The sequence below is a fragment of the Rosa rugosa genome, chromosome 3 (genome assembly GCF_958449725.1).
Source record: "Rosa rugosa chromosome 3, drRosRugo1.1, whole genome shotgun sequence".
NCBI lineage: Eukaryota > Viridiplantae > Streptophyta > Magnoliopsida > Rosales > Rosaceae > Rosa > Rosa rugosa.
The window spans coordinates 28360918-28433006 of NC_084822.1; the positions used below are offsets into that span (position 1 = coordinate 28360918).

The 72089-nt window shown below is 39.0% G+C and overlaps 1 protein-coding gene and 1 long non-coding RNA gene across 4 annotated transcripts; both read right to left on the minus strand.

Moving 5' to 3' along the window:
* Positions 1–9948: 9948 nt before the first annotated feature.
* Positions 9949–25690, minus strand: LOC133736200 (carboxypeptidase SOL1). 3 transcript variants are annotated; one of them, XM_062163643.1, is made up of 16 exons: positions 25425–25690; positions 25024–25090; positions 24848–24943; positions 24655–24685; positions 24484–24540; positions 23165–23260; positions 22287–22409; positions 21710–21814; positions 20692–20738; positions 19902–20027; positions 19645–19747; positions 12866–12928; positions 12521–12604; positions 11418–11481; positions 10469–10781; positions 9949–10210 (listed from the first exon to the last, which is right to left on the minus strand). In XM_062163643.1, exons 1-15 carry the CDS (start codon positions 25522–25524, stop codon positions 10489–10491), a joined length of 1455 nt encoding a protein of 484 aa, XP_062019627.1. In that variant the 5' UTR covers positions 25525–25690; the 3' UTR covers positions 9949–10210; positions 10469–10488. The 3 variants fall into 3 exon arrangements, with proteins under 3 accessions (XP_062019627.1, XP_062019626.1, XP_062019628.1); XM_062163642.1 differs by lacking the exon at positions 9949–10210 and having other exon boundaries at positions 10352–10781; XM_062163644.1 differs by lacking the exons at positions 9949–10210; positions 25425–25690 and having other exon boundaries at positions 10352–10781; positions 24655–24708; positions 25024–25067.
* A 44307-nt stretch (positions 25691–69997) lies between these two features.
* LOC133740230 (uncharacterized) lies at positions 69998–70848 on the minus strand. Its single transcript, XR_009861078.1, has 2 exons — positions 70595–70848; positions 69998–70416 (listed from the first exon to the last, which is right to left on the minus strand). It is a non-coding gene; the product is annotated as an uncharacterized LOC133740230 (long non-coding RNA).
* Positions 70849–72089: the final 1241 nt, after the last annotated feature.

Below are 72089 nucleotides of genomic sequence, written 5' to 3' on the forward strand. Positions count from 1 at the left end.
CCCAATCTGGCAACCTTCGAACAAATCGAGCCTTCCTTCTTCAAATTCCGGCAACGGAACCACCTGTACATAGGACCGGCCGGAAACGTCCCCGCTGCTATGCTACAACGTAGGCCAACCCCGACTCTCCCTCTTCAAGCAGTGAGTCGTGCTAGCGCACAACCACCGACCCACAGATGACCAACGAGACGCCTCGTCGCTGCAAAGTCTGACAGACTTGGCTTGGCCGCCGCCTCTCTCTCTACTCAGTTCTAGGGTTTAGAGCTGCTGCTTGCCCAATTATATGATTTTATGTAGTTAATCTTTATTGACATAGATGCTGGAAGAAAAAAAAAGGACCTAGCAGTGGTATGATGATAGTTGTAAAAAAAATAATTTAAAATAAAATAATAAAATAAAAACCCCTAAATGTGGCCTATAAGCTATGTTGTTGTTTTTTTTTTTCAGAAGAAACGAGTGGTTGGTAAGCTATAAATGGGTTTATAATCTACCATGACATATGCTCTTAGCAAGTGATTAATGAATCTTCAGCTTATCTGGTTTATATTTAGTATTAGGCAAGGTATAAGTCATATAGGAAACCCGATGGTATGCTTCATTTTAGCTTTAATTGATGAGAAATTTTAAATACAAACTCCTAACTACTTAATACACATCCCTATTATTTTATAGGGGCTGGGACCACTTACCCAATTTCAGCTTAAAAATTGCCCACTTGCTCCACTAAGAGTTTTCTAACCCTATTTACCCAATTCAACATCTACTGACAGTTTTTCCCCTATTAATCAAATTGAAACTCACAGATCTCTCTCTCTCTCTCTCTCTCTCTCTCTCTCTCTCTCTCTCTCTCTCTCTCTCTCTCTCTCTCTCTCTCTCTCTCTCTCTCTCTCTCTCTCTCTCTCTCTCTCTAGCCGGCAGTGGTGACCACGCCTTCAACACCTTCTTCGTCGACCTCGAGCCCGGCGCCGGCTAGCACATCCTAAGCCCCATCTTCGTCGACCTCAAGCCCACCGTCAATCGCCTATCACCGTTCTGGTGCCGATCACCGTTCTGGTGCCAATCACCGATCTGAAGCTCCCATCCCGCTGCGGTGCCGGAACCTCACCAAACTGAAGCTCCGCATGTGCCGCGATTGAAGAAGCTATCCTGTGGATCGTGCACCTTCGGAGCCAAGGGAATGAACGCCGTGCTGGAAAATTGCTCGGCTCTGGAAGAGTATAGGTGAAGCGGCTCCGGTCGATCTGATCTGGTGCCCAGAGCAATTTCTGGGTGCCCAGAGCACTTTTTTTTTTCTTTTTTGTGGTATACCTTGAGCTCCGAGAGTGGGGAAGGAACATGTACAATTGAACATATAAATTGATCAATTATGTCTGTAATATATTCATTTTGGTTTTGGGAGTTTATGCAATTCACTTGAGGGCAATAATATGATTATTGGAGGGTAATAATATGATTATCGGGGGCAATAATATGGTTATTGGGAGGCAATAATATGATTATTGGGAGGCAATAATATGATTATTGGGGGGCAATAATATGATTATTGGGGGGCAATAATAAGATTATTTATTTGAATAAACCTACAAAACCTTCAAAATTATAAATATCTTCATTGTTTATTAATTATTGATCCCTAATAAACTTGTTACTGGGGGCAATAATATGTTCATTGGGGGGCAATAATATGTTTATTGGGGGGCAATAATATCAGACGCTGGAATCCGGTCACCAGTCCAGCAGTCGGATTCTGGTCACTGGACGAAGGACTCCGGTCACCGGTCGCCGGACTCCGCTGCCGGCCATTGGTCACCGGAGCACATCAAGGTGGAGGATGACTTCTCTCTCTAAGTGAGAAAGAAGGAGAGGGCAAAAAAGTCCCAAAAATAAATAAAAAGAATAAAAAAAGAATTAATTGGGTATTAGGGAAATAATCTCTTAGAGTGTTTTGGGTAAATGGGGTTAAAAAACTGTTAGTGGAGCAAGTGGGCAATTTTTAAGCTGAAATTGGGTAAAGGATCATTTCCCCTATTTTATATTTCAATCAGATTTTATAGGTAGGTTAAATGACCAAAACAGACATATGTGTATTAGGGAAAAAAAAAACTTTAACCCAATGCCCAAATTTTAGCTCAAATATTCTCACTCACCCCCACCAACATATTAGAATTATCACTTACCCCCATTTAAAGGTAAAGTCACTTTTAGGCTCAAAAGAATTATGAAATTACACACTACCATTCAACCATCTCTCTCTCTATTCTAGAGGGAAAAGGAAGAGACATCTTGCTTCACAACTGAGCCATCAAAATCGAAATCGAGACCAAAAAGTCCTATTTCGAGTTGGAAAAACCGAGAGCGTCGAAGTTACCGTAAATGACCAAAACGACAACGATCAAAGCAATGAAAAGCCACTAAACGACGGAGGAGGTCTGTAAACGGAGACCCTCCATATCCGATCAGAGCTCGGGAGCTCTGGTTTCGTTTCTGTAAAGAAGAAGCTTGATTTCAGTTTCGACTATTTGATTATTGCAAAATTTTAATTTTTTAGGAATTGAAAATGAAAGGAGGAATTCGAAATGCTTGCTCTCTCTCTCTTAGATCGTCGTCAACGATGGACAAACAGCCAGAAATCTCCCACAAAGCCGTGAAGAGCTTCACTCGACGACGCCTCCAAGTCTACCATGAAGAGGAGGACTGGGAGGAATCGAGATGAGGCTCGGCTGTGGCTAGGTCGAAGAGCTTATTGAGGAGGCACGTGACGAGCTCACCCTCATCAAAAAGATCAATCGCAGAGCCACATTGAGGCAGAGTGGGACATGGGACCCACTAGAGTTTTTACATATAAAATAAAATTTAGTTACCCAACATCACAAGCTGCAAGCCCTATGCCCTGATGGTTTCACGGTTCGATTCTCCCTAGCAACAATAGTATTTTTGTTTAAATTATTATTTTTATTTAAATTATTTAAGGTTAGTCTCAGGGTTCAATTCTCCCAAGCAACAACAGTATTTTTGTTTAAACTATTTTAGGTTAGTTACTTAGTTTGTCTATAATTTTTGGTATGTGTTTTTGAAAGTATGAATGGATTAGTTAATTATAAAATATTTTATTTACTTAATATATTCATTTAAAAGAAAAATCAAATCTTGTTGCGAGTTGATAAATGGTTGTTTGATTTTTTTTTTTTTTTTTTTTTTTAATAATGGGGTTTGGAACCCAGTCAGGCTGGGAGGCTCATCCCCACGCCCATATTATTATTTATTATATTTTGCCGCATCAGGGGGGACGTAATACCTGAACCCTGAGCGTTCATAGGCATAGTACAATTATCCTCATAGAGAACATCCTGTAAGAAACCAGGTGTCTCATCTAAAATAGGACCAATAGAATGGTCTAAGCTAGCAAAGTGCGCTAAACGATCGGCCACACTATTTGCTTCACGAAAGATATGCCGAATTCTAATAAAATCAAACTCTTGCAAATAACCCTTGCAGTCATCAAGAATGCGGCTTACCTCAAAGGAGCCCCCACCATGGTGAGTCAAAGCAGCGACCACTGTCAAAGAGTCGCTCTCAAGTTCCACCACCTTCCAACCTTGGCTAATAGCCCATGCTAACCCTACTCTACAAGCCTCGGCCTCCCCATGCAGAGCTGAACCCATATGTGGACCAAACTTGGACCACGCCCCTTTGAATCTGCCCAGCTCATCACGTGCAACCACTCCAATTCCACCATTTCCAAACTCACTCCGAAACGCACCATCAACGTTGAGTTTCAGTCTACCTCGAGGTGGAGCCACCCACTTTTGCACAGTCACTCTCCTATCTTTCTTGTAGTTCCTCTAAGGGTGTAGACGTTGGTGATCACCCAGCAATTGCATGGACCACTCTACTGCATGCATGGGATTAAAGCTACCTCCATTCCAAACCAACCTATTCCTTTCTTCCCAGATGGACCAAAGACCCATGAAGAAAACATCCACTTCCTCTTTCTTTAATCTACCCACCATATCATGAATCCATTCCCTCATAGTTGGAGCTGCATGATTGCGGGCCCTCAACCCCAGGGCACTATGGAGCCAAAAACATGCAACAACATTACAATTTTTGAACACATGCAAACTGGATTCAACGTCTCCTTTGCAAAAAACACACGAAGCATCCTCCAAATGTACCTTTCTTCTTAAAGCATCTTTTGTAGGTAAAATATTCTTGATAAGTCTCCAAACAAAAGCTCTCACCTTGGGCTGAACATTGGCACTCCATACCTTCTTCCACAAACCTCGCATTCCGTCGTGGCCACCAGAGGTAGATGCTTGGGTGGGCATTGAAGCAGTCCATCTAGCAACATGATAACCGCTTTTCACTGAGTACACTCCATGCTTGTCGAAGTGCCATATCAGCCTATCCTCCGGTCTTCTCCAACTAAGACTAATTTTTCGAATGATATCTATCTCATCTGCTGTAAACACCCCCTCTAGCCAATCTACTACCCATTCGTTAATCTCCGGATCTATCAAGTCTGACACAAACAAATCTTCCAAACCCTCCATCACGAGTAAACATGGTCTAAAAGTGTATGGCCGAGGGATCCATGGATCAAACCAAATCGATATATTCTCACCAGTACCCACCTGGAATCGTACTCCCTTCGTTAACAACTCTTTTCCCTTCATGAGGCTCCTCCATGTATAAGAATCACCTGGGTCAACACAAGCATTTAAAAAACTAGTATGAGGATAATACTTAGCTTTCAGTACTCGTGCAAGAAGCGAATCCGGAAACTTAATCAGCCTCCATCCTTGTTTAGCGAGGAGTGCCTGATTAAAATGCCACATATTCCGTAACCCTAACCCACCCTCCTCTTTCGGAATGCACGACTTGTCCCAAGCAACCCAATGGATGTTCCGATGATGTTCCATGTCTCCCCACCAAAACTCTGCCATACATCTGTGCATCTCAAGACATAGGTGTTTAGGGAGCTCAAAACAGCTCATCACATATGTCGGGACTGACTGGACAACAGCTTTGATCATCACTTCTTTGCCGGCCACACTGAGTGTTTTGTCCTTCCAATTCTTCATCTTGTTCCTTGTTTTTTCCATGATAAACTGAAATGCCTCTGTCTTGGAGTAACTAACCTCGGTAGGGAGACCCAAATACTTGTCATGCTTGTCAACTCTCTCTACCCCTAAAACCGCCGCTAACTCCACCTGCAACTCCATATGTACATTTTTCGAAAACGAAATACAGCTCTTCAGGAAGTTCACTTGCTGGCCCGAGGCCTCTTCATATTGCTGCAAAATTGCCTTCAGCCTCTCACATTTATTGAGAAAGACATTTTACTAGTATAGATAAGGAGACTATTCTGAAACGATTTTAAAATATGAAATCTCGTTAAAAGCAATCATTATTTTAATAGATAGAAATTTCATTTAGAGATTTTTTATATTTTGATATTTTTTATTTGTGCCCCAATAAGCTTAACATTCTGGCTCATCCACTGGAAAAGATGATCGGTCAGTGTAGTTTTTGCCGGATTTTATTGATTGAAATGTGTTTCTACTAAGCCATAGCTTCACCGCTTGCTCTCGATTCAGAGAGTTTCGAAAAAAAACTGTGAAACTTTAGGGTTGAGAGAGACGAGAATTTATGAAAGATGAAGGAAATTATCTAAGAAGACAAATAAGTCTGAAGAAGACGGAAGACTAGTTGGTATTTGGTATTAATTTATTAGTTGGAGACAGAGAACGTTAGGTGGAAGGAGGAAGACTTCTCCGATTATATTTTCTTGTATATGCTTTGTTTAGTCTTAGAGAAACTAGAGGAATATGAGAAAACATTTCTATGTGTGAGCCTTCTGGATGCAGTTGATATTATTGTGTTGTGAAAAGTCCAAAGGGAAGTTGATCAAAGCACGTTGTTGTTCTGTCCAAGTTTCATTTTAGGGTTTTGTTTTTGTCTCTTCTTTAGGCTTTGTTCTTGGTCTTTAACGAATCATCCGGTGATGGTAACATGTTTAAGTTTAACATTTCTAGTTTTCCATGGTAAATTGTCGAGGTCGTATTTAGGAAAATAAAATGTTTTATTAAGCTCAACACAATGTTTTATTGAGGGGCAATAAACCTTCTAAAACTTTTAAGAGATCCCCGACGACATTCCGTAGACCTTCGGCGACCTCTCCGGTGACCTTCAACAACCGGCGATAAAAACTTTTACTTTATTACCTCCTAATAAAATCCGATAAACTTTTATTGTCCCCCAATAAAAGGTTTTGAATTGATGTAATCTTCTCATCTTCTTCTGACGACCTCTTTGGAGACCTCCGACGAGGTCTCAGGGAATTCCAAAGACTGGATCCCGGCGACCGGTGATTGGAGCCCAGCAAAGTCTCCGATGACTTTTCTCTCTTCCACTCTCCGATGACTTCTCTCTCTCTCTCTATGTGACAAAGAGAGACAGAGAGAGAGAGAGGGAAAAATTGTCCCAAAAATAAACAAAAAATAATATAAAAAAATTAATTGGGTATTAGGGCAAAAAATATGTAAGTTGTTGGGAAAGTGGACAATTTTATAAGATACTAGTCTTTCGTGATATGCTATGCATATGTAAAACTGATTTTTTGTTAAAAAAAAAAAAAATTGTAATATTTATGTCTTTGTAACTATTAAAGTTAGAGAAATATGGGGAGTTATTTGCAGATGAGGGCAGTGGGAAGTTATCTACATAATAGGGTAGTGGGAAGTTATCCATGTACAAAATGGGTTAGTGGGAATTTTTTTTTTTTTTCTTTTAATTGTTTATCAATAATTTATCATTTACTATAATACCCTTCAAATATTAAAAATTATTTAAAAATAATATATGGTATGGGGGTCTTTGTGTCTTTTCATGTCTACTTTGACTAATTTGACTAATAAAGTGGGTTCTCTTAATAATAGTATAGATTAGGGTAAATGAAGTTCAAATAGGTGAAATTTGAGTAAATGGATATTTTCCCAAAAAAAAAAGTCATATTTTCTTTATATTATTTTCTAATTATGTATAAATAATTAGATAAACACAATAATTTTCTATACATGGCCTCCCCATTTAATAGAAGAATAAACTTGAAAACCATCTAATTTAAAATTTTCTTAAATAAATTATAATTAAATGGAGGGAGAACCCATATAATTTATACTCAAAATTTTTATAGTTGATCAATAGGGTGTTTGGTGGATGAGAACTCAAATGATACAGGCCTAGAAATAAGTAATCTATTAGAAGGGAACAATAATAAATCTTTATTGATTTCCCAATAACTAACACAAGTGTTCAATATGGTCATTTGCAAAACAGTAATATACTAATATATACTAATCATACTAAATAGTAGCCTTAATATAGTCAAATGAAATATCTTATTATGGTTTATGAGATTGATGATATTTTAGGTACTTCGGGTTCTGTGTTTTTTGAAAGAAATGTGGATTTCATTAACTCATGCCAAGATGGTCATTACATATCCTTATGTTGCCTTCGACTAGACAGATCAAGAAGTTATAGTAAGAGACCTATTGTGATACATAGAGACAGACCACCTATATTCGAACTAACCGCTCACTTATTTAAAAGCGAGCCTATAAACTATGGAGAATAGCAAGACATAGTAAATAGGCCCTTACCACACCTATCTATATTTTTTCCTCGCCCTTCAAGCTAGGGTTAGGAGGTTTTGTCGAGCACAATTGCTTCCCGTTCCATAGAGAGACTAGGCCTAACAACATAGTGAAGCGGGCCCCACAGCTGTCCAAACTTTTGAAGGCCCGAATGGACTTAGATGCTTCTTTAATGAAGAGCCCAAGCCTAGTACTTGCTTCCTTCATCTTCCTTTTCTGGCCCATAGTAACACATAAGAGCCCATTTCCAAGAGCCACAAGCATAGGCCCAATAGTTTGACCTAGCCAAATAAGGTCCAAACCCAATCTCACTAAGGCAGCAGCATCGCTGCCACAGTCCTCGACATCATCGTCGCCAGCAATCACCCCGTCAGTCGTATGGGGCAGTGGATCACTGCCAAAAAACCGCCCAGTCCCCTGACACCACCAGGCAACCATCAACAGAATTGATTTGGACACCCAGCGTGTCTCCATCAGCTCTGATTTCTCCGACACCCAAGCTTTTGGAAACCAGCCATCGACGATCAGTCCAGCAGCACCGCTCTTCACTTGCTTCATTATGAGCCCAGTTGCAGGCACGGTTTCGCCGCCGCACTCTAGCAGCACGCTTCTATTGGACTCAAAAGATCCTAGTCCAATTCTCTTATGCGCCGAAGTACCAAGCCTCAGGCCTCCACCGCTGACTAGTTGCCTACTAGCCCAAACAATCTGAGTGAGAGGATCAAGGGAAGGGCAGAAATTCCCTGAGATTGGAATTCTATCAAAGCCGCTGTGCTCATGTACTGTGGACACCCCGAGAAGAGATGCCCACACCCTGAATTTAGAGGCCGGACCGTCGACATCCAACTGCATCTTCGCATTGTCGTTGAATTCTTGGTGATTGATGTTTAGGCGACTATCAAGATCACCATAGATGCCAGCGCATAGCCCATACCCATGAATTAGGAGGATGGTGATAGCAAGGATCAAAGAGTCGATGGTGATCGACATTGAAAAGCAGTAGCAGCGGAGTTAGGTTTTAGAGGAGCCATGAATTAGGAGGATGGTGATAGCAAGGATCAAAGAGTCGATGGTGATCGACATTGAAAAGCAGTAGCAGCGGAGTTAGGTTTTAGAGGAGCCATCTTGAGATAATTAATAATTCTTCAGGTTGTGTGTTTAGTAAAATATTTGAATGAGAAATTAAATTGGTGGTATATTGAATAAAAAGTGTGTATTAAATAGTTACGGCTGTGTATTTAAAACTTCTCTTAATTGATTGATTTTAATAAAAAATTAAGAAATTTGTAATGCCTATAATTATTCAAACCAAATCAATAGACAAATTTCATATATGCGGTTATTCAACAAGAGCTAACTAAAGAGCTCCCGAAAACTCGGAGCTCCGCATACCGAAACCTAGGGTTTCGTGCAGCAGAGCGGCGGCGTCGGTTTCGATCACTGCCTGCTAGAGGACGTCTTCCGGCGTCGATCTCGTCTGGTGTGCGTTGGGCGTGGGCAGCGGCAAGGGTTCTTTCGGTGTCGGGTTTGAAGGCAAGGCGGGTCGGGTCTGGATCTGCGGCGCCGGTTGTAGATTTGGGCTTCGAATTGCAGGGCGGCGGAGGTCTCAGGTTTGAGCGGTGAGGCTTGACGCCAACTGATTGGGTAACCGAAGGAGACAATTGGATCGTGAGTGGATCGGGCGGCTGTAGCGTCGACAGAGGCAAGCTTTGGGCGGACGGGATGGCTATCGTGGGTCTGTATCTGGGGAGGCCGCCGGACTGAACCAGGGGCGGCAACAGTTCTGACAGACTTGCTAGGGTTCTGGCGTGAACTGGTCTGGGTGTAGGGATGATGGTAGTGAATGGGTTGGGCCTGTTGGGTCAAGCCCACTTTCCCTCATCTCACTGACTTGGGTTGGATTCGCAGTTGGGCCTTGGTGAGCCCGTTTGGGGCTGGATTCAACACAATCCTATTTTGAAGCTATTCACTGCAGGGTCAGGTGGAAGGGTACACCAAGAGGTCTTAGGCCCCAAGCCAGTCAAGGCAGATGTGGAGAACTAGGGTTGTGTAGGAATAAATTTAGTTAGTTGTTTTTTGTATTTTCCTTTTGGATTTTAGTGTTTCGCATTTTCCTTTTTTAGGATTTTAGTTTTTGCATCTTCCTTTGGGAAGTGTGCCTGACTACGGTCAGTGGAGCAGTGAATGTAAAGGGTGATCTTCGGATCTCCTAGAATGACCTTGTATGGTCGTATGATCTTTTCGATCACAGGAATATATCTTCCTTTCCCCTCAAAAAAAAAAAATTTCATACATGCGGTTACCACATCAAAAATTACAGTGCACACATTTGACAATCATATTAAAAAAATTTACAGCAACACGACTTAATATGTAACATCAAGGAATCAACTTATATTCTGTATGCTTCACTACTGACACGGTTACTTCTCTTGAGCCTTCCTTGCAAACGTCGATTAATGGACTTCTTTGCAATGCCCTGAATGCTTACAACCACGATTTCTTTGGCTTTAGACTGCCCAGGCAGTTTTTCGCTCTCTCTGTTTTTCCTTATAAAAATAAAAAATAAAGTATAAATAAATAAATTCTCCATTTTCAGGGTCAAATGAGCTCCATAACTGTGAATCACAATCTTTTGCCCCATCCCCCAAGATATATGACTATTAAATAACCTTCTTGAAATAAATAAGTGGATCAAAAATTTATGTTCTTTGCTCTAAGAAAAAGGAAGTCCGAAGACAATATAGTGAATATACAACTAACATTCCTACAAATAAATGTTCAAAAAGAAAAAGAAACATTCTTACATATAAAAAACAATACAGCCTCAAACCACGACTGGCCTTTTTGATCCTGCTAATTGTCTCTGTTTTAATCGACTAAATGTCCTCCTTCTGTATAAAAACAAAAGGAATCCTGCAATAACAATCAAAAGCAAATATACTTCCAAGGGGGTCCCCCAAATGATGTTCATACTATCCCAGCTGCATTTGCAGGCACTGCGTACTAGAGTCCCTCTGCGATCAACTTCAGGATCAAGAATAAAATCTACATTTGTGCCTGATTCTTCCAACCAAATAACTGTGGTCTTTGATTTGTAACCAGGAACAATGGCTGTGACTGCACACACCACAACCAGTAAATCCCATCAGACACTTAAGATGGACAACCACACTAGATTCGTAAGCACATATAGATTCTAAAGAGTAAAGATGCAAATTAAATAAAGGATTGGAATAGAAAATGCATGTTAAATGCACCTATAAATGGCATTAAATTACGACAAAGAATTTTCAAAAAACAGGTTAACAGACTGTATTCAGATAAAATCCTATTTCCTTTTCGTGTGAAACCTTATCCAACCTACAAGCCACTTATAACGAATTCCCATTCAATAGTTGAAAAGCAAATAATCAAACAGTCCAATGGCCTTTATTATTACTACATGTTCTTTGCACATAATTTTTGACATTGAAAACCATTACAAATATGGATTTTTTTTTATTTTTTTTTGTCACCAGCTATATGGATTTTCATTACAAATATGAAAATCATTACAAATATGGGTTTGTTTTATTACAAATAAGGGTTAGTCTGTGTGTGCGTGTATCATATGCCATCAGCTGTACAACCAAGGATAGGTGGTCCATAACATGATGCAAGAAGTTGTGTTTTATGCCTATTAATCATCAGTTCTTTCAAATCATTTTAAAAGCATCCACCTTATTATGATTAAGCCATTTAATCTGCAAATACCTTCATATCTTCCTCCAGGGGCAAGCAAGCGATGGTAATCCGCAAATGCTGTTCTAGCTTTTACCTGTCAGTCAAAATTTATGAGCAAAAAATTAACACATGGTGTCCGAAGTTTAATAAACTGACCAAAAAGTCATGACATATAGTGTAAAAAACTAAATCAAAAGTGAACCAAAGGGTATAACAAGTCAATATAGAGCTGTCAGCAGGAAAACAGAGAGAAACATCTTCCAAAAAATTTATAAAATCTTTGGAAATTGAAAGGGTATCTTAATAAAAATTTTGCGACCCCTGCCAGCTTCCCTTTCCCCAAGGATCATCATCTTACATCTCCACCATCTCCACATTAAATCACATTTGAAGCAAACTAAAGGAATTTTTGGAAGACCAACATAGATCCAAAACCACTTAGCAGAGAAACCCCCAAGGTTTTCTTGTTAATACAATTGGGACCTGTAAACAGATTTGAACCCCTAAAACCAAGTTTTAGGTTCAAACCAAGTGAAAAACATATCGGAAGAGCACAGTTTCATCAATTATTACGTCCGACAATGCAAACCATCAATGTTCAAGTGAAAGAAGTGGAATCAAAATGAGCATTTATTTTCATTTTTCATTTATTAATTTGATTAGAGATATGGCTGAGAAAGATACTAATATCTGCTTAGTTTATTATCATTATCACACCACTTTTCCCTGGTATATTCTGCATTTATTATAAATTGCCAATTGGACCATTAGAATTTTGGAAGACTGAGTTTTATGAATTCATGTGCTTATAACTTACAAAATTGAACCCCTAATATTGAAGGATCCAGCCTGTTCGGTGTTGCTACAATTAGCTTAAATTACTTTAAGGAACGCATTGTTTGGATTTTCATAGTCCAACCATTGAAATAAGTTGGCATATGTATTCAAACCAGATTTACTCTGTATAATAATTAATATTCCAACCATTTTTAAGACTGCCATGCATGGGTCTTGAACATCCAATTTAAGTTTGGAACTTCAGTCCTATCTCAGTTCTCAAACTCTAGCTATATGAGTATAGAAAAGATGAAAAACACATAAATTTGAAGAATAGCACGAGTTGGTGAGCAAACCGTGTAATTTATTCCTTTGATTGCAATAGAGCCTGGCAATGGCCTCCCACCATCTGAGGAAAATATCCTTCCATGTACTCCTGTCTGAAGAGTACAAGTTAAATGTAGATAAGATAACCAATATCACACCCATTTAACATTCAATTTTTGCAACATTGCTTAGCTTATGCTCTGATGCTCCACATAATGTGAAAGATGAAAGGTCAATACACTTATGATTAGTCTTCTCAGGATTACCATGTGATGCAGTCTCATTAATATGAGATTGCCAACGTAAAAGGAGAAATATTTAATTCCTATTGTATGGATATGAAAGAAACATGTTGATTTTCAACGACATTGTACCTGTACTAGGCTAGCAACAAGATTAAGCATGCTCTTTTTGTTGTATTCCCAAAGAGTAAGAAGCTGCACATATACATATTAAAGTATCACATGAAACAGTTAAATGGTAGCAAGTTAACTTGAAAGGAATAGCTGAGGTGGAAGGTAAAAGTTGATTGTGCCAATTTATTAATCACTCAAAGCATCCCTCCAAAATAGGACAGCACTGGCAACAAGATCAGGGGACATCCGAACTAATAAATATTACAATATGTGAAGCAAGCATAAGAATGATATAAACCCTATTGTTGAAACAGCTCAAGTTAATAAGCACAAAAAGTCAAAACTAACTGACACTACTCCTCACATGTAGGTCAAGAACTACACCGATCACTGAAACATGCATCGAACTACAGCAACAAGGAATCAAGACTTAATTAAAGAGAGAAATCAAATACCATTTTAGGCTACGAACGTACCCAGATCTGAGATCTTCAAGAAAAACAGTAAAAACATGAGTTTTAAGTTTTAAGTGCGCACAGATACACTCCAGTTTCTGTTACTCAGAGAGGAACAGACCGGTGAAGCAAAGGAATTTGTTTCCTAGGACTTAAAATGGAGGCATGTAAGTGTTGAAGAGAGCCTCTCTTTAAACAATCTGAAGGCAGGCCATCTAAACCCTTCAATGTAACGAGAACTTAGTTTTTTTTTTTTCAAAAAAAAAAAAAAAAAAGAACTTAAATAAGGAAAGAGAATGAAACAACAAAACATGGAGGGAAAGAAGTTCATCATATTCCTAACTGAAAACCTCAAAGCCCCAACCCAAGTCCAGACAAGTACTAAAGGATGTTCCTTTGACATTAATTAAAAGGGAAGCACAACGGGAAGCAAGAAGCCAACTCATCACATCTTTATCAACAAGATGAGAATTCGGAACTCCTCTTTTAAGAAGATTGGTGTGAGGCTATTAAATCTTAGACATTGTAAAGATACACTGAGAAGATTGTGTTGGTACCCTCAACTGATCAGAAGAAAGACATTTAGCACACCTACAGAATAATGGGTAATTGACAGATGAAATAAGTTGTTTTGTGTTCAAAATTTCTCGCATGGACATAATATAATGGAGGATCATCAGCATCCTCCTTGGTCAGGGATGTGTTGGTTAGCACAACTTTCTGTCAACAAAGAATAAACTTTCCCTTTCCAGTTAAATTCAGTAGATACCTTTAAGATAAAAAAAAGCTGATATCATTCATTTCACAAGCACTTATTGATCTATTATTTAGGATCCAGAAATTGGAATGGCATAAACTTCATGAGCACCTTTACTTTGTCATTGGATGGGGAACACATAGAATGGAATTAAATTGATATTACCCCCTGTAGTAAATATGCACCTTTTACCCAGAATCTTGTTTCTCTTTATAGGCTTATGACTGTGCAAACAATAATAGGATGATGATGCAAAATATCACAGCAAGAACATAAGGAAACCACAGCACACACGAACACAGAATTTTATAGAGGTTCGACAAAAACTTTGCCTACGTCCTCTGTGTGATCTCTCTTGAGAATCACTAGCACTATGGAGAATAACAACTTGATTACAAGTACTTATTGAAATCCCTATGCTAATCCCCAACCCCTTTGCTAGATCTCTCTATCACCCTTGGCTCTACCTGCCCCTGTGTTTATATGTAGTTGAGAACTCTCTGAGATCTCTCTTTGATCTCTTCTCTGATCTGAGGACACATTATATGAGCTCCCTGCAGCCCTATTTATAGATTATAGGTGCTGGTTACAAACATGTCACATTAGGATTCCTAAAACTATTAGAACAAGGAAAAGGAGCTAGCTTTCCTATTCCTAACTAGAATAGAACTTACTGTCCAGGTCTAAATCAATAGGAATAACTGTTCCTATTCCAAAACCCATTAGGATAATCCTAATCAACTTGGACATATCAACGAGCCAAATTCACAACAATCTCCACCTTGGTGAGTTGATACCAAACTGATTGCTGCAACCTCCAGGATATCTTGTACTTCTCGAAGTAATCCTGAAACCTTCAAGAACCTTCACCTTGGCAAGACTCTTCTTGCCTCAACACACCTCTAGTGAGGAGGTGCTCCACCTCAATCTCAACATGCTGTAAGAATGAGCAGGTTCAAGTAACACTTGAACTCCTCCATGGCAATGGTCCTGGTCAAACAATCTGAGACATTCTCCCTTGAATGAACTTTCTCAATTGTTATCTTCCTTGAGTTGACCCAACCTTCGCTGCGATGACCACGAACATCAACGTGTTTCGTCTCTGCTTGAAACACTTGGTTCCTTGTCAAATTGATGACCCCATTCTTCACCACAACTTCTTGTTGAATTCCAAACTCACTCATCAATCCATTAAGCCATAATGCCTCTGCGGAAGCTTCTGTTAGTGCCATGCAATCTACTTCAGTGGTAGACAACGTCGTAGCTGATTCTTTAGTTGCTCTACAACTCACTAAACCTTCACCACAAGTCAAGACATTACTTGTTGCAGGTCTTCTCTTGTCTAAGTCTCCTGCCAAATCTGAACCCTCATGACCAGCATTGCATGCTTGTTCTTGTTGTCTTTCAAACACATATCCATGCTCCTTGGTGTCTCTCAAGTAATACAGAATCCACTTCACTGCTTGCCAGTGTCGTCTACCCGGATTCGCCATATACTTTGACACAACGCTCAATGCTTGAGCTAAACCTGGTCTTTTGCAGATTCTAGCGTACATAAGACATCCCACTACTCTTGCATAAGACACATTCATCATCTCATCTAACTCCTTCGTAGATGATCTCTGCACACTCAACTGGAAGTGTGCTACTGGTGGAGAAGACACGGGTTCATATAACAACCATATTTTTCCCGCTTCTCTGTCCCTCCTTATCCTCACTCCTAGGATTTGTTGTGCAGCTTCTAGATCCTTTATGTCTAATTCCTTCCCTAGTTGTGCCTTTAACTTCGAAATTCTAGACATATCCTGACATGTAGTTAACATGTCACCTAAATAAAGTAGCAATAGTAAAACCATACTATCCTTGAACACATGATGATAAACGCAGCTATCCGCTGGTGAGATTTGGTCATAATCGACCTTTACTTTCTGCGAATACTCCTTGGCCAATACCCGAGCTTTGAATCTCATGGCTTCCTTATCATGCATTCCTTCCTTTTTCCTATAAACCCACTTACAGCCAACCTGATTTCTTTCTTTGGGCTTAGGAACCGACTCCTGAACCAAGTCCTTCTGTATGGACTTCTTCATCTGTTCTAACATAGCTCCCATCCAACTTTCCCGTACATCATTTGCTATAGCTTCCTGATACGTGGTTGGATCTCCTAGACTCAAACTTAGAGCATACTCGTCTAATGCTACGCTTCTTTGGAACTCCTGCCCAAGTGACTGACGAACTGAGACGTTGGTTCGCAGTGCTAATTGCTCCACTTGAGCTTGTATTAATGACTGTTGTTGTTGCTCTAAGACTTCATGCTCGATAACCCCTTTATCATGCTCCACTTGCTCAATTTGCTCCACCTGAGCTGGAGTTTCTTCCATGATCCCTTTGGTTAGAGGAACTTCGGTTGCTTTCTCTACAACATCAGTCTTCTTCTTCACCTCACTTGTCTTGACTTCATCGAACGGCATTGTCTCCTCATCAAAAATGACATGTCTACTTAGAACCCTTTTCTTGCTGACAATATCCCATAACTTGTAGCCCTTTACTCCTTTCTCAACTCCGAGAAATATGCACTTGCGTGACTTTGGCTTGAGTTTGGTTTGCTCATTGTTGGAAATATGAGCATATGCACTGCTACCAAACACCCTTAAGTTAGAATAGTCAACTGGTTCTCCAGACCATACCTCCTCTGCACACTTGAAGTCCAAGACTTTTGATGGTGACCGATTAACCAAGTAACACGCATGGTTAACTGCATCTGCCCAAAACGTGTCCGGTAATCCTGCATGCAGCCGCATGCTTCTTTCTCTCTCCAAGAGAGTTTTATTCATCCTTGTAGCAGCTCCGTTTTGTTGGAGATTCTCTTTCACCGTGAAGTGTCTCGTGATTCCTTCATCCTTGCAAAATTGTAAGAACCTTTTCATTCTATATTCACTGCCACCGTTACTTCTCAAATACTTGATTTTTCTGCCTGTTAGATTTTCTACTTCTGTTTTCCACTCCTTAAACTTGGTGAAAACCTCGGATTTCTCCCTCATAAAGTAGACCCAAATCTTCCTCGAAAAATCATCTAAAAAAAGTAACAAAATACTTGAAGCCTCCCATAGACCTTACTGTTGCCGGGCCCCATACATCTGAGTGAATATAATCCAGCAATGCTTTGCTTTTGTTCTCACAATTTGCTAACTTGAATGCCACCTTCTGCTTCCCAAGAGTACAATCCTTGCAGAAGTTCAGTTTGCAGACACTGACACCTTCTAGCTTACCTTTCTTGTGGAGTTCCTGCATTCCTCTTTGACTCATGTGCCCAAGGCGATGATGCCATAGCTCAGTCTTGTCTTTTACCTCAACAGAAATTACAACTCCCCCTATTATTGCAGTCCCTTGAAGCTTGTATAAGTTGTTAGATTGAATGTTGCCCTTCATCACAACAAGTGATCCCTTAAGAACTTTGAGTCTTCCCTCTTCAGAGCAATACCTATATCCGGCCTTGTCCAAAGTACCCAAAGATATCAAGTTCTTCCTTAACTTAGGAATATATCTGACATTCTCCAGCGTTCTAACAACTCCGTCATGCATTCTGATTTTCACTGATCCAATACCTAGGATCCTACACGGTGAGTCATCTCCCCTAAAAACTTCTCCACTGCTACTGTCCTCAAATGTGTCAAACCATTCTCGGATTGCACACATGTGGAATGTACAACCGGTATCCAAAATCCAATTGCTGAAAGCACTGGAGCTGGATGTTACCACAAGGAGTTCACCGTCATCTTTATCTGGTTTGATGACTACATTGGCTGTGTTTGAACTCCCTGCCATCGCCTCTGCTCTCATCTTCCCTTCTTTGCAGTTTCTTTTCAAGTGGTCGGCAGCACCACATTTGAAGCAACCTATCTTGTATTTTTCCTTGGATTTTGATGTACCCCTGTTACCAGATTTATCCTTCTTACTTGTCAACTGACCTGTCTCCTTGCCCTTGACATGAATGCCTCCTTCTTGAGAGCTTTCGGTCTCCCTACTCATCTTAAAATAAGATTGAATAGCTTCGGTAATCTCACCGTACTTGAGAGAATCCTTACCGGAAACGAGTCTGGTGATGAAGTGCTCGAATGAAGCTGGTAAACATCTTAGCAGCATAAGTGCTTTCTCCTCATCTTTATACCTCACATCCACCTTTGATAAATTGGCAACACAAATCTGAAATTTATTCAGATGATCCTGCAGATCCCTGCCTTCTTCCATCCGAAGACTATAGAGTTCGTCTTTCAAGAAGAGTTTATCCGCGTCAACCTCTTTGACATTGTCCAATGTCTTACTGCTGTCCATATTCTCACCAATATGAACCTTACCCGCGTAAACCTTCTTGAGATAATCCCAGGTCTCTTTGCTGTTCATATTCTCACCGGCACTAGCCAATACATGAACCAATACATGATCAGCAAGATGTAGCTCTATAAAGCTCTTTGCCTTCTTGTCCATCTTCTGCCAAACCTTGTCTGCCATATCAGCTGCCTTATTCTCTATCCCGAGAATAGCCTCGTACAGACCTTGTAGAATCAGGACACTTTTCATCTTCCTCTGCCATAATGTGAAGTTATCCTTCCCATTCAACATAATGGGCATCACATTGCTGCCTGTGTCTGCCTTGTCATCTGCCATCTCAGAAACACCTTGAGCCTAAGCTTTGATACCACTTTGTAGTAAATATGCACCTTTTACCCAGAATCTTGTTTCTCTTTATAGGCTTATGACTGTGCAAACAATAATAGGATGATGATGCAAAATATCACAGCAAGAACATAAGGAAACCACAGCACACACGAACACAGAATTTTATAGAGGTTCGACAAAAACTTTGCCTACGTCCTCTGTGTGATCTCTCTTGAGAATCACTAGCACTATGGAGAATAACAACTTGATTACAAGTACTTATTGAAATCCCTATGCTAATCCCCAACCCCTTTGCTAGATCTCTCTATCACCCTTGGCTCTACCTGCCCCTGTGTTTATATGTAGTTGAGAACTCTCTGAGATCTCTCTTTGATCTCTTCTCTGATCTGAGGACACATTATATGAGCTCCCTGCAGCCCTATTTATAGATTATAGGTGCTGGTTACAAACATGTCACATTAGGATTCCTAAAACTATTAGAACAAGGAAAAGGAGCTAGCTTTCCTATTCCTAACTAGAATAGAACTTACTGTCCAGGTCTAAATCAATAGGAATAACTGTTCCTATTCCAAAACCCATTAGGATAATCCTAATCAACTTGGACATATCAACGAGCCAAATTCACAACACCCCCACCAACTTTATATTTTTTTGGGGGGTGAATCAACAACACCTGCAGTACCCTAGTCATCAAATTCACATTCAAGTGATCTGACTATACTTTCAAGGAACGAACCTTCTGGCTAAAGTTCTACTTATAGATTTCCATTTACTTGTCAATCTATCATGACTAAGGTAAATATAACAAGGAATTGGGAATTCTCACGCACCATCAAAACTTGGATAAAGAAGACAACTCTATGATTAGTGTTGCAAAATAGCAAGACTCAAAACAAATGATGCCTAACCTCATTAGCAGTAGGCCATTTGTTCTCACTAATCTCCAATGTCAATTCAAGACAGCCACCATATATATAGTTCCAGTCTTGCATGCCTCCATATATAGGGTACCTGCAACAGGTGTCTTAAGAGCAAATGATGAATATCAAACGAAAAGAAATACCTATATGTAGTTGGTAGCTCACAATTGAAGAAAGCAGAATAACATTGTCATTTGATATGCACTTCTTCATTTTGCAAACTCCATAAACATTACTTGACATACCAGGAAGCTCCATTTGTAATTCCTCCTCCAAATTCCTTGCTCAAGGACATGTTATGGTGAGAACGACTGTACACACTAGCCAAGAACCGGAATGTTTTGTCATCAGGACATCCAAAGTACGTTCTCCTGCAAATTAAATTTGATCAAACAAGAAAACCAAGTGCAAAAGGTATCTTCATCAAGCATATTCTGGGATGATTTGAAAAGCAAATAACTCAACTGTTTTAGGGTTCATTTGATAATTTATAAAGCACAATAAATATAAACTATATGCATCAATATCGCGACACTCTGAGGCCTACAATTCAAAATCATGGAATATTCATAATACAAAAGAAAAATGAAGAAGCCAAGGACATCATTGCGTTGAACCACCTTTTGTATGTTATGAAAAGTTAAACTAGATCAAAATTAAAACCAATCTAATAAGGAATATTGAAGTAAAATAAAGCCAATACAAAGGAACACCTGGAACCCATATTACAGGGAGAAACCTATCAGAAGTTTAGTATTAATAAATAGCCAATAGGAAAATGTTCAGAACAAATCCAATTATTTTTTGTGAGCATCCCCTTTTTTCCTTTTGCTACCATATATGTTACAACAGAGATAAGTTTGGCAGGTTATTCTCTATTGAGAGGACAAGATTTCAAGATTCTAACCAACAAAAGAACAAAACAGAACTGGAAATAGAGAACAGGGAATCAAGAAATAAGACAGCACTATCGAGTTTCAATGAGCATGATACAATGGAGAACTGTCTGGGTCTTCAGGGATGTAAAATGACTACCTTTTATCCTGAGTCCCATCCCATGGATAATTTGCAACAAGTGCACCCTGCAAATAAGTAAAGGATTAGTGACTGATTCCCTCATATTTTTAATCAAAGAACTCATTATCCATGATGAGAAAGTGAAAGAGTTGATGAATTTCTGTGTGTTCTTCTCATTGGGAGGCAAGGTTTATATACCCAAAGGATAGCTACATTACAGCTATCTAGATCCTTAGTCTAAGCAATTACATGATGAACAGGAAGCTAAGATCAAGCAATTATGGTATACTTTGAATCTGGACATCGTTAACTTAGAGGATTAATTAGGTGATTTAACAGAAAGAAACATATTTTTGGAATAGGCAGTATGAACATTATTAATGTATTTGTCAGATCAATTAAAATTGGAATAGTCAGCCCTTGCTTGAAAGAAAAACAAATGTAGATGAAGGCTAAAGAGCATTTTCATGATGGAATCTTACAGAAATATTCGAAAACCCTTTTTTGTTTAAGACAAATTAGACTCTCAGCTTGCACCAATGCAGTAACTTCTACTTTTGGAAATTGACAATATCTATGCGAATGTCTTACCTCATCTTGGAAGAGACAAGTAGAGAAGGCAAACCCTAATATGCTTAAATATTCTCCATAACTTTCACAAAACAAAAGGAAAATTGATTTTCCATCATGAAAGTCACCATAATGCCAACGAGTTCACTTTTTCAATTGACTGTATCTTGTAACATTTATGCAAATGTCTTTCCTTATCTCCTAAGAGAGAACTCAGAGAAGTACAGAAAGCATTCCCTAATCTCCTTGAGTATTCTCCATAAGTTTGACTAAAAATTGTTTTTCCATCGTGCAGGTGCAGGTCTCCATTATGTCAAACAGTTCTACTTCTAACTGATTATTATCTCAAGCTATTAATAGTAAGCAGGTAGCTGTTTCAACAACCTTGTAAAGGTATGGATATAAGCAATGCATATATGAATATGCAAAAGTAATGATTGTAGCATGAATACAATCAAGTAATTACCCCATGCAAGCTGGCAGATGCAGTGAAATGTATCTTTCTCAACCACTTCATTATTGCTCTTGTTTCAGGTTGCAGCACATCCACATCATCATTCATATGAAAGAACTGATATTGCATGCCAATATTTCTTATCATTAAAAAACGAACAATAAACTTCAGTAATGTAAGTTAAAAAATAAAACTTTATTAATGCTAGAAAGATGCTTTGGACATCCCACTATATTGCATTTTGATCACCAGATTGAAATCCTTTTCAACTAAATCAAGTGAAGTTATAACAGAAATATAATTTATTTTGCAACAGAGGGTACTCACGAAATTCGTATGTTGTAATTTAATTCTCAGATTGCTAATGTCTATTGACATTTAAGATTTTGGTCTTAGGCAGCTATAGGTTTTTAAGACACTAATTTTGACTCTTCCTGAATTTAGCATGTGGTCAATTTACTAGAATTGTTATATTGGTATTACAAATTTGAACTTTGACTGTTGATGATGTTGGGCAGGATCTATAAGCTTTTCTATTGAGGAGCCTGCCCATAACTGTTCAATATAATCGTGCCACCCAAAAAGATACCTGATCCGGAAAATCTCGATTTAGGTCTATATTATTTGCATTACCACGCCTCCGCAGTAAAAACCCATCAGGATTCATAGATGGTAGTATATGAAGATGCACATTGTCCACAATCAATGTTGCCTGTGGTAACCAATAGACATGTGAAAGTAGGTTAATGAATATCAAGTATTATACACAGCCAATGCTGTATTCGCACGTATAGAAAATATAGACCGTGAAATTCATTTATGAAATAGGAAAACATGCTCATTTTGGTCCGATTTATAGTACAAATTTTGTACTACAAAAGGATGGATATATATGTCTAGTCTTGAGAAGAATTTCTCTCTTCTATCCTATAATGATGCATACTCAAGTTGCAGGAAATTGATTTGAAATTTTTATTAAAACAAATAAACGCTGAAAGGTCTTGAACACATAAAGAGTGAGAATTTTGTGGAGCATCTTTAAATAAACTTCAAAAAAGAAAAGAAGATCTTTTGCAGAATTTCAATCACCCAACAAATTGAATGATAGTACTTATCCTAAAACAAATAAGACTCCATTGTTATGTCACATGTGTTCTAAAACATGACCAAGGAACATAACTCGGGATTACAATATCTTTTTAAATTCTATTCAGCAAAAATCCCTCATGCCCACCACAGAGTAAAAGAATCAGTGGCACAAAGGACTACCAAAAGGAAGCATACTGAAACATCCAAAAACAGCCAAGAATTGCTTTGATCTATGATACAATTATCTCAACAACTAAAACTATATGTCCAACCTCTGCCACGTGAAGTAGTAGTAGTAGTAGTAGTAGTAGTAGTAGTAGTAGTAGTAGTAGTAGTAGTAATAACAACAACAAATCTCCTACAGGGAAAGTAAAATACCACAGGATCTATCAAATAGTTGTCACATATCCAATTAGCAAGATGCATTAGAAGCTCACGACCTACAGGTTCATCTCCATGCACGTTTCCAATGTACTGCAACACCAAGCAAGTTCATCAAAAAAATGCTCAAACTAGCATTTGAATTCCCCAGATGTGTCGCAAGTAATTTACATTCTGGGCCTCTGGGGAATGAATGAGGAATAAAAAGCTAGGTTTTCAAGTAAACACGTCAAAAACAAAGATACAAATGCAAGCAAATATTCAAAACCAAAAGTTTGTACAGAGGTGAAATTCAAGCATTCCACTTTCACTAACATCCTTTTACTCAACCGTCTACACATATATTCTGCCATGCAAAAAAATAAAATAAAATAAAGAAGATTATTGGACAATATCTTAGTTCCAACTTAGAACAAGTGCACATCACAAATTGTTTGAAGAAACTGATGCCCAGAGCAAAGCCAAATATTGAACTCTGTCCCACAGTGCAAGGGTGATGATCAAATTCTTCACCCTTGGCCCCTCCTATTGCGTTCCATCTGTACCATCCAAAGGATTGCCAGTACAGCACATCTTCCCAGCACCATCCCCCTCTTCCTTCCTCCAGAAACTTAACCTCTCGCACAATAAGGCAATACAAGAAACTGGAACAACCGATCACACCTTAGACTCCCTAAAAAATCTGTCATCATGTCATTGCAATTGAGCAAGGAAGCAGCAAATGATCTGCACCTTCAGCAGCCTCTTTACAGAACCAAAGCATTTTCCAATTTCAATGAATATTAAATAATACCTCTTTTCTGGGCTATTGAAGGAAATACGATTTCTATTTTTTTTTTCTTTGGAGGTGATGTGAGAGAGAGAGAGAGAGAGGGAGAGGGAGAGAGAGAGAGAGAGAGACCCAAGATTATAGATTTTCTAAGCAAAAGTTTTTATAAGAAAACGCTATGAAAGTACCTAGTAATCAGTACAACCAGTCCATCAAACACAAAACAACTGCAAAGCAAAAGCACCAGCCCAGTATACTTCATTACAAGACCCCTCCCCCCAACTAAGAAAAACTATGCTAATTAGGAATGTTTTTGAAATGTTTTGACAAGGAAGCCCAAAGAGAAGCAAGCAGTCTAACTCTATCTGACTCTGTCCAAATTATTGCCACATCCTCCTAATCTTTGAAGATTCTGTTGTTCCGTTCAGCTAAACCCACCACAAACGGAAAAAAACCTTACACCAAAAGCAGCTTGGATATGATCTTCATAAATTATATTCAGGAAAACAGTTTATATGTAAGCTTCTGTAAATAACAGATCATTCACCTTAAATGCAGGTTCAGGCTCTTCCTCCCCAGGCTTATCAGAAATTTCAATTACCCACTACAAGCAAAGGAAAAAAGCACCACTTCATAAGATGTGATGGGTTACCCCGAAAAATAAAACTAGCACAAAAAGAAAACAAAAACAAGAAAGAAACTTGGGCCAAATGATTACCAGAGGAACCCCATACACACTCCTCCCAATACTGATCATCCATTCCAGAAATCCCTCAACGAGAGAATGAGAAGAAAAGTCAGCATAATCATCATGAAACTCCTAATACAAACACTAAAAACAGTCCAACTCATTGTTTCATTTTATATACACACAGTAAACTTCAATCTAGTACATAAGTACAAGTAATCACCTGTAAACCCTAGAAATGTTACTGCACCTTTGGCCGAAGTCCTTAATGGCCTTTTCCAGGTCAGAATTAGTCATGTACCCTTGAGCGACATCAACACTGTGGAACATATTTTCATTCTCAGTACACAATCCACAGTTCATCTCAAACTATAACAATCCAACTTTACTAACGAATACCTTATCTGAGATCCTTTGTCCCCGAACAAGTGCCTGCTGGAACCGCTTTGAGTACCATATCCGTAGCCTATGGACATCAAGCTCACAATTAGCTAAAGACAGTGCACAACTAAAACTAGTTATTCCAATGCTAGATGAGCCTACAGCTTTGATTTTTTTATCCTTTTTCTAAAGCCCTAAACCTAAAATCCACTGTTTGGATAATAATCTGATCAAAAATAAACACTGTTTGGATTAAAGGAGCTATAATATAGACTATGGAGTCTTACTTCTTCTGATTGTAATATAAGTTGTAACAAATTGTGATATGAAACTTTCGCTTCAGATTTCAGTTATGGAGTTCAAAATTGTAAGAGAAAACAAAGGCATGCATAATAGGAACTGTGAGGGGAAGAGAAGACCTGTGGGGTTAGCGTTGGGACTGCCGCCTCTAGCAATAGCAGGAAGAACGGAAGAGGAAAAGCAAAGGGAAATGAGTAGGATGGAAAACAGAAGCTTCATTCTGGAACGGCGGACGTTGATGATGATGACGACGACGGCGAAGCTTCAACATCAGAGTCAGGAAGGCATTGAAAGAAGATCTGGGATTCTTGGATTGCACGTTGAATCGTTTTCCAATTTCAATGTGCGCAAAGTGAACCGAGGACCAAAAAGTCAGACGAGAATTCGGTGTATGGATATGGGCTTCAAGTATATATGACCAGGAGGTCCGGCCCATTTCACACATTTCCTTAGCACTTTGACAGTCTTGACTTTTTGTTATTTCGGTATACACTAGGAGGCCAGAGACTCAAAAGTACAAATCACATGAACTGCAACATTGGGCGACCTTTTTTTGTTTTGATGCACAAAGAAAACAAAGAAACAAACTATAGAACAAAGTCCCTAGCTACTCTCCCACCTAGATATCCAACTAGAACGCTTGGGACACAAAAAGAGGAGGCAATTATGCCAAACATATATAGGAAACTCTATCCCTAAGATCATAATTAGCTAACATGTCTGTTAAAATATTAGCAAGGAGTTTGCTAGAGTCTTAATATCAGCTACTAAAGCTTTGATTCTCCAAGGAACGGCAACTTTCCCCAAAGTACAATCAATAAGTAACTTTGAGTCTCCTTCCACCCAAGCTTTTGGGTAATTGTAGAACTCAGTCGAGTGAATAACATCTCTTAGAGCAATTGCTTCAGCCACAATAACACTTGCATCACCTTTTTTTTTTTGGGTCCTTGACCCAAAGCCTTAAAATGAGCAAAACTTATCACACTTGCCCCAGCAACAGATTTTAATTCCCACTAACCCAATTTAAAATAAAATGTCAATTAACATTGTATGCCACTCTTTTCTCTCTCTCCCCAACAGCACTCTCTCTCCCCGCACCTACGATCAATCATCAGCTCTGTCAAGGCTCGCCGCCGCCAGCGACTCCTTCATTGCCGCAGAGAACGGAGACGCCGCAGCCGAGAGGCCAGAGACGAAAACGCAGTGAGTTTCTGGTTCTGCGCGTCGGGTTTTTCCCAGAGGATCTTCAAACGAGCAATCTGCTGCTGCGCATCGGGCTGTCAATTTCCGTCAAGCAATCTGCTGCGGTCAGAGACGGAGGCAGGCCTGATTCGAGATTACATCCCGTCCTTGAATGTCATCGCCAGTCTGCTCGTCAAGTCCTGACCAGGTTCTTCTTCATCAAGTCCTGACCGGATTCTTAGCCCAACTTTGCTTTCAGGTTAAGCCATTCACCAGGCAAGAGAACACATCCAAACTACTTCGTCGCTTGTTATCGCCTTGCCGGGAACTCTAACAAAGAAAACGTGGGATTGGTTGGGCAGCAGAAGCAACATGACGGTGGGTTTGCTCTTAGTTGGTGCCCATATCATTTTCTGGGTGCCCAAATCTTTTTTTTTTTTTTTTTTTAAGTAATGGGGCAGAAGGAAAGGAAAAAAAACAAAGTTTTAAATGTCTATTGGGGGGCAATAGACGTATAGAATTGATGTAATCTCTTTTTTTTTTTTTTGTAATCAAAGTTTTATTTGTCTAAATTTAGGGGGATTAGTTCCCATTCTGGCGACTGAAAGTCCTATTGGGGGGCAATAGACGTCTATTAGGAGGCAATACATGGCTGATAGTCGTCTATTGGGGGGCAATACATGGTTGATAGTCGTCTATTGGGGGGCAATAGAGGTCAATTGCCCCTCTATTAGGGGGCAATAGATGTCTATTGGGGGCAAAAAAACTTTCCGGTGAGATTTTCAGCAAATTCTGGTGGGCGGCAGCCGGTGACCTGAATCCGGCTGCCGGTGATCGGAATCCGGCGAAAGTTTACAGGGCTCCGGCGAAGTCTCTCATGGTTTCTCTCTCTTCCATTTTTTTTTCTCTCTCTCTCTAAGTAACAAAGGTGTGAGGGTAAAATGGTATTTAAAAAAATCTTAATGGGGTATTAGGGAAGACCTCCTTAGAGTGTTTTGGGTAAGATGGAATTAAAAAAACTTAATGGGGTAAGTGGGAAAAAAAATCTCTAAAAATGGTGTAAATGGACAAAAACCCTTTTTTTTTTAATAGCAAAGATAGGGTGACCATTTATATCTCTCAAAACAAAGCCAATGGAAGCAGACTCAGCTTTAACAGATCCATCAAAGTTAATTTTGATCTTACCTTGGTCAGGAGGCTGCCATTTAATATGAAAGTACTAAGAGACTTTAACATTTAAACTTTTAGGATTGGCATTCCAGTAGTTAGCTCCCAAAATAGCAGCCCCATAAAAGATTTGAGTAAGGTAGGGAGTTAATTGCTTGAAGTTAACTCTGGCGACGCCGCTCATGGAAATAGTCAACAATACAATCTAAGGTTCGGTCCGTACAGATCTTAGGGTTCTTCTCAGACACAGCTCGAACCCAAATCCCATTTGTATCGATTACTCATCTCTAACACTGTTAACCTTCCCTAGATAAAACTCAATTCACCTCATCTAGGTAAGATTCAATTCACCCTCACTTTAGGTGAAGTTTCAATTCACCCTCACTTACCTAAAGTTAATTCACCTGTAACAGGTTGCGCCTTTCCCCAATGGTTTTCTGCTTACTAAAAGATCATGTAAAGCCAAGTGCATAGGCCCAAAATAATTGAGTATCAATACTCAAAATATTTATTTCCCTCTGAAACCCATTTCAAACTCAAAAAATGGATTAATTAGCTCTCAAACTAGAGATACTCAAAGGCCCCCGAGAGGGAAAAACCCTAGAAACCGACCCACTCCAAGATTCATATCGGCCGGGTCGTCCGCGGCAACAATATCCCATAAAATCTTAGCAGTATAGTATGAAGTTATATTTGGATTATGAAATAAGGAAACAATCCAATTTGTAAAAGAATCATTCCAAGCCAAAGGATTAGGAACGTTACCAGCTAAAGACTAAACAAAGGAAGAAAAAGAACACTATAGAAAAAGATGATCAAATGACCTAATGCAATTATGACAGAAACAACATATAGAAGAGATACAGTGATTATAAAGAGAGAGTTTATCTGTAGTCTTAACTCTTAAGTTTATTTCTAATTAAAGGCCAAGCAAAAAAATTTATTTTAGGAGGAATATTAAGCTTCCACATGTTATCCAGAGTTGGGGGGCAATACATGGCTGATAGTCGTCTATTGGGGGGCAATACATGGTTGATAGTCGTCTATTAGGCGGCGCCTAGGCGCTAGGCGCACCCTGACCGCCCCGATTATGGGGTAGGCGATGAGACAAATCGTTCGGAGCTTAGGCGAGCGCCTGGGCGGGCTGGAAGAGACTAGGCGGTCTGGGCGCTGGGCTAGGCGCTAGGCGCTGCTTCATTTTTTTTTTTTCTGGAAACTCATATGAATGTTTTCGATGCTGGTTCTCAAAAGGTCGGAGATCTATCACTCTCTCCTCCATAGATCGACCACCATCTTCATCTTCTAAACTGCTATTGATTAATTTCATAATCGAAGAGAGCAAGAAAGATTGAGAAAGGAGAGAGGAGATGAGATGACTCACTACGATCTGAAAGTGAAGAAGAGTCGGGGAGAGAGGGGGAGAGAGACTGGAGGTAGAAGAGGGGGAGAGAGACTGGAGGTAGAAGAGAGAGAGAGATACTGGAGGTAGAAGACGAAGATGAAGACAGTTGAACAAACACGTGAACCTTGTTAACAAAAAAAAAAAACAAAAAAAAAAAGAAATCGGAAGAGATGTGGAGTACTCCACATTCAACTTTATTTGACCACTAGATCAGGTTTGGCCTTAACTATTCCAATTTTTTAATTTTTTTATAAGATAGGGTTTGGATAGATATAAATAACTAATATTAGGTGTTATTTAATAGTGGTTTTAGTATTACTTATTATTATAGAATTAAATAAATATAAAAAAATAAAAACCGCCTAGGCCCCTAGGCGCTAGGCCCTTGGTCTCCGCCCGACTAGAGCCTAGCGATTTTTAGAACTTTGCTTTAGAGTGAACGTAATCATGTTGAGCTAACAACCAAGAAGCACTCTTTATAGAAAACTTACCTGATCCAGAGGGGCCCCAAATGAATTCATCTAGAATATTATGAACAGGAATAGAAACAGCTAAAATTTTAAGGACAATATCCATAGGAAGTATTTGTAAAAGCACTTCCTTTATCCAATGAAAACTCTTGAATGAAATGAGAAACTTTAAGATTCCAATCTATAGTATGTCTATCATGTTCAGGGATAATAAAGTAAATATGAAAGGGTAAAACCCAGTTAAAAGTTCAAAATAAAATATCATCTTCAGTACTTTGTGATGACAAACTTTCGATTCCTATCACTGGTATTCGCTTATCGTGAGGTAGCAACGGTTATTATCTTTTTTCGGTCCGAGCTGTGACCCCAGTTGGATAGTCGACGTCTGGTTCAACTTGCTATGACCCATTGACAGTTCGATGGTTTGTTATGTCTTACTGTGTACTGGAGATTTTAGCTCCATTTTTTTGTAATTTTTAGGAAGGTATGTTAGGTCTGCTGACCTAACTTTCAATTAGAAGTAGGTTATTTTTGGCCCGTGTGTATTGCTAACCTACTTGTAATAAACTTTTCCTTCTAATGGAATAGATTGAATTTGATAAAAAAAATACTAGCAGTGTTATTAGAAAGTAAATCGTAGGTGCAATCAAGAGGAATGTCCAGAATATGCAACTCATTCACAAATTTTATTACTGTAATTTCAGAGTTTCTACTTACTGCTTTGTTCTAGTACTGACACTAGCTTGAATAGTTTGGGTAATATCTCATTCTGTCATGCCGATGATTGAGTCGAGTTATGTTGACAAGAAAAATATTAAAATAATAAAAATAACAAAATTTTCAAATCATAAATAAAATAAAAATAAATAAATAATAATTCAGCTAGTAATAAATACTAGATCATATCCTACCAAGATTTATAAACCTTTTAGTAAATTCTTTAGCAATGTTAGTTTTTTTTTTTTAATAAAATATCAACTCATTTTATTGATCAACGAAATTACACATAATGACATACTCATGCTTGATGGGGCTGACAAAAGAGTCATTACATAAGTAATTCAACATTTTTAAAGATCATGAAGCTCAGCCAAAAATACCCTACAAACACCCATGGGAATTAAAGGGGCACAAATGTTGTGGGTACTCTTGACGACATATCTCAAAGAGATCCTAAACTCCTTCCCCAAAGAAAAGGATTTCTTACAAAATAAATATAGAAAACTAAGGACCAAGCCCAAACATAAAAACTTAAAAAAAAAAAAAAAAATCCAACCCTTGATCCCTAAAGGAACCCTAGACCATTTGATAGCCCAAAGGACACTGGCCCATGATCTTGGAAACCTAGCCCATACCATTCTTGCAGCCCTAGCCCACAGCAGTGAGCAACCTCTGCCCATGACTACAGCCGCTTCGTTGTTTCCCCGCCACCAATCAACGCTGTCAGAGAAGCAAACTTGCCACCACGGCAATGCCTATGCGCCATCAGCACATCCATTACTCTAGCCATTGGGCGATAACCAAACCGGCCATTACCCAAAGCCAAACAAAGCGTTGCTCAACTCGTGCCCAGATCCAACACACCTCGTCTGCGTCCATCCACCACGATATGCACCGCACCAAAAAGTAATCGACCCCGCCCCAAGATCAAGGAACGTTGCCGCCTCTCCACCCTGCAGAAATCGATGACCCTGCCCTCCACTCCACCCTGCAACCTCGCGTGCCACGGAGTACCCGAGATCCACCACCAGCGAATCTATATCCCACAAAATAAGAAGTAGCATGCAAGCAAGAAAGCCAAACAAAAAGCTCGGAGACATCGACGAAGTAGAACCCTACCGCCCTTAGCCTCCTTGTAACCAGAGACAAAGATAAACCTGCCTCTAGCCAAGATTCTAGCACCACCGCCAAGAAACCCCCGATGGCCTGCTCCTCTCTTGTGTTGAGAGAGTATTTCATTTTTTTATCTCTTTTCTTTGGAGATGGATATCAAAAAGCAATGCAAGCTATTATTTAGTTAAGTTTTAGATAAAATAACCAAAAATTTATTTTAACTAGCCATTTTTAAAATATGCTTATATCGATTCTTTCTATTTTATCTAGTTTTGAATTTATATATATATATATATATATATATATATATATTAAATGAATAATTATTTAAATGTATTTATAAATTAAATATAATAATTTAAAGAACTGTTTTAAATTAACAAAAATAATAAATAACATCATCTCAATCTTTATATTTAAGAGCGAGATAACTAAAAATATAAAATAGAGAGCCACTTAGAGCAGACATATTTTAAATTTGGCTAGCCAAAATGACTTTTGAGTTATTTTGGCTAAAATTTGAGTAAAATATAGCTAAAGAGCTGTCCAGACAGGGAGTCAGCTAAATATGCTCTTAACAGTGAATGTGGATGTTATGGGAGGAATTGAGATATTGAAATATCCAATGAAGATCGCACGGTCATTAGGTAACCAACAATTTTATTTATTATTATTATTTTTTTTTTTTGAATTAATGAAAGAACTTGTATAGAAGATGAAACTCAAGTGAGTTGGGTACAATCGTATTGTAGCACGTCAAGGATGCTTGTAGGAGCATGCTTTAACCAAACTGCACCTATTTCTACCTCAAAATCTAAGGCTGCTAGCGGTGAGCTACCGCGTTACAATCTCTTGTAGTATGACAAATTGTCACTCCAGTTAACCTACTCAAAGCATGTTGAATATCATCTATAAGGCCTCCATTTGGTAGCAAGGCATAATTTGTACAAGCAGGTTTCAGAGATGGCTTCCAAACAATCACTTTCAATAATAACATTTTGAACTTGAAGTGATCAAGAGAGAAAGTCTAAACCTGCACGAATGGATAGCAACTCACACTGCTTTGGAGATGCATCGTACATTATCGGTAGGATAAAAGTTGCCTTGAACTAGCCATTCGAGTCTCATAGGAATCCCCCAACTCCACCATGACTTTGGTTTGGAATAAATGCAGCATCCACATTCAACTTGAAGCCTACAGCTGTTGGTTTCCATTTCTTGTTCTGAAGCTTCTTTGGCAGAGTTGTGCAGCCCCGAGCTCTTTGAAAGTCTTCCCAACCATGCAAAACAGCTAAGTACCAAGTCCTGAGTAGTTTGAACGTTTCCAGACCACAAAACATTGTTTCGATTCCTCCATAAGGCCCAGATGATCATCAACAATTTCTCAAGTACCTCAGGTTTTAGTTGCTGCACTCTTTCAAGCATCCATTTCTTAAAGTTCATATTAGGCAGTAAGGTATGTTGTAGATTAAAAGGAGGTGCAGAGAGAATTTGTGTAGCAAGGGGACACTTACAGAACATATGTGAGTTGTCTTCCATGTGGTGGTGACAAAGCATGCACTCGGTGATACCAATATAGCCTTTAGTGAGCAGTGACTATGTGAATATTACTATTTATATATCATTATTAATTAAGCGGGTCTTTGACCCAAAACACTGAAATTGGACAAAGTTATCCCACTTACCCCAACAACAAATTTTTATTCCCATCTACCCAATTTAACGTAAAAAGACAATTTTATCCTCAGCCAAATTAATAAACTACCCCATATGCCATCGATCTCTCTCTCCTCCAATCTGAAACTCTCTCTCTCTCTCTCCTCGATCTGAAACGTATTCTCTCTCTCTCTCTCTCTCTCTCCCCAATCCTCCGCATCGGGCTCCGTCCCACCCTCCGCCACCGCCGATCTCTACTTGGTTTCTTGAATTTTGACAGCCGTTTTGGCCCGCGTCGGCTTGGGGTGGAGGGAGAACATCGGGTTCAGGTTCGAATTCGGTTCCGGTTTGTCTGAATCGAAGGAGAGTCAGGGCAGGTCGTCGTGCTCGTGCCTTGAGGACGAGAGCGAGAGATGGAGACGAACTTGCAATCGGAGTCTTTGAGCAGTGTCAGATCTGGACCGAAGGGGTCGGATCGGGACCAACCGGTGGTGAATGTGTTCGGGCCGAACGCGATGGATATTTCGGGTGTGGATTTTCCGACGACGATTGTGTTTGTTGGGGGATTTGATCCGTTGCAGGATTGGCAAAAGAGGTTGCAACCATGTCCTTCAGCTGCGAGTTCAAATAGAAATATTTGGTAGAAGAGGAATTTTTTTTTTTAAAGTAATGGGACAAAAGGAAAGGAAAAAAAAAGTTGAATGTCTATTGGGGGTCAATAGACGTCTATTGGAGGGCAATAGACATTTTGAATTGATATAATCTCTTCGTTTTTTTTCTTTAATCAAAGTTTTATTTGTCTAATTTTAGGAAGATTAGTTCTCATTCCGGCAACCGAAAGTTCTATTGGGGGGCAATAGAGGTTTTCAGAAAATTCCAGTGGGCGGCGGTCGGTGATCGGATTCCGGCGAAAGTTGGCCGGAATCCCGCGACCGACTCCGGCGAAGTCTCCTATGATTTCTCTCTGTTCCATTCTCTCTCTCTCTCTAAGTAACAAGGGTTGAGGGTAAAATGGTATTAAAAAAAAATAAAAATACAAAAATCTTAATAGGGTATTAGGGAATACCTCCTTAGAGTGTTTTGGGTAAGAGAGAATTAAAAAAACTTAATGGGTTAAGTGGGAAAAAATCTATAGAAATGGGGTAAATGGACTCTAAGATTTTTGAGGCAGAAGTCTAAGGCTTATTTGCTTAATTAATAATAGCCTTCAATAAACTCTAAAAGTATGTAATTTAATGTAAGGAGGATCACGTTGGTTCATTTGGGATCTAGGTCGAAACTAGGTCTGGCCTTGGTATTTAAGCTTTATTATGGGTCTTAGCAAACAAGTCGTAGGTTTTGAGGCAGAAACCTAAGGCTTATTTGCTTAATTAATAATAGCCTTCAATAAACTCTAAAAGTATGTAATTTAATGTAAGGAGGATCACGTTGGTTCATTTGGGATCTAGGTCGAAACTAGGTCTGGCCTTGGTATTTAAGCTTTATTATGGGTCTTAGCTTGTTGAAAATTTGATTTGTGTTCCTCATTGTCGTTTGTTAGTTTGGTGGAATATTGTCTTATATTCAATTTTTTTTGGGTCTTTCTAAATGTACCTAGCAAATATCTATGTATACCCAGCAAATCAAATTTGCATGAAAAGACAGTTGTATCCTCATAAGAAATGACACTAAAAGTCATGGTAAATTAAGATAATAACATAAAAAAAACCCATAAAATCAGAAACTCTTTTTTCTATTTGTACCCAGCAATTCGTTGTGTTGCGATTATTTCTTCCAGCAAAACCTTAAACCCGAATTTCACTTTTCATAATAATTGTTTCATCTCTTGGGATTAATATTTGAAGTATAATCATGATTTCCTCTGTTTTAACTCTGTTTCTGACCCTAAATTTGATCTCAAATTTGTAGAACGAATGGATGATTTGTAGGGTCTTTGAAAAATCTACTGGTGGGAAAAATTCCATATCAGTGGACTATGTGAATTTCGGTTCTTATGGAACTGAAATGGGTTCTTCTAGTTTACCACCATTATTGAACTCGGCGCCTTACAATGTCACCAAGACTTGATCTGCTTCAAAGTCCAATTATGTGCCCTGCTTCTTCAACCATGAGTCCATTGATTCTCAAACACAGAGATTGTTGATTAAATCAATAGCAATCATCTTTTCTCCGTTTCTTCAAATCCTTCAAACAACAACAGTGCTCTCCCACGAGTCATGAATCAGAATCCACACAACTCTGCTCCAGTTTTATCAGCGAATTACGAGTCTTCATCCCAATTGAAATAGGTTTTGCTGGGTTTAATTAAAATAAGGGTATTATGGAAAACTTGCTGGGTGTAGTTAGAGATTTTGTGATTTTGTTGGGTGTAAAAAATCTGCTGGGTATACTTAGATATTTGCTGGGTACATTTAGAAAGACCCTTTTTTTTTCGTGAAATTTGCTTGGTCAGTCCTATCTCCAGTTAATATTTGACGTATAAATTTTTATAAAATATATCAGTTATACCATTCTCTACTTTTTACATAGCCCGCGTACACATCGGGTATTTCATTAGGTAGGATCTCACATCCAATTGTGCTTTTGTTAGGTTTAATTTTGATACATAATAGTTTCATTAGATAGCATCTAGTCTTTTTTCAATCATTTTTTATTTTGATATAGTTTATATTTTTGAATCGAAGGAGGTCAGCCAATTTTATAATTCAGCCAGCAGTACCAGAAACAACACACCCCTGAGGGGCCGACAGAAAGAGCCGTCCTTTAGGATATACAAGTGACCTATTCTAAACAAACAGAACCTCGCACTCTCGAGTACACCCACATTTTAAGGAGATTTACACACCTTTATTCTAGCAAAACCTAGAAGCTCAGAAGCAAGTTAAATAAAATGTAACAACCGAGCAAACTAGATTTTGCGACCCAAAAGAAATTAAACAATATTTGGATTAGAGGATGACAAATCATCCTCCACACCCCTAACTAAGGAGGCCCAGGATCCAAAGTTTAGAGTCCAACCCACCCAAGCCCAGCCCACAGGCCAGAACGAAGCCCAGAGAGTCCAAGTGGTAATTGCTAAGGGCCCCCCGCCCTGCTCCCGTTCACCTATGACACCGCCTTGCTCCACGCCGCCGCAGTAGCCTCCTCCGCCGAGAGAGCACGTCCAGTTGACGACACCGCCTACATCCGAAGATCGAAAGCCACCATAACCACCAGCATCCTCGTCCTTCCACTCAACCCACCGTCGACGTTCGTAGCCAGCGTCACCGGTGAAAGAGCTAACGCAGCGGAGCCGCTAGCTCCCCTTCACATCCCGCCCAGTATGAGAATCCAACTGCGGGGCTCCAATCCCGACACCAGCCGCACGAGACCAGAAGCCTATCATAGTCCCCTCCACCTTTGCACGACCACCGTCACCAAAACCTTCAGTCTCACTACCGCCAGGCTCACCCAATATATCCCCACCACGTCCAGCCTCGTCTTTGTACAACGGTTCGCAAAACCAGGGGTCAGAAGGCAAATCTGGTCGAACTCCATTGATCCACTTCACTGATGCAGGTGGTGAACAACACAGTGCCGACGACGGTCCGTCTGTCAAGCCGACGGCAAGTGCCAAGAGGAGGCAAGCATCCACAAGACCACAAGGCTAGGAATGGCATCAGCCATCGAGTTTGGGTGGATTGAAAGATTTTGTCGAAGAAATGTTTTCTTCGATAAACCCTAGCTAGCAAAGAGCGGCTAGGTCAGACTGTAACTGCATAACTTTGTATTTTGATATAGTTTATATGACTTTCTTAATATATATATATATATACTTTATATGTCTATCCTTTTTTTTTTTTTTTTTTGAAAGGAATATACGTCTATTCTTTGTTAAAAAAAAAAAAGAAATGGAATCTCTCATCCAAAAAAACAGAACGAAGACGAAGAAGAGAAAGAAAGTATGGTCCAGTTCAGTTGGCAAGTTGACTGTGCTCCTTAAGCAAGTTGAGGGACTTGAGGCAGAGGTCTCAAGTTCGAGCCTTGTGTATGGAAAAGACTATGCGGGGAGGGCAAGCCCACCTATTTGGTGTACTCGATGCCCGGAGGGGGGGTGTCGCTGCGTCTTTGGCGCGGCACTGTGCTGGACTTCGGGTAAAAAAGGCCATTGCGTGCCTCCTTGTGGTCCTTCCCAGTACCTCCTTTTTAAAAAAAAAAAAAAAAAAAAAAAAGAAAGTAAGAAAGTTCGAGAAACATATAGTGGAATTTTGCATGAAGGGGAAGCCGCTATCTGGGGTAGCTTAACTGCACTCTCCCCACTTTGGTTAGCGAATATGCTACGTCTTCTTCCCGGAAATCAAGTCAGCGATAGTGCTTAGTTGCTTACGACACGTAGTTATCTTCAACCGTCCAACCCATTATTCAAACCACACTAAGAGAGAGGTCATCGTGGCCGACCAGCAAATGTCAAAGCTTGGGACACGCGTACGGTGATTCCACCTCCACGTAATGTAGCCATCAAGATTAGTCTTGCAACTCTTGTCACTTGTTTTGTCGTTGTTAACTTGTTTAATTATTATGCACCTCAATCATCACCCATTGGCTCCAAAAGAACGACCACCGATTTTTTCGTTTTATATAGTTTCTTTCTTTGGAATTGTAGTTTTAGATAATTGTTAGTGCTTAGACGACATGTATATTCCTTCATTAATTATGGAGCTTCTTTTTGTCCTTGAATTTCATTCTAGATTGTTCTTCAGGGAGGTCAATTCATGCATTGTATTTAGCTTATGCCTTTCTCTTTGTTTAATGGAGATTCTTGTTTTCTGCTGTAATTTCTTTGTTGGTATAATTAACTGTCCTTCAGCTTCTTTAATTTCAATGAATATGGTTATGGTAGGTAATCCATAAACGTGTCCTATGATTATTCGAATAGTGGAAAACTTTCAAATTCTGATCATTTCAAACTAGTGATGCATATCTGAATAGTTGCGTACATAGTGCAAGGAGATGTAACAATGAATCACCTTTGGGTTAAATGTTAGGGACCGTAATTGGTCTTGTTCTTCTTTTAGCTGTCAAGCTAGCTTGGACGAGTCGTTGCAATTTCTATTCTCATGATCAAGCACAATGTCTTAAAAGTGGGTACTCATATGCTCTCCATTGTGCTCAACATGCGCATGTAGTCAGTGCTAATATTCGGTTACAATTTTGACAGATCTGGTTGTTGTTCAGTAAAAAATAAATATTATGTATTGTTTTTAAAAGGAAAATAAATATTATATTATGACAAAGAAGATAAGCAGAATTTTGCGGTAATGTTCAAAGAGAATTGACCTCATTCGTGTAAAAAAAATTTTAAAAAAATTAATAAATAAAAATGAAAAAAAGCATAGCTTTTACAGAATAGACATCACTGAAGGTATGAATATTCGAGACCACCGTTAGAAAACACGAAGTGATACAGATCAGGAGAGCAAGGGTCACCAAAAAGAAAGAACATGGTCAACGAAGACGTCTTGGGAACTATTTTCTATGCAACCAATAACAACCTGCCACGTATGGCAGCAAAGCACATGACAATGTGATGCATGCATGTCCCATAACTAACATTCATCATTGAGAATAGCGTGGGGCCCACGGCCCACGAGCCAAGTTGGATTTTGGATCGGCAAAGGAAAGGAGGATATATTCCTGGCACAGTAGGGCGCCACGTTGCCTTTACGAGGATTAGACTCGTGTATATCTAGAGCTGAACGCTGATTGGCTGCTGGGGGAACAAAAAATATCTAAATAGATACTCAGCCAAGTTCAAAGATATTTCTGTCCTGACCGTTAAACCCTTGCCCGATCCATCCTTCCCAGCCACTCATCTCCCCGCGAAACCGACCGACCATGGCTCCAAGTCTCCTAGAGCGCAGCATGCATTTCGCCCGGCGCCGCGGTTTGTTTACGAAAAAAGGGTTAACATGTACATGTAATACGGTCTATTTTTTTTTTTTTTTTGAATAAGGGGTTTGGAACCCAGCTTAGCTGGGAGGCTCAGCCCCACGCCCGGTTCCATTTATTATATTAATAGTAGTAAAATTTTGCATCGGGGGGGGGGGGACATAAAACCTGAACCCCGAGCTACAGAAGAACACTGACACATATCCTCGTAGAGAACGTCCTGAATAATAGCAGGAGTCTCATTTAACCATACATCGTCAATAGCAAAACAACTAGTAAGGTGTGCAAGTCTATCCGCAACACCATTTGCTTCACGGTAAATATGCCGAATTCTAACTGATTGGAAAGCATCAAGATAATCTCTACAATCATCAAGAACCCGACTTACCTCCGAGAAATATATTCTTCTCCTCACTCTGTAGAGCAGCAATCAGTGTGCAAGTCTATCTGCAACACCATTTGCTTCACGGTAAATATGCCGAATTCTAACTGATTGGAAAGCATCAAGATAATCTCTACAATCATCAAGAACCCGACTTACCTCCGAGAAATATATTCTTCTCCTCACTCTGTAGAGCAGCAATCAGAATGGCAGAGTCGCTTTCAATATCAATGTCATCCCAACCTTGGTGAATCCCAAGAAGTAGACCAGTTCTACATGCCTCCGCTTCCATATTAAGAACCGAGTGTGCATGTACAAAAGGTCTAGCAAGCACAGCAATACCCGTACCAGAATCATTTCTGACCACTACTCCAATACCTCCACATCCACTATCCACTCTGAAAGCACCATCAACATTTATTTTCAGCCTACCCCTGGGAGGATTCTGCCACTTAGACGGCAGCCTCTTCTTCTATTTTTTATTTCGTTTAGAAATAGAATTTGGTTTATTGATAACACTAGATAGTTCTTGTCCCAATTCTTGTTTTTCATATTAATCAAAATCTTAGAAGGTTGGGGATAGTTCTCAAAGAAAGAATAGATGATATGGGAACAAATCTTGACCCATTTATATTCGTAAGTACATCAATCTCATAAGCTTTGTTGTTATAAACTTGCTATCGATCTCATAAACTTCTACCCAAAACCTTAAATGAGCACTACACTGATACAGTTTCCAGTGTCAATAACCTTAAGAAAACAAAGAAGAAGAGCAAAATCAGCAGCAGACTATTCAGCTACAGTTTGCAACATTGGATGATCATAAGCCGTTGTAACTGCCGCTAGTTAGCAAGTTATGTCCTTTCTTCAAACACCACTTCCCTGTAATTCAAATCTATCAATGAACTCCCGATATTTGTTAAATAATTCATTGACCAATGTAGGAGCATTATAATGAGTAAGGTGTTCTTGTGCAATGCATATACACGATATATTATTTGGCACTCAAAATGTGCATTCAGACAAAATATGAGGTTTATATAACCTGCAAAGTTGTGTATAATATGTAATTGTGTAAGAGTAAATAACTTAATACCATCCTAGGCAAACAAAAAGCAACATTCATAGCAAGTTCAAAAGCCGCATCTGTATTGTGAACAACTTTTTGTGATTCAGGAAACAAAGTTAAAAGATAAGAATCAAAATTGAACAATTTTCTATATACACCGCTTTATCAGATTTTACGGTTTGGAATGGTTGTTGGATGTTTCAGTCTATTAAGAGTAGAATAGCCAAGATGTTTTGGCTGGAAGTTTGGAACACTTGTTCTGTACACATTCATACACTACTCTAGTTTTTTCACTTGGTTGCAATCAAACAATTTTCTATGTACACAACTTTATCAGAATTTAGGGTCTAGAATGGTTACTAATATGGATCCCAGTCTCCGAAGACATTTTGTAGTTTAACAATAATGGCAAAGAAGAAACCCTAGTTTGATTTGCCAAGAAGCTGGGCTAGTTATTAAACAAATGTGTGGTTAAACAGAAAAGAAAACTTGATCCAGATATATATTGGTTGCTTGATATTTGAAGTAAAATAGTAGATACATCTAACCTCCAATCAAATCTGAAATACATGAGGAAATAACATTTATGTAATATCAAATTTGAACCTTCATATATCCCTGAACTAATATATTCATAAACTCTCTACTGAGGTTGTGAATTTAGGATTTATGCCTTAATGTAAAGGACTTTTGTGAACTTTTTTTATTTGCCTCTTTTACTGGAAATTCTCACATTAAGCAAGTGACGGTGAAGTTTATTGAACTTACCAATCAAGCGTGTAGCATAAGACAAAGGTTTAAAAACTTGAAATTAATAAACAATTTAAGCACGGGTGGAAGAGAAACAACCTAATTTATTATTACCAAATTAGCAAATAAATAAAAAATTGAAATGCAATACTAAAAGTTGAAAATTGATTAACTATGGTGGAAAAGAAAATTGCATGCCAAATCAAGTTGAACTTCCACACACTTGGACTGTATAGCGCTTAACATCGTCTGCAATTTATCACAACCAATCAAGTTGTAGCTGACAAAATACGACATAAACTAATGTCATTACACAAAACAACATTGAATCTTAACCATCGCTGCCAACATTAGGAAAGAGGTGGTTACCAATAAGTAAAGAAATAACTATCTTGCTTCCACATATCGACAAAACTCACTAGTGATCAAAAGTAAGCCAGACGAAATCCATTTCAAAAAGACAACCCCCTCTTGCCTTTCAACCTTCCAGCCAAAATGATGAGCGTAGTTACATGGGTAACGCTTGCCCTGCATATAAACACAATGGATAAATAAAAATGACATTGTGTTATGAAATCCAAAAGCAAGTACACTCCCTTTCCATCCTTCTATTTGAGTAAATAACTTTTTCAGGTCTTCTTACTTTTCAGGTATGCTCCACTTTATTACAACATGTGATTAGGTTTGATTTGGCTATAGGATTTTAGAGATTTGCCAAATCTTACTACAACTTAATAAATTGATGAGCATAAATTATCAGATATTCTTGTCTGCCTAAAATGAGATAGTTAGAATTGCCTAAACTATAATCTATAAGTTAGGTAGGTTTCTACACATACTATGGAATTCCTTGCAAGTCCAGCTATACATTCATTAACTTCAAATCAATAATGCTTTCTTTTGCCCTTTTTTGAAATCAGACTATTAACATTGATTCTCTTGGCCTTTCACTAATAACAGGACTCAAGGTTAAAACCACATAATGTTTATTGAACTGTTGTTAGAAATAAGCAGTGACTCTTAACGTTTGTGGTATTCAATCCTCCTTTCTGATTTTTAAAATATGGACAGGCAGATTATACAAAAGAAAAAAAAAATTTGTATGTGCACAATGTTTATACTCTTCTATTAGTTTTAATATTCTCAATTGAGCATAGGAAGATCTTAGATTGCCTTAAAAAAAGAGCAGGAAATATATGTGAAATTTGTGGTATAGGACACAGTTTACAAAGTTACTCGCCATCTGATGCTAACTTCCTAACAACTATAGCACAATGCTCAACATTGAGATCCTGATTCTTTATAAATCACCATATGAATATGCAGATCCTCCATGTGCACAACATTGTGTAGGTACAAGAACTATTTATGGTGTGTTGGCATTCCCATACAAAACCTTGAAGTATCCTACAAGCTGATATAAGAGAATCTCAGGTAAATGCATCCATGCATACATGCATAAATTAGGTGTTGGTCTAGGAAAGTATCTTTGGGGTTAATGGGTTTAATATCTTTTATTTATTTGAAGATATTTTTCTGTGTGTAAAAGGGTGTAATTGATTTCCTAAATATTTTAGGTTTGGTGTCTTTAATTGGCCATCTTTAAAACAAAAGATTGTTTCCTTGTAGAAGGGGTATTAGGGTAGAAATCTGTTTGTTTGTGTGTTGGGACAACACCTATTCATATATATTGAAAAAGAGGGACGGTCATAGGGGGGAGGAAAAGCAAGAATCAGTTTGGAGGTCTTGTATGCTTGAGATTGATGTTGTCATAAGAGTCAAAGGCACTTGTTCCATGTTTAAGTGTCTTGGTCGTGTTTTTCATATGCATAAATTCTCTTGAGATCAGTAGAGAGATTATGAAGAAAGAAGAGCGATATTTGGCAATCGTTCAAGTGAAGAAAAAGGTCAAGATTCAAGACAAGCACCACTCTAGTGAGTCTAGAGATTATAGCCGCGTAGAGAGCTATATGTGTTTGTAAAGAACATATCCTTCATCATAAGCTAATTCTTATTTTGGGTTCTCAAGAGTAAGAGCCCCGCAGTGTTTTTAATCTCATGTTTGAGTTTTCACTGCGTAACTAAAAATCTGGTGTTCTGTTTATTATTTTTGGTTTCTGCCCAGTAAGGATTGATACGTGCCTTGCAATCCCCATTTTCCAGAAAAACGTTTCATCCTTGTATTTTCACTTGGTATCAAAGCAGGTTCTAAAGCTTTTTAGTAGATTCGAGGACATAATGGAACGCGAATATAACAGAGCCTGCAGTTCGATAAACTGCCCCTCTTTGTTTGATGGTGAAGATTACTCACAATGGAAGATCATGATGAGGGCATTCCTTTGCCCTCAGGATGAAAATATGTGGAATATAGTTGAGACTGGATGGGAACACCCAACCAAGGTTGAAGACTCAAAGAAAGTAGAAGGGGCATCTGCAAGAGTTCTTAAGCCTAGGAAGGAATGGACAGAAGAGGAGGTTCGGAATAGAAGTTGTGATTTCAAGGCACGGAATTCCTTATACACAGCTTTATCCAAGAAAGAGAGGGTGAGAATCAGCCATTGTGACACGGCTAAACAAGCATGGGATCTTCTTCAGGACACTTATGAAGGAAATAAAAAGGTTAGAGGTCAGAAGCTTCAGAGACTTGTCTTGGAGTTTGAGAACATGCAAATGGGGGAGGATGAATCAATAGATGACTTTCATGCTCGTCTTATGAATGAGACAAGTCAGTGTCACAGTCTTGGTGATCCTTTTGAAGAGCATTGGATTGTCAACAAAATTCTTAGGTCTCTTTCATCAAAGTTTCAATCCAAACAGACAGCTATAGAGGAGACTTAAGACCTGGACACCTATTCTCTTGACGAACTGATAGGTAATCTCAAAACCTTTGAGATGAGGATCAAGCCCGAGAAAAAGGTAAAAAATGTTGCTTTCTCTTCTGTTAAAAAGAAAGATTATGTTGTTGATGATTCTGTGGATTTAGCTTTGTTGACTAAAGAGTTCAAAAAAAATTTTTAAAAACAAAAACTCTTCTGGAAACTCATCGAAAAAATTTCCTAACAAACCTAAATGTTTTGAGTGTGGTGGAATTGGACATCTTGCTGCCGATTGTGGCAACAAGAAATATAATTTACGTGGTAACAAGGCTTTAAAATCCACATGGAGTGATAGTGATGAAGGCTCTCAATCTGAGAATGAAGAGGTAAATCTTGCTCTTACTTCCTCTCTTAATATTGATTTTTCTGATGGTTCTGACTTGGAAGATGATACTCTTGATGAAGAAACAAATGAAAAGTGTAAGCAATTGTATAATGCTTCAAAAATTGTTCTTCGAAAAAACAACAAACTTGAAGAAGAAATTGAATCTTCAAGAGTGGAAAAGATGAAAATTGAGCAAAAATTTGATACTTCTTTAAAAGAATGAGAAGAAGAACATACTGACCTTGTGGATAAGATTAAAGTTTTGCAGGGTGAGGTCAAATCTCAAAATTGGGACAAGGAGCATGATGAGATTATAAAAAAAAATCAAAATTTTGCAGGTTGAAGTCAAGGCTCAGTCCACTCTAAATGTTTCACTAACCTTTGAAAATGAGAAATTGCAGGATGAGCTATTGAAAGTCAAGGAAAGCTTCAACAAGTTTTCTATAGGGTCTGAAAATATCTCTAAGATGATTGGATTTGGTAAAGCTCATTGCAACAAAGAAGGTTTAGGTTATGAAGGTGAGTCTTGCAAGCCTTTAACCGTTGTTAAAGGTGTGGAATGTGAAAGTTCATTGGATCAGTTATTGTAGATACCTCTACTAGCAAGCTAGTTTTGCTACTTTACCAAGCATAAGTAACTCTCTCTTAGCGGGCCCACAAGCCATGGTGGGGCCCAACCGAGACGTACACCTTGTAGCCCTATGTTCAAGCTACGCCACGGTATCCGGAAGTGGCAAATACGTCGCCGGGAAGCCACCATCACGGCCTTGCCAACATGCCTCCACAATATGGCTTTCTAGACTAGAATAGTGATTTTAGTCATCCCACATCTAAAAAAATGTAAAGGACATGGCTTCCTTCACCTATAAAATGAACTCTCCTCCCACTTAGAACAACATCCCATTACATCTCATGTAATCCTCTTGGGCCGCAAGGCCCAAACACACTAGTTAAAGCTTTCAAGTGGACGTAGTCTCCCGCTAAGGCGGGAGACGAACCACTATACTTCTTGTGTCTCGCTCTCTCTCTCTCTCTCTCTCTTTACTTATCGTTAATTAGATCCCCACGGATCCAAACGTTAACAGTCACAAGCTTCAAATAACAATGATTCTGGTCCCAAGTGGCCCAAAAGATCATAGGCAAATTTAGCCCTTCAAACCCATCATAAAGGTGCTCAGGTAAGTTCTGACAGTCACAAATCTATGCGTCAGCCCAGGTACGTTCATAACTCTATAATTTTTATTCCCACTTGTCATTATTGCGGAAAATTGGGACACATACGTCCTAGGTGTAATGTACTTCGCAGGGTCACTCAAAATCAGAGAAAAGCATAAAAAATCAGCCCAACTGCATCGCTGCAAGCTGAGCTAAAAGAGCACCTGAAGTTCATTAGCAAGATTGCAGAGCGTATTGCGATCCCCAAAGAGCAGACGTTGAAGCAGAAGCAAATCTGGATTAAAAAAGGTTCAAATAATTATTTTTCTGCTCATACGGATAATCTTGATAATATGTATGAGCTTGCTTTCGTTCCTACTGAACACAAATTGGCTAATTCGTTTACTAGGCCGTTAGACATAACTCAATTTGAATCACTTAGAGGCACCGTTGGTGGATGCTCTAAGTATTGATACTCTCACTTAGCTTGATTGATTTTGCATGCATTCATGTTGTATGTCTTCATGATAGTATAGGTGCATTTTCTTTACGTTTCTGCATTGTTAGGTTCATGCAGTTTCTGGAAATTCAGGATTGAAATGGTGGTTTGTATCCCCGACTGTCTGATAGATTATTTTGAACTTAGATTGATAAGGGCCGTACTCTTTTCCTTAAATATGTGTGCAATGAGGTGCCTAGCACATTTTGAATTTGCTCTTGCATCACTCTGTAATTGTGAGCTTGAACAACATATTCTCTATCACCTTGAATCCTCACATGTACACATACTCTAAGTGGTGGTAAGTCATATTTGTTGGTTGGCATGTTCTTAATACTTTTGTACAGAATATTTCCATATTTTTGCTGCTCCTTAAAAAAAGAATGATTTATGGAGCATGGCCAGGCTATTCCCAAAGTAAACATGCCTCGGTCGTGACGAACGATATGAGGATTGGGAAGAAACGGGAATGGTTTGGTCACCCCGGTGGATTGTGAAACTATTGACTCGAGTAGATGTGCTCTTTGGAATGTCCTTGTTACATCTAGTACCCTAAAGTCATCTGACTTGAGAGCTGCTAGCATAATACTCGTTACATGGGTCGTAGTCTTCTTGAGCAAAAATGTTACTTTGTGTGGAAGGCAAAAAGAAAAAATTCAAAATCATGCCCACACGGTGTTATAAGGGGAATAAAAATTATGTGCTTCAAATTGTTTCGTATGTGAGTTTTGTTTTTCACGTTTCCACAAATATTACACACCCCATCTTGAGATATATATGCTCACTCTTCACAACAAGATGTATAGAATACTCGATCACCCTCTATCTTACATTGTGATTGTCGGAATCAATTCACTTGTGTGAACTTATCTTGTTGCACTCTTGTTTATGGTTAAGTGGTATTGCTGTTGTTGGAAAAGCTATGCTAATTAAATCTGTTCTTAGCATTTGGATACAACCAATGTTCTAAAAATCGGCCTAGGCGGCCGATTAGGCGGCGCCTAGGCGGTGGGCGGCAAGGGACCGATTCGATTTCATCAAAATCGTTGGTACTAGGCGTTAGGATGTTAGGCGGGTATTAGGCGGGGCTGGGCGGGCCTTGGCGGGTCTGGGCGTGCCTAGGCGGTTTTCTCCGCCACCCAATCTCCTCTCTCTCTCTGTCTCTGGCACCCACCGCTAGGAGCAAATTCATGGGAGAGCAAGCGTGGGTAGCTACCTCGATATTTTGCATAAGCTATGAGACTTCAAAGCTTGGAAATTTTGCGTTGATTAAAACGATTGTGAAGGAAGGTGATTACACGTATTTTTATACGTGTAATTATATCTAAAATACTAGAATTAAGCTAATCCTTAAGTTAATTATTATGTAATTAATCCATTTTTATTTATTTTGTAGGAAATAAGCGGAATTGCGGAAATCGAGGGAAAATGACGAGAAAATGAAGCAAATTGGAGTATTCCGACAAAAGAACAAAATAGTAGAGCATCGGTCAATCAAATACGGAAGGAAAGGGAGCTTAGTTTATTAATCAAGTGGCTTAATTGGTTTAATTGCCTAAATTAATTAACCTAACTATTGGTTAATTAATAAAACCATGCACGTGCAGAGTGGTTTAATTGGTAGCCACCAATCCAAGCTTGACACGTGGCACATAATCCAATTAACCTTGACCAGAATTTCTCCATGCTGACCCCAATTCCCTCTTTTCCTCTCGACCACAAGCACAACATATGAAGTGTCTCTCTCTCTCTCTCCAGAGCAGTAACCACGACCCCATTATATATACCATCGCAGCCAACCCTATGAGATCCCTTCTACAACGCCGCACAGTACCAAAAACAGAGGCAGCCCTTTGGGCTGCTCTCTCTCTCCCTCCTTCCCCTCCATTTTTCTTCTTTTTCTTCTTTTCTTTATAATTTCTTTTGAGATTTGAAGAACTACTCACACAAAGCTTCAAGGATCTATCAAGGAGCTCAATCTCTACAAGATTCAAGATTTGGGTATTTTGTGGGGTTGTAATTCAAGGCTAGTCATGCTAGCTTCATAGCTATTTGTGACTATCTTTGTTTTCTCCTACACTTCTCTACTCTTTGCTATTTGAATTTTGTAATTTTGATGTTCATTAATATGGTTTGTGAGTAGTTACTTTTGGGAGCTAGGGTTTCTAACTCTAGCTCAATTTTGATGTAATGAACATATTTTCAAGTGATAAATAATATATTTTCATATGGGTGCACTCTAATTACTATGTCAATTGATTCTTGATGCATGAATTTTAGGGAATTAACCACTCTCTTTGTTATGTATTGAGATTTGTGTTGTGTGATACAATTGGTGGTTCTTTTGTTCACTAGCTTCATGTAATTAGTGTGGTGTGTCAAGTAGTTGCTTAATCGAGAATTAATGATTGCTTATTAGGTTCCGATTTTCTTGTGCCCTTCGCCTTTAATCCTAGATGTTGTGGCCCTAGCAAGGCATAATGATTAGGGTTAAAGAGTTCATTCTTGCCTTAATCGGAAGAATGGATACCAAATAAGAGAAATTGTCTTAGTGGCCTTAACCGGCATTAGGTCTACCTAAAGTAATCGTTACATTCTAGGTTGTAACTATTGCATGCTTAAATCCCTAATTTCTAGAGCTTTACATTCTAGTTACAACCTAGAATGTAACGATTATTTGGTAGATCTTGAACTTTGCTTGTCCTCAAGCAAACTAAATGAAATCTAATTCAAAAATCTACTAACTCATAAAGGAAATGTAGTATTAGCCTTTCCAACCATAACCCTCGAAGAACTAATTATGTACATGATCATGAGGTCGACAAAGCATAACATAGGAATTATGAATTTGTGAAGCAATTAAGATGCAAATATGAGAAATGCTCAAGTATATGCACGTGTAAACCATGTGTCACATCAATCCCTCATAATCAAATAGGCACATAGAAGACCCGATATAACCCACTAAACTCACATAGGTTCACTAAATATTACCGCTCAAGTGTTTAGGGGCTATATGTGTTTCACTCAAAAGCAATTTCACAACATGCGCCGCCATATGCTTGCTCTTCGATCTCATCTCCGCTGGGTAGCCCACAACATTCAAGATCAAGAGGTCTTTTATTTGGTTGTAATGGGGCTAAGGGCAAATGGTTAATAGAAATGAAGGATAGGGAAAGACAAAGTCCATGGAAATCGGTGAAGCAACTCTCTCTTGTAGAGATATATGACTTTGCTTTCAAATGCTAACTCACTCACTCTAATCCCAATGTACAACCCACACTATACTATAAACAATACTTTACTTTCTTTCTATTTTTGGATTTTCTTCTATTTGACTTTCTCTTTCTTTCTTTCTTTTTTTTTTTTTCTCACCCTTTTTATTTTTTTTCTTTTCTTTTCAAACAACTCTCTTTCTTCTTCTTCTTCTTTTTTTTTTCTTTTTTTTTTTTGAAACCTTCCTTTCCAAACAAAATCACTCACCCCCACACTTATTCCTTTATAACCTCACACTTTTGACTTTTTCTTTCTTTTGAAGCACTCAAACCTAAAGTCATTCTCTCGAATCGCTTCACCAACTACCATGGAAGGGTAGGATAAAAGTGTTTAAGCTAGGTAGGAATTTATGGTGCGAATGAACGAAAAGGCTAAAGATATAAATAGGCTCAAAGTGGCAATCTAGTGGTAAATATTTTTAGGCACATGCTTCTTTGGCCATGGTGGTATTATGCCTAATGCCTCCATCCTTTCTATCCCATCATAAGCTAAAAGTAGCCTCGAGAGGTCTCAAGCAAGTTCTAGATACGCAATGTCATGAAATTGTACACACATGAAGAAAAAGTGAATGAACTATGCACACACTATAGATATTAGGCTCAAAAGCTCACAAATAAGGGCATGCAAGTTTATCAAAATCATCTATATGCTTCTCTAATTATGATGAACCAACCTAACCATAGGCTATGTGCATGCATATAGTTAAGCATAGGTCACATATACACTCAATTACAAAACAAATTTAAAGTCCTAGATCATGCTCAATCTATCCACAATCATAACAAGCTAAGTCCATGTCTCGTCATTGGGGTTGGAAAAAGGCATTAACCACTAAAATATAATTACATAAAGCTAATCTAATTTTTTTTTTTTTTTAGTCGCCCGAGCCCTCACCCCCACACTTAAACCAACATTGTCCTCAATGTTGTAAAGTGAGTTCGAAAGCTAAAATCCGTGTCGGATTTAGGCATGAGAGTGAAGTCCGGGCGAAGGCACAAAAATTAACTATGAAAGTGAAAATCTAAATGCGGAGAAAAGTTACGGAAAACCCCATTGTGGTGAACCTCCATTGCTCACGACCTTCGGAGAAGACCATTAGAAGACACCAACCTCAAGGCACAAGACCTTGACTTCCTTAGCGTATGCTCCATAATAGATCTAGGTGCATGCTCATGTAAAGATCAACTCCATTGAGAAAGATATAATATGTCCAAAGAGCAATGCGTCACAAATAGGCCACCAAAGAATAAGTACAAGGTCCTCCATTAAGATCATAGGCTTTGCCACCTCCAACATAACTCACAGCTGCCGATAATAACATCCATTGAAGAATTGAAGTGTAAGAAGTCCAACCGACCCAAGTGAACAAAAACTAGTGAGTGCAGAAAACTTCCAGCAATGACCTTTCTGTATTTTAATGCCCATATCTCAAACTCAGAAATAGATAAGTAAGTGAGACTTCATGGAATAAAAAGTAGACTCAGAGAGCTTTCTATCCATATAAAGTAAGCCACCTATCTCCAAATGAGATGAAAACTAAAGCTGGTCAAAGTTGCCAGTTTGTCATGAAGTCTACTGCTGACCCTCAGTCACCAAAACAGAAATATCTTAAGCTCCAGAGGTGCAAAAAGGGTGAAACCAATGGGATATGAAACTATACTCATAAGACTACTTGATAGTAAAGTTTCACTGAAATATAAGTTCTGAATCAAAAATCGTTGGCCTCCAAACTCACTAATCTGTTCTGCAATTTCTGCTGTGCCCTGTTTCTGGCCCCTGTCACTTGGAACACTATATCTGAAGCTAGGAAGGTTCAAATTCAAAACTGTTTTTCCAGCATATAGAAGACATGTGAAGATACATCTCTGAAAAATTGTAGCTCTAAATAGCTTGATATGTAGAGGGTGTAGCTTCTCAAAGTCACTCTACAGTAGTTGTCTCTGTTCTGACCTCTCTGCATTTACCATTACATAACTAGAGCTCCAGTGACTGAAAATGGTTCAAATTTTGGCATAAAACAGTTGACATATAGGAGAATAGGTTCAGAAAATTTCAGCTCAAAATAGTTTGTATAATGGAAGCTATAGTCATCCAAAGTCAACTGAACATTCTGGACAGAAACTGCTCACTGCCAAATTCATTCTTTCTCCACATTTCAAACTCCGGACACCTCCCATCCTCCCAAAAATATGGCTAAATATCCTTATTGATGCAAAATGAACAAGGTAAATTCAAAACAACCTAGGGTTGCCTCCCTAGAAGCGCTTGTTTTTAAAGACCCCAAGCCGGTCCATAGAACATGATCTTGTCAAGGTGGATACTTCTCAAGTACGACCACCCTATTATTTGGGGCTAAGGGACTCCTTGACGTGTCATAAAGGCAAGACCAAGAACTACATAAGAATACTCCAATTGGCGAGCAAAAGTGTAGCTTCTTAGTTTTCCTCTTCTTCTCAATTTTTCTTCTAGAAATTAATCTCCTTGCGTTCTCCTTCTCAAGTGATGTAGAAATGATGCTCATAGGAACAATAGGTGGTAGAAGCTCTTGAGAGTGATGGGAAATGGTGAGTGCAAGTGCTCCATTTCCTTTCCAATCCATCACCTCATTGTAGAAACATTGACCACTTAATGGTGGATTGGGAGGTAAAAGTACCTTGATTCCAATCCTCTCATTAAGAACATAAGTGCCCAATATTCTACAATCCACCTTGGGAAACTCATGATAGATCTCTTTGGATGTGGGAGGAGAGAAAGTCCTTGGTTCTTCAACTTCTTCATCACAAGGTAGTGAAGGACTCTCTTCCTCCATAGAAATAACAACCTCAATGAATAATGGATTATGATGTATGACTTCAAGCTCCGCATCCTCCTTAATGAACAAAGGATTATGGTGTATGACTTTGAATTCCGCATCCTCCTCACTAGAAAAGACATCATCTTCATCGGAATCATCTTCAAATACGGCCTCAATGAATAAGCGATTGTGGTGCATCACTTCAAACTCCGCATCCTCCTCACTAGAAAAGACATCCTCTTCATCGGAATCATCTTCAAATATCTCCCCTCCATTAGGAAGCTTAGATTTCCAATATTGCACCCATTCCTCCGAAGTGTAGTCTTTCACCCCACTTGCATTGGAACTTTCATAACCAAGCTCACTTTCTTGTACATCAACATCACTATAATCATCAATTTGCATAAACGACTCTTGCTCAAGATGCTTGATATGTACTTCTTCTCTTGAAATAGGCTCCACTTGATCAAAGAAAGGCTCTTGCAAATATAAAGTGGTGGGAGGTTGCTCTTGAAGTAGGCTAGCCTTGAATTGCTCCATGATTGGATCTACACTCTCACTTATAGCTTTGAATTGAGCAAACAATTCTTCGATGGATGGCTTTGAAGGTGCATAAGCTCGATCTTGAGGAGGTTGCTCATATCCCATTGGGTCTTCCCATGCATAACTCCATCGATCCATAGCTCAAATTAATAAAAAAAAATAAGTACCTATGAGTTCCCAAAAGAAAGATTAGTAACCAAAAAAATAGAAAATATAAATTAGAGAGTAAGCAAATAAAATAAACAACCAGTTTTTTTTTTTTTTTAATAAGGAAAGAAAAATATGCTAATGTGACGTAAAGAACCGATTCACCAAGGGATTAAGGCTATTGAACCCTAATCCCCGGCAACGGCGCCATTGACTTGGATACACATTTACGCAAGCGTACGTATCATTGTCAGGATAGGGAAGTATTATGCCCAAAGTTATCGTACCACGGGGATTAGTGGCTAACCCACAATCCTTGGGTAGTCGGAACTAAAGTCACTAAGCAAACAAAAGCAAAAGAAAAAGAAAATAAATAAAAATGCTATTCTAAGGCACCAAGCCTTAGCAATGCTCGGCTTTGGTTTTCACCAAAGCCTAATCAAAACTAAGAGCCTAGTGATGGCTATTTACAATGAGATAGAAATTGTCATTCAAAATTGTGATTTTAATTTTCTAAAAGACTAAGTCAAAAACTAAATTAACAATAACAATTAAAAACAAAGAAAGAAAAATAAAAATAAAAATAAAAGAGAGATAGATTTGGGTACTAGGGATCACTCTATAGCAATTTCAATGCAACGAACACATTTCAAGCAAACAAATAATATATCTTCATGAGAACCAAATCCCGTACTTAATGCCAGTCAAGGCCACTAAGCCGAATTTCCTTGAGGGTATTCACATTTTCGGTTAGGACAAATATGAACTCTCTAATTCATGAGTTAGTACCTTACTAGGGCTACCAAAACATGAACTAAAGGCGTAGAGCTCTAGAAATTAGGGATTTAAGCATGCAATAGTTACAACCTAGAATGTAACGATTACTTTAGGTAGACCTAATGCCGGTTAAGGCCACTAAGACAATTTCTCTTATTTGGTATCCATTCTTCCGACTAAGGCAAGAATGAACTCTTTAACCCTAATCATTATGCCTTTCTAGGGCCACAACATCTAGGATTAAAGGCGAATGGCACAAGAAAATCGGAACCTAATAAGCAATCATTAATTCTCGATTAAGCAACTACTTGACACACCACACTAATTACATGAAGCTAGTGAACAAAAGAACCACCAATTGTATCACACAACACAAATCTCAATACATAACAAAGAGAGTGGTTAATTCCCTAAAATTCATGCATCAAGAATCAATTGACATAGTAATTAGAGTGCACCTATATGAAAATATATTATTTATCACTTGAAAATATGTTCATTACATCAAAATTGAGCTAGAGTTAGAAACCCTAGCTCCCAAAAGTAACTACTCACAAACCATATTAATGAACATCAAAATTACAAAATTCAAATAGCAAAGAGTACGTAGAGAAGTATATAGGAGAAAACAAAGATAGTCACAAATAGCTATAAAGCTAGCATGACTAGCCTTGAATTACAACCCCACAAAATACCCAAATCTTGAATCTTGTAGAGATTGATCTCCTTGATAGATCCTTGAAGCTTTGTGTGAGTAGTTCTTCAAATCTCAAAAGAAATTATAAAGAAAAGAAGAAAAATGGAGGGGAAGGAGGGAGAGAGAGAGCAGCCCAAAGGGCTGCCTCTGTTTTTGGTACTGTGCGGCGTTGTAGAAGGGATTTCATAGGGTTGGCTGCGATGGTATATATAATGGGGTCGTGGTTACTGCTCTGGAGAGAGAGAGAGACACTTCATATGCTGTGCTTGTGGTCGAGAGGAAAAGAGGGAATTGGGGTCAGCATGGAGAAATTCTGGTCAAGGTTAATTGGATTATGTGCCACGTGTCAAGCTTGGATTGGTGGCTACCAATTAAACCACTCTGCACGTGCATGGTTTTATTAATTAACCAATAGTTAGGTTAATTAATTTAGGCAATTAAACCAATTAAGCCACTTGATTAATAAACTAAGCTCCCTTTCCTTCCGTATTTGATTGACCGATGCTCTACTATTTTGTTCTTTTGTCGGAATACTCCAATTTGCTTCATTTTCTCGTCATTTTCCCTCGATTTCCACAATTCCGCTTATTTCCTACAAAATAAATAAAAATAGATTAATTACATAATAATTAACTTAAGGATTAGCTTAATTCTAGTATTTTAGATATAATTACACGTATAAAAATACGTGTAATCAGAAGGAGCAGAACTGCAGAGGAAGAAGACAAACTGCAGGAGGAAGAAGATGATGACTCGATGAGTAAAGAGGTTGGTTTTATGTTTAATAAACTTATCCTTTTTTACGACACCGTTTCGTGAGATTTCAATTCTGATAACAATTAAATGATGTCGTGCTGTCGTGGAAGACCATCTTAGTCAGGTGACTTGATGTGTCCAGCCAATTTTGGAGTATCTCTCCACTAATCCTCTTGCACGTGGCTGCTCCATTGATTATCTAATATCTCTCCAATCATCCAAATTGAAGTAACATTTCAATTTATTAATGTTACATTAATATTTCACGTGGCTCTGGAGTATCTCTCCAATCTCCAGTAATCCTCTTGCACGTGGCTCCTCTTACATTAATATTTCATTTATTAATGTAATAATAACATTTCAATTGATTAATTAAATTAAAAAATACATTGAAACGCAATTACAATATGGTTTTATATATTATTTATATAATTATATATTATAAAAATAAAATTAAAATTAAAAACAAAAAACCGCCTACTCCCGGCCTAGGCTCCCGCCTAGACCTCTAGGCGCTAGGCTCTGAATCACCGCCCGACTAGCGCCTAGCGTTTTTTAGAACCTTGGATACAACCCACTCATTGTGTGTTTGCATTTCATTCTTGCATCTCTCTTCACATGATCACACTTAGGGGCAGTATTAATACTTGGACATAGCTTCCGCTGCATAAGTCCTTTGGCATTCTATCCAAAAAGGGGGAGAAATTGGTGGTGTTTTGTTTTGTGTTTTGTGGCTAGTTTTGCTATGCTTTAATTGAGACATCTCTAGTTGGTTTATTGGCAATGGTTCATTAGCATGTGTGCTTTGGAAACATCTGTCGTTGGAATGTTTTTATTGGGATCTTATTCATTATATGTTTAACTCGTGGATTATTACTTGCTTTTCACAAGGTTTGCTTACAAGTGTTTCAGGAAGGATATTATGCTTATGGAATATCATGTCTTTGGAATTTGCTGTAACGATTAAGGGGGAGTATGATTAGTATAGGGTTGTTTTGTATAGGAATGCCAAATGGGGAGATTGTCGGTACAAGAACTATTTATGGTGTGTTGGCATTCCCATACAAAACCTTGAAGTATCCTACAAGCTGATATAAGAGAATCTCAGGTAAATGCATCCATGCATACATGCATAAATTAGGTGTTGGTCTAGGAAAGTATCTTTGGGGTTAATGGGTTTAATATCTTTTATTTATTTGAAGATATTTTTCTGTGTGTAAAAGGGTGTAATTGATTTCCTAAATATTTTAGGTTTGGTGTCTTTAATTGGCCATCTTTAAAACAAAAGTTTGTTTCTTTGTAGAAGGGGTATTAGGGTAGAAATCTGTTTGTTTGTGTGTTGGGACGTCACCTATTCATATATATTGAAAAAGAGGGACGGTCATAAGGGGGAGGAAAAGCAAGAATCAGTTTGGAGGTCTTGTATGCTTGAGATTGATTTTGTCATAAAAGTCAAAGGCACTTGTTCCATGTTTAAGTGTCTTGGTCATGTTTTTCATATGCATAAATTCTCTTGAGATCAGTAGAGAGGCTGTGAAGAAAGAAGAGCGATATTTGGCGATCGTTTAAGTGAAGAAGAATGTCAAGATTCAAGACAAGCACCACTCTAGTGAGTCTAGAGATTGTTGCCGCGTAGAGAGCTATATGTGTTTGTAAAGAACATATCCTTCATCATAAGTTAATTCTTATTTTGGGTTCTCAAGAGTAAGAGCCCCGCAGTGTTTTTAATCTCATGTTTGAGGTTTTCACCGCGTAACCAAAAATCTGGTGTTTTGTTTATTATTTTTGGTTTCTGCTCAGTAAGGATTGATACGTGCCTTGCAATCCCCATTTTCTAGAAAAACGTTTCATCCTTGTATTTTCACATTGGGATCCTGATTCTCTTGCCTGACAATCAATCACAAACCAAATAAACAGAGGAAACTACCTCACAAAGAATCAAAAAGACAAAGACCCATACAACAAAGACTCATGCAATAATAAACACCAGCAAAAAAAAGTTACTGAAAGAAACAGAAATAAAAAATCTGCAATACCAAGACTTTGATCAAGTAGAGAATGGACTAATTGATCACTCAAATCGCTTTAATTAAATAGTTTAAGCTTTGAGCCCAAATTCCAACCACCATTGGACTTCTTTTTCCAGAAGGAGAGATTCCCGAAGGCCTCAAATCCTCTGTCTCCTTTCCTGTCCCTCCATATTAACATGTTGACATTGTGTCATTTCATTCCAACTCACCTAACAGCCATCTAACTCTGTTGACTCAAAAAAAAAAAAATTACAGAATACAAATCTAATTATACCGAAAGGAAAAATACAAAATGCAATTCCAACTCGAGACTTCTCCCTCCAAGTCGAATTCACACAGCTAGCATTACTTACTAGAAAAGAAAATTAGGCAGATTTTTGTTTTGCGTTCGATTTAATTCGGCCACTGTCACTTTTCTGATCTCTTTTTGGATGGGCAATTTGATTTTCTTCTTAAGTTGGAGATTTTGATTGTGGTTCAAATTCAATTTTGGCATCGGAAGGGATTGAATCTTCATCTGGTTTCTCTTCCTTGCAATTGTTCTAGAAGTGGGTCGCTCTACTTTTATATCTTTTGGTCGCTTTGATTTGATTTTGCTAATGGAGTTGTATAAAATCTGGGTTCTTGTTTGGATTCTGGGTTCATGTTGACGAAGTCGAAAGAATTTATGTAGTCTTTGTAGCAAAGTTCAAATAACCCAGCCATGAGAGGCAAAGAAATCTAGAAATTGAAATAACAACTTGTCTAGATCTACCATGGTTTTCATCCCTGAGCAGATGTGTAGCAGATGTTAAGCATAATTACTTTAGAGGTCAGGGATTCACATGGTTTGTTCTTCAAGTTGTTGGTGTTGTATACAAGTAGAGTTCCATATGAATTAGAGAGAGAGGGAGAGAGATGAGATGGGATGGGATGGGAAGGAGGAGAAGATGAGAGATGCAGTCCGTCTTTCATAATTTTTTTTTCGAACTAAAAACAAAAAACAAAAAACGAAGTTAGATTGCTATTAGTTGTCTTAGGTGGCAGACCACGTGTCAAAGATTGATTAGGTAACAGGGAAGGAGATAGAGGATTGGGGACAGAAGATTTGAAGCCGTTCTCGAATATTGATCCTACTTTTTTTTTTTTTTTGTTCCCAACCAAATAATCCTGAAAAGATTAAAACCCGAAAAATCCTACCATGTTGTAAATGATAATGACTATTCATGCAATATGTATTGCTTAATGTATGCGATTGACATACTTGTAATGTGCGATTGACATACGCGATTGACATACTCGTAATGTATGTGATTGACATACTCGTAATGTGCGATTGATTAGTATAGCTATTATGTATTGCCTTTTGTATACATGATGTAACCCTATATAAACCTCATGGTGAGATGAATACAATACAATACAATACAATTTTTCCAATTCTCTACAACACGTTATCAGCACGAGCTTTAACCTTAGCCTAAGAACAAACCAAAAACCAAAAACCCGAAAATCTTCTTCATCACCTCAGCTCCTAGCCCATGCTAGCCTCACCTGCGCGCCTGCCCCTGCAGCACCTACGTGACCCTGCGCACGCATCCCTGCTGCCCCTGCAGCACCACTGCACGTCTGCTGCCCCTGCAGCACCAACGCACACCAACTGCATCATTCTCCTTTCCTGTGCACGTCTGTCTGCTTGCAAGCCCTGGAACGTCTAGTTCGGAACCTCAGATCAAAATACTTTCTTCATCAAAGTTGTTCGTCTATGTCTCTTTCATCTGACCTCCGAATTTCAGCCTCATCGGAGTTATTTTGAGACCTGTACACCAATCGAAGTGAAAGCTGTTCAGAAGAGAATCTGCTCCGAATTTCAACAACCCACTGCCTGCTGCCAAACTCGCTGCCTGCTGCTGCCGAACCAGTCGCACTCCTCCCTGCCATACCTTCCTGCTGCAGTTGATTAAAACACGCCTGCTCCAACACACGCGTGTCTTCAAGCCAAGAACAATCACATAAGTTTTTATTAAGGTTGCTGCTTTATTGTATTTTAAATTCCTTTTATTTTCTGCAGAATATTGGAATATATGTTGCCAAATAGTTTGAGTATTTAACAAAGCGGAATTGTGAGGATTCACGCTTAACGAACTAAGAGTGTTCGTATGAACTAAGAGTGTTCATAATTAAACGAACTAAGAGCGTTCGTATGAACTAAGAGTGTTCATAATGCTTGGACTAAGAGCGTCCGTAAGCATCAAATTGTGACCATATTAAAAAAATCATTGTTTGGTCTAATCCAAAAGAGATTCTTGAAAATTATTTCTTGGTAGCATAGCTCGGAAATCTTATTATTTTAGTTTTCGTGGAAATTTAGCTCCGAAACTAATATATCTTCTCTTCTTATTTTCAGGATGTCGAATGAACCTAGACTCGATTTTCCCATGCTTGACTCAACAGGCTCGGATTACCATAGCTGGGTAACCGATGTTGAGAACCACCTCACTTCAAAGGGAATATTACCCATAATCCAGGCACCTAACCCGGATCGTGTGTTCGTGCGAACACCTACAAAGCATGCTCAAGCAGTTATCTTGATGCGACGCCATATGGATAAAGCACTCAGATTGGAGTATATGTCAATCAAGGATGCAAGAGAGCTATGGGTAGCACTAGAAGAGCGCTTTGGCAATGTCCAAGATTCCCTCCTCCCTGACTTGAAGGTTCAATGGAACAATCTGCGCTGTGCTGATTTCAAGTCTGTTGTTGAATATAATTCAGAAGCTCTTCGCCTACAGTCCATGTTGAGGTTTTGTGGACAACCTGTCATAGAGCAAGAGCTAATTCATGAGAAAACTCTCTCCACCTTCCTCGTTTCAGCCATTGTGGTATCAAAGCAATACTGCACTGAAGTCAATGCTGGACGAATCATGAGGTTTCATCAGCTTATCAATCTCATATCTGTAGCTGAGAAACATGATAACATACTCGTGAGGAATTATAATTCAAGGCACAGCGTTCATGAGGCGAATTATAATGCACCCAAAAGAGGGCGCAAGGAGCGGAACCCTAAGAATAAGGGATATGAGGGACGTATGGGTCCATATAACCGCCCTAACCAGGAAGGAAACCGCAAGTTTGGTGCGGATACACGTGGTGGCAATGCAACACGTGGGAGAGGGGGTCGTGGCAACCCTGGCCGTGGTGGTGGTGCCATGGCCCGTGGTGGTGGCACCATGGGTCGTGGTGGTGGCACCAACCCTCATAGGGAACGCCCACAACGTGCACCTCAATTAAAGGGAGGCAACCACAATGACATGTGTCATCGATGTGGATCAAGTGAGCATTGGTTAAAGCAATGCAAGGCAAGCGAGCAACTAGCTTCAAGATACAGGGCATACAGGGACCTGAGGGAGCAAGAAGTGTACCTTACAGAAGAAGAAGAAGATGGTAGAGATGTCAATCTCACCATAGAGGACTTCAAAGCTGAAGATGAAGTGCACAAGGATGCTGCAGACTTTGATTAGAATAGTCCTTTTATTTTCCAAGGATTTTTGTAATGGCAATATGCCTTAGTCAATAAGTGACAATTGTATTAACTCTTTCTCATGTGGCGCACCCAATAAAATATGATGTCTAGGAAAGTCATTGAGATTAATGGTACTTAAGAGAGCCTCGCTCCACCAACATCTCTCTCTACTTTCCTGGTCATATTTGATTGGAGTTACCAAACGGATAGAGTAACTACAATGTGTCTTAGTTTGATTTTACTTTGGATTAGACTTTTTGGGACCTTTGATGTAATCATTGGCTATCTTTATTAATAAAGTATCGTATTATTATTCGATGTCATGGACATGTTTTAATTCCGAACTTTATTATTTTTCAGTATGTTTCCTTGAGAGTTGGAATGCCTTGTTGATAGTGGCACCACACATACTATATTACGACATAGGCAACTATTTCTATGGATGACGCCTAGTCGATCTTCTGTGACTACGATGGCTGGACCATCACAATTGATTCATGGTCGAGGATCAGCTCAATTTATGTTGCCAAATGGCACAAATATTAATTTCACAGAAGCTCTATATGCTCCTAGGGCTGGAAGGACCCTATTGAGTTTTAAAGATATAAGAGCCAATGGTTTTCATGTGGAAACACATTGTGAGAATGGACAAGAGTTCCTTTGCATCACCTCTAATGACTACGGACATAAACGAGTATTAGAAAAACTTATGTGTCGATCTAGTGGGTTGTATGCAACCACTATTCGAATTATTGAATCCAACCATATCATGAGAGATGACTTATGGGATTCTGACACATATAAGCTTTGACATGACCGTTTGGGACACCCAGGTCGTGATATGATGATCCGTATATTAAAGACTTCACACAGACATCCATTTTTCAAAACGAAAAGAATCAAAACCAAAATTCGATCCAAGGTAGGGCTGGCGCCGCCTACCCCCTGCGGCCCAAAAGTGGTATTGACGCCACCAATACCTCCTTGGTTCCTTTTTCTACTTCTAAAGTCAATTGTGACTTCGTGGCTCAACCAGATACTTCCCTGGTTGCTTCTAAAGCCCATCTTTCGTTTTGCAAAGCCTGCACTTTAGCAAAATTAGGATCGAAACCATCCTATGCAAAGGACACTAAGGAAAATATTCAATTCTTACAAAGAATCCAAGGTGATATTTGTGGACCTATTCAACCAACTTGCGGACAATTTAGATATTTTATGGTGTTAGTTGATGCATCGACACGATGGTCACATGTCATGCTATTGTCCACAAGAAATGCTGCATTTGCTAAACTCCTAGCACAAATCATTAAATTAAGGGCTCACCACCCTGATTATCCCATTAAGTCAATTCGTCTTGACAATGCTGGAGAGTTTACATCAAAAACGTTTGATGACTATTGCATGTCCATTGGGATTGAGGTTGAACACCATGTTCCTCATGTTCACACCCAAAATGGTCTCGCAGAAGCTGCCATTAAAAGACTTCAAATGGTCGCTAGAGCATTGGTTATGCGCACCAATCTTCCTGTTTCTGCTTGGGGCTATGCAATATTACATGCAGCTGTGCTCATTCGTCTGAGGCCTACTGCCACTCAACCCTTTTCTTCGTCCCAGATGGTTACTGGATATGAGCCTGATGTCTCACACTTACGCATATTTGGGTGTACAGTTTATGTGCCAATTGCGCCGCCACAGCGCACCAAAATGGGTCCTCAAAGACGATTAGACATTTATGTTGGATATGATTCTCCAACCATTATCCGCTACTTAGAACCCTTGACAGGCGATCTATTTACCGCTAGATTTGCGGATTGTCACTTTAATGAGACAGTCTTCCCGTCGTTAGGGGGAGATAGGAACAATAATGTTCAACAGGAACGACAGGAATTGTCGTGGTCTGTCCCCACTTTGTCTCATCTTGATCCCCGAACCGCACAGTCTGAAATTGAAGTGCGGAGAATTCTCGATCTTCAGAATGTAGCAGACTCTATGCCTGATGCGTTTTCTGATATCGCTAAAGTGATAAGATCACATATACCTGTTGCAAACGTGCCTGCAAGGATTGATGTCCCTAAAAATCATGGACATGGCACCACCCCTAGGGGTATTGGGCATGGTGCCGCCACCACTAATAGTGATGGCAATGTGGCTCAGGCCGGGCTCCCAGCAAGGAAATGTGGGAGGCCCAAAGGTTCGATGGATTCTCGCCCGAGAAAGAAAGCGAGTTTGGCACAGAAAGATCCATTAATCATCGACATAAATAACCCGTCTCATGAAGATATTCCGGATTATGGTTATGTCCAAGAGACATCATTGGGGGACGCTCCAATGTTAGAACCAATTCCAGGGAATAGGGAGATCTCCATGAATTACACTAGTGTACATGAGACGTTGAATCGAGATTCTATTATCCTTGATGATATGTTTGCATATTCTATTGCTCAAGGAATTATAGAACACAATGATATCGAACCTCGCTCCGTTGAAGAATGTCAACGAAGAGCAGACTGACCTAAATGAAACGATGCGATCCAGGTTGAATTGGATTCACTAACAAAGAGACAAGTATTTGGGCCTATAACGCTAACACCCCCAAGTATAAAGCCTGTTGGCCATAAATGGGTCTTTGTTAGAAAGCGTAATGAGAAAAATGAGGTTGTTAGATACAAAGCCCTCCTTGTGGCGCAAGGTTTCTCACAACGCCCTGGAATCGACTACGAGGAGACATATTCTTCCGTAATGGACGTTATAACGTTCCGCTACCTTGTCAGTTTGGTAGTTTCCGAAAAACTTGACATGCAGCTTATGGATGTGGTTACATCATATCTCTATGGGGATCTAGATTCAGAGATATATATGAAGGTTCCAGATGGACTTCAATTACCCAAGTCAAGTGGCTCTAAACCACGGAGCGCGTTTTCAATAAGATTGAGACGCTCACTATATGGATTGAAACAATCCGGACGGATGTGGTATAACCGTCTAAGTGACTACTTGATTGGGAAGGGATATGAGAACAATGAAATATGCCCATGCGTGTTTATAGAAAGGACAAGTTCCGGATTTGCAATTGTAGCAGTTTATGTCGATGACATGAACCTAATTGGAACTCTAGATGAGTTAAAGGAAACTGCTAAGTACTTGAAATACGAATTTGAGATGAAAGATCTTGGGAAAACACGATTTTGCCTCGGACTAGAACTCGAGCACCGTAGTGATGGGATTATGATCCATCAGTCAGCATATACTCAAAAATTATTAAGGCGCTTTAATGAAGATAAAGCAAAGCCTGTGAGTACTCTCATGATCGGTTGTAGTCTTGAGCCTAAAAAAGATCCGTTTCGTCCAAGGGATGAGGACGAAGACTTATTAGAGGCTGAAGTGCCCTATCTAAGTGCAATAGGCGCATTATTGTACTTAGCTCAATGCACAAGACCGGACATCTCATTCGCAGTGAACTTGTTAGCTCGACACAGTTCTGCGCCAACACGCCGCCATTGGATTGACATAAAGACAATCTTTCGATACTTGAGAGGTACGATTGATATGGGTTTGTTCTATCCCTACAGAGAGAAAAGAAATAACGAAAGTGTGGGATCAGACTCCACAAGACAAAACGCCACCTTCCATGCTCCTTCTCCCCTCCATCAAAATGACAACGATGTCTTGATGGGTTTTGCTGATGCAGGGTATCTCTCTAACCCTCACAAAGGTCGCTCCCAAACGGGTTATGTCTTTACCATGGGAAGCACTACGATATCTTGGAGGTCTACAAAACAGACCATTGTTGCTACTTCCTCAAATCATGCAGAGATTATCGCTCTACATGAAGCCGTGCGAGAATGCATATGGCTAAGGTCTGTAGTTAGACACATTCGAGGAACTTGTGGTTTGAAGTCTACCACAGATGAACCTACATGCATTTATGAAGATAATGCAGCTTGTATTGAGCAAATGAAGTTAGGTTTCATCAAGGGCGACAACACCAAGCATATATCGCCTAAGTTCTTTTACAATCAGCAACAACAAACACTTCTAAATATTGAAGTGAACCAAATCCGATCTGAGGATAATGTAGCAGACTTATTTACTAAGTCGTTACCAAAATCCACATTCGAGAAACATGTGAACAACATCGGATTAAGAAAGTTATCCGAACTCTCATGATTGTAGCAATCAGGGGGAGATATTGACATCAGAGGGAGGCATGATGTCTACATGTTCGATCTCGAAGAGTGAATGACCTGTTGTGTTCTTTTTGCCCTTCAACCAGGCTTATTTTTGTCCCACAGGGTTTTTGTTACCTGGCAAGGTTTTTAGTGAGGCAACGATCAAAGCGTCATCACTGAGTTTGAGCGGCACAAGGGGGAGTGTTGAAGGATGTTGACTACTCCACATTCACGCGCGTTGTGCTCTTTTTCTCCTTCGACCAAGGTTGTTTTTTCCCACAGGGTTTTTATTACTTGGCAAGGTTTTTGACGAGGCAACTTAGAAGCGCATAGCAGAGGCGACACTATTGACATGGAATATCCAAGGGGGAGTGTTGTAAATGATAATGACTATTCATGCTATAGGTATTGCTTAATGTATGCGATTGACATACTCGTAATGAATGCGATTGACATACTTGTAATTTGCGATTGACATACTCGTAATGTGCGATTGATTAGTATAACTATTATGTATTGCCTTTTGTATACATGATGTAACCCTATATAAACCTCATGGTGAGATGAATACAATACAATACAATTTTTCCAATTCTCTACAACATACCATTTATTTTCAGCAGAAACAAATCCTCTTTCAATGTGTGTTATAACAAAACAGAAACCCATAACACCGGGCTATGAAGCTTTGATCTAATAAGAGAGATGCCAGCTCAGACAGGTTTCACCACATCACTAAGCTGCACAAATAGATGAAAAAGCCTTGGTATCATCTCTCCCAATGCTCATTCATTAAGATCATACAATCAATGATCCCAAAAACCATGCAAACACAGGAAACCCAAAAGCTCAAAGAAAACACAGGAAACCCAAAAGCTTAAAGGACTTAATGATCCCAAAAAGCATGCAAACACAGGAAACCCAAAAACTCAAAGGAAAAAAAATTGGGAGAATTGCAATTTTCTAATGATCCCAAAAACCATGCAAACACAGGAAACCCAAAAACTCAAAGGACTGAATGATCCCAAAAAGCATGCAAACATAGGAAACCCAAAAACTCAAAGCAAAAAAAAATTGGGAGAATTGCGATTCTGAAAAAAAAAAAATTACCGATTTTGATTGCTTCCGGTCCCCCTCTTCATTTTCTCTGAGCTATCTACCTTCTTCCCCTGTCAATTTCATATATAACCAATCAGATGACTCCAGCTCTTCCAATGATGGGAAACAAATGAAATTGAATTACCAACCTTATCAAACTGCGAATAATTTCAAGCTCTTTTATTCTTGTTCTTCTCTCTTCTCTTCCAATTATGGGAAACAAATGAAATTGAATTACCAACCTTCCTCGGAGGGACTTCCCGAATGACCGTACTGAGAAATTCTACCGTATTCCGTGCAGCCATTGTTGCTGACTGCAGCTTTATTCTTGTTTTTCTTTCTTCTCTCTTTCTCTCAGTGATGATTTTAGTCTTTTGGACAAAACAGAGCTGAGGTCTGGCAAAATCACACGCATTAGCCTCTCTCCCCCCAGCGGTCGTTCGGTGGAGAAAATAGAAGAAGACATGCGGAAGACGAAAACACGGCGCCATATAAATCGTACAGGTGGGCTGTGCAATTCTTTCGAACACATAAGGGCAAAGGCGTCACTACACTATTCATAAGGATGGTCACTGTTCATAAGGAGTTGCATCTTTAGAAGAGAGAATTTTAGAGTCTAGTCTATCAACCAAAATAGCAAAGCTGTTAATTGAAAACTATACATTTTTATTGCTATTTGTGGTGGCTGAGGCAAAACAAAATTTATGTGGAGGCTTTAAATCTCATAAATTACAACCGTGATAAAAAAAAATGAAGAGAAATTTCTATAGTAATTTACATATATAGAGAAAAAAAGTAGAAAATTTCATATCAATCTATCTATCTATCTTTTTTTTTTTTTTTGAGTTGAATGGTGTTAGACATTATTGATAACTAATAAACAGATTAAGGAATACATTTCTCAGATTCTATTACATCTTGAATGAAGGAAGGAATATTATACCAAAAGAAAGCTTGATCAAGATCTACATCATGAGCTACCAATTTGTGCGCAGCCATGTTTGCCTCTCTTCTAGCATGCATAATTCTGACTTGGTTCGCCTCTTTTAAATCTTGTCTGAGGTCTTCATATAACCTTCCAAGAATAGAATAATTTTGCTGCTCCTCCTAACACACTTGTTGCTTCAAAACCAAAAATCAGTTTCCAAAATTACTAGACATAGACCATGTTCCATCACAAACCAAATGCTTCCTCACAAGCCAAGAGCTCGACATGTTCAACAGATTGAACTTGAGTAACTACCTTCCCCACTGCTCCCAATAAAGTCCCTTCAGAGTCACGAACTAAGAAACCAATCGCTGCTTTGCCAGAGCTCGGACTAAAAGCTTCATCAAAATTCACTTTCAACCAACCCACCGGAGGGCACTGCCACTTCAAAATTTTCCTAGTTCCCTGAGAACCGTGTAATGTTGTATTGTGAAAAATAAAGTTACTCAGTCTGACAGAAGACATGAGAGCTATATCACGAGCTAAAGTGATTTTGTTTTCCCATACCCTATCATTCCTTTCTTTCAAAATTCCCCAAATAAATGCAACAATTGAGCAAAGTCTGTTTTTGATAACTTCCCAACACACAAATTCAACCAATTAAGAGCATCCATCTGATCAGAATCCCCCCCAAATCAACTGCCAGCAATTTGCAAATTAGTAGACAACACTTCTCTAGTGAAAACACAATCTCTGGTAAGATGAATAATTGTCTCCACCTCATTGAAAAAAAACACAACTCTGAGATTCTAAAATAACATTCTTTGATACCAATCTGTCTAGAGTAGGCAGAATATTATGACAAATTCTCCAAGCATTAACCTTTGCCGTGCTAGGGATTTTGGCATGCCAATGTTCTTCCACACTCTTTGATTACTCACAACAGAAGGAGAAAGTGTAGATGCAGTTTTAGAGAAAGCATGACGATACGCAGATTTAACAGTAAACATACCTTGTTTCCCCAAATGCCAAGTCAATCTATCATCCAGACTTGTAGCACTGAAAGGAATTGCTAGAATAGCTTCTGCATCTGAGTGTATAAAAGTGGAACGAATTTTATGCTCATCCCAAGAATTAGGAGGAATAATCAACTCACTCACCTTGGCCAAATTATCTTGCACCGGTCCCAACAGCTGTGGTTTATGAGTAATAGTATTAGGAATCCAAGAATCCCGCAACCTGAGAACATTATTTCCATTCCCAATTTGCCAATGAGCACCTTCAATCAATAAATTTCGAGTGAAAAAAATTCTACGCCAAGAATAAGAAGGAGTAGCAAGTTCTTCTGCATTCCAAAAAGAACCATCAGGATAATATCTAGCTTTGTACAATTGTGCCACAAGAGTATCCGGGTTAGAGACAACCCACCAAGCTTGCTTTGCCAACATCGAAGAATTAAATTCTGATAAGCTCCGAAAACCCAAGCCACCATCTTCCTTGGCATGACACAAATCATCCAATTTCTTCCAATGTATTTTACGCTTATCATCTGTACTCCCCCACCAAAATCTAGCACACATCTGCTCAAGATCTTCACAAAAATTCTTGTCAATTGAAACACACTCATAGCATAATTAGGGAGAGCTTGAGCCACCACCCTGATCAAAATATCCTTACCAGCACCACTCAACATCTTGCCTTGCCAATGCTTCAGTTTTTCAGCTAACCGCTCCTTTATATAAAGGAAGGTAGCTGTTTTCTTGCGTCCTATGTAAGTAGGAAGACCTAAGTTGTAACGCCCCAAACTGCACCTCACCAGCTTAAGCACGTCACAGTGCCGCAAGACCCCGAAACATAAACCGAAGGTTCGATTTACATTCCAGAAACCCACAAGGCATTTTATTAAATAAATATTTTCGTAAACCGCACAGCGAAAACATTTAAAATAATATTGAGGTGAAAACTTTAAAACTTTAAATTCAAATGTTCGTCCAGGACTTAACGTTGCAAACAACCGAAGAATAAAGGACTTAGCATATAACAAACAAATTGTGACAAGTTCCAAAAATACAATTTTAAGGAACATGAATAAGATTGGAACCCAGAACCTGACTTCTATTGAAATATGCACACCCAGCTCCATCCGCTCCAATCCCATTTCCAGTGCACAGTACCTGCAACCACACTGTTGTAGGGGTGAGTTTTCGTCCTCGCTACTCAATAGGGGCTTCACCCGACTAGGTTTGAAAACCGACCCATAAGATAATAATTTGGGATCCCAGTATGAAAAGTTAAACCATTTCTTTAAAGAACGACAAACTTTAAATATCTTTCGGACTCAAAATCCAATGCATGAAACTCAAAGAAATGCATAATACCTGATGGCCAGTCCCATGGACCAACTACATGGCCTTACCTCAAATAAAATCATCACCAGGTAAGCGTAGTGAGAGTGTCCACTTACGCCATATCACCTAAAAATAGTGCCACACCTCAAAGGATGTCAGACACCATTCCGTCCATACGGCCCCTCCGGAGGTTTAGGGGATCGAAGCCCAAGGAATCGCTATGTTCCACTCACTCTCAAGCCATCAATAACCAAACCATGCAACTCAAATATGCATAAACATTTAATTCAAAACGGAAAACAACTAACCGAATGAGTCCTTGGTCCCCTACCTGGATTCCGATGCTTTAACCTTTTATGTTGTCCGAGATTCACGAACCTTCCGTTCCTCGGGTAACTGGAAATCCTAGATTCCGACATTTTAATAATTAATATCTCATTGAACTAATAATTGAAATCTCGACGATTACAAATCGTACAATTAAGTTTTCCTGGTTTGACCAGGAGTTGTCCAAGGTTTGACCACATTTGACCAATGTTTCTTAGTTTTGACCAGTTTGACCAAAGTGTGACCAATCGTAGTAGGTTCGACAGTGAACTTAAATCATCGAACATTCACTTGAAATTACAGTATCGATCAACCATATATTGATTTCTTTCACTTTCTATCAATTTAACATATGCACAAGCATAGAACATGTTTCCAATTTCAAATCGTTCAACAGTCAACCTTATTTCTATTTCAAGTTTCATCGTATAGCAATTCCGATTGAATTACTATGGACACCCATACTTTACAATTTCTACACAAGGTGGTCCAAAACTACTAAGGACACCCAAGATCATAACTTGACCATTTTTCAAACTTTTCCCAATCATTTCGATTAATCGGCCTTAGCAACACTAACAAGACTTTAACTTACAAAACCAGAAACAATCCCAAATCACCAAACCACACATCAATTCAAATCAAGTCACTGCCAACCCATTCTGCACATGCAAACAACATCTCATAGTCAACACAATACACTTAACTCATGCATCACCGGTCAACCATTTCACAATGAGCATACAACACAACAATCAATCCCAATCCAAAGTTTCGATACCAGTAGCAGATTCATCAACACATAATCGAGAAGCTTTCAATTTCCCATACACTCAAAATCCCAACAACTTTCAGAGAACAGAACTTTGATTCTAGTTTCTGCATTATACCTTTGAGAGCTTTGATTCGTAAACTGTTGCTTCGGTGCTCAAACTCGGTTCTCCGGGACAAAGCCGATGACAAGCTGTTGATTCGATGCCCAAAACTTAGCAAGTTCCTAAACCCAGTTCTAAATCGTTGTCAGCCTTCATCAACAGGAGTAACGAAGCCAGAACGAACCAAGAAAAGCCAGAGAAATCGCCGGCGTCGAAGAACAGCGCCGGAACAGAGATGAACCCAGAAACAAAACCAGCAAAACTCCATCAATTTCAAAGACTAATTAACCTAACGTGTAGAGAAAGGCGAGAGGATGAATTTCCATACCTCATGCAAGCCAATCGGTGACCGGAGTCGCCGAAAATTGCAGAGGTTGTCGGAGAAAGTTCGGGCCTTCCAGTCGTCGGTCCTCCGTCTACAGCCGGTGCATGTACGATCCGAGGCCACAGGCGTGACGGCGATGTCGATACGAAGAGAATGTCGGTGGTCCGCCGCTGTGAGGTGGCTTGACGGAGTAGCCCCGGTCGGATCCTCTTTGCGGGTCTTCGGGTCGCGTTTCGGGTCAGAGAGAACTCTGGTTCTCTTTCTCTCTCTCGATCCTTCTGGATTGATCACCGAGTCCTAGGCCTATTTATAGGCTGCCCAACTAGCATTCAACGGCTATGATCGAGTGATGGAGGTTTTTTGACGGCTGAGATCGCATCGTAGAATTTCCGTATTTTCTAAAGTCTCAATAACTTCAAAAAACCGCTATAAATAGCTTGGGTATCCGGAAGATTCCCCGAAAATTTCCACGAACTCATCGTGTCGTGTACTTTATTATCCAACACTTAAATTGAAGATTTCAATTTATGAAAATTTCTGAAAATATTCTCGAGCACCTTGACATTTATCGATATCGTTGAATAATTTCACGTACGATCTCCCTTAAGCTCGATACATTTTTCTGGGGCTCACATAAGTATCTCTCATGAGACTCCACCACTTCAACACCCAACAGATTAGCCACTCTATCTTGCTCACAATCTACAACATTCTTACTAAACACAACAGAGCTTTTATGAAAGTTAACCACCTTACCTGAAGCCCTTCCATATGTCTGTATAACATCTTTGATCTGAAAACAAGCTTCTGGAGTAGCTTGAGCATATAGCATGCTATCGTCTGCAAATAACAAATGATTGACAGATGGTGCTCCTGAGCAAATAGCAATGCCATGTAATAACCCCAACCGTTGCTTTTGTTTTACCAATGCAGTTACCTTCTGCACCAATAAGAAACAGATAAGGTGATAACGGATCCCCTTGTCTCAAACCCCTAGTAGGAATAACCAGGCCTCTAGGCTTCCCTCTAACCAGAAAAGAGTACCTCACAGAGCAAACAAATTGCATAACAACATCTATCCATGCAGACGCAAAGCCAAATCTCTCCAAAACCTTGCGCAAAAATACCCATTCCATACGATCATAGGCCTTGCTCAAATCCGACTTCAAAGCAATATACCCAACTTGACCTTCCCTTTTGTTATCTATCTATCTATCTCTACTATTATAAAGTGAAATCCTCCAAAACTTTATCAAATTTTGAACTATCCTAATTACTTTTATTGTGTTAATTGAAAAAAATAAATACAAGGGTGATTATAATAAAATAAAAAAAAAAAATAATAAATAAATAAATAAATAAAAGATATAATTATAAAAGAAAGACGTGGGTAGTATAGGATGTATAATTGCATTCATTCCAAATTCCCACGTCTAAATTGGATAAACAGATAAACCAAAATTAGCCAGTTCTGCAGTTTTTTTACGTGACTTTGTGA

What these genes read in the sequence shown, in the direction of transcription:
- LOC133736200 (XM_062163643.1), bottom strand. Translation starts at nt 25,524, where the DNA reads ATGAAGCTTCTGTTTTCCATCCTACTCATTTCCCTTTGCTTTTCCTCT. An exon ending in ACTATTTGATAGATCCTGTG is followed by an intron (nt 22,410 to 23,164) that starts GTATTTTACTTT and finishes TGGTTACCACAG; the next exon opens with GCAACATTGATTGTGGACAA. An exon ending in TCAAAGGAATAAATTACACG is followed by an intron (nt 11,482 to 12,520) that starts GTTTGCTCACCA and finishes TTTGACTGACAG; the next exon opens with GTAAAAGCTAGAACAGCATT.